A 72089-nucleotide genomic window follows, 5' to 3' on the forward strand; every position below is an offset into this window, starting at 1 on the left:
CTAAAAAATAAAACAGCAGGAGAAAAAAAAAAGGAGGTATTTAATTTGTATTAAACACTTAATTCCCAGTAATAAATGGAAACTGGAATTCATGAATGGGGAGAGAGTGCTAGAACCAAAACGCCCATAATTGATTTCAGAAAGCAATTGCATTTCCCCTGTCCATCCAAGCTGTTGTTTTTCCCTCCTTTATATCTATCACTGTATTTCAGAGATACTGCAAACATAGTTGGGCCTACAGAGAATGAAGTAAGGGAGTGGACCAGAGACCATACATTTTTTTGTTATTGTTAGAACGCTCCTTTTACTGTGTTTTTCTCTCTTCCCCCTTCTGTTTTTCTGCCTTTTGCTCAGTGCATTTCACTTTCTCTCACATGTATTTTTCAGATTCTTGATGAACTCATCTCTCTCAGCTCTCAGCAGGGCCTTTGAAACACAAAAGTGAAATTGTTTCGGAGGATGGATGCATTAGAGTAAGAAATGGCAAGCAGCCAAAGAGCTGAGTGACAAGTAGTTGACAGAAGGCCATGGACCTTTTATAGAAAAAAGACAGCAGGCTAGATTTCTGTTATCAAGTACACAAGAGGCAAGGGAGGTGGTCCAGAGTTTCAATATAAATTACTGCATTCTGTGTGGAGGGTCGTGGGTCTCAACACTCTGAAGATTTACCAGTCATCAAACTCTAGAGACATACCTCTCTGGCCACCAGCTCCGCGTTTCCCATTACTCTGCCTCAAAGCCCAGGCTCTCAATACTAGCAAGTCTGCCTTCCCACCTCTAACTTGCCTTTGGTTTGCTGCCATAGGTAAAGCACTGCTGGGACAGTCTTACACTGGAGGTATTTGTTTCTGGTTTTTAAACCCGTCTGTGGAGCCCTTCAGTCCTGCAGTCCCACAGACTAGTTTGAGAGTGTATCTCTTCTGGGAAAGCACAGCCAAGGAGGGAGGGCAAGTCAGAACAACGCAGGGATTCTAGGCTCAGGGTGAACCATTTTTTTCACCTTCCTTTTAGCTATATAGTTCACCAGCAATGATCTGTAAATACCTGTTTTTTGAGAAATTCAACCTTCAAACGGACAACTAAATAAGAAACATTATGTATGTCAAAAATGATAATTGTCATGAAGAAAATTTAAGAAGGGTAAGATGCTAGAGGGTGGTCTTAATTTATATAACCTGATCAGTTTTCTCCGAAAGTTGACTTTGTTTGCAATTCAATTTTTTTTTTCAAGTAGTTAACATTCAAGATTATATTAATGTCATGTGTACAACGTAGTGGTTAGACATATATATCTATATCTATATCTATATCGATATCGATATCGATATCGATATCGATATAGATATATAGACATATAGATATAGATATATATCCCTTAGGAGGTGATCCCTCAGCTAAGTCTAGTACCCGCCTGACACCATAAATCGTTGTTACAATATTATTGACTATATTCCCTGTGCTATACTTCACATCCCTGTGACAGTTTTATAACTGCCAACTTGTACTTCTTAATCCCTTCATGAAAGTTGACATTTGATGAAAGTGCTCAGTTCCCATTCTAGATCATATCCCACTAAAATGTAAGCCTAGTAAGGGCAAGGATTGTTTATCCCTACTCTAAACCTAGTGCCTAAAACAGTGGTGACACATATTGATCAAAAATATTTGTTAAAAAATTTTCATAAATTAAGTAACACTCTTTTCAGCCTTCCCTTTTGCAAAAGGCCTGCAGTGGTACACACATGAAAATAGTCCTGTTAAAATTGTTAATTATATAACATTTTTCTAAAAGTTTAGTCCTCAGCCATCCAGCTATGTTGGCTAATTGAAGCAATTAATTACCAAAATATTTTTGTGTGTTTATTTGAAAACAAAAAGGAACTCACAAAAATGACAAAGTGACACAATGGCCATGAAGAAAGCCCTTTGTACTCTCAGTTCAATTCATTTTATCTGGATTTATTTCTTCTATTTTTGGGGAGAATGACTGTTTCTCCATTCATGATGTAACACACACACACACACAATATCATTCTTCAGTGAATTTCATTTTCTCCTAAAGGGGAAGAGAACCATGGATATCAGATTCAAGTCAACCTTTTCAGAATCTGCCTGTCATACTTCTGATTTACATATAAAATAATAAAGCAAACAGTCATAGCAAGAAGGCACTCGGGGCCTTTAGAAATTAATAGGTTTTGGAATCTTTCAGCTTCAAATCAGTACTTCAGATTGGCCTAGTCTAAGGTGGTCAAGGTGAAGCATTTCTGTTGTATGTATTTGAAATTCTATTTTGTTTTAAGGAAATAGTGTTTAAAGGCACACAGAACAAAACATGCACAAGATGAGAAGATGGGCCAGCCAATGAGAGTTAGGGTAACGGAACTGGAATCAGTTTTGAGACGTGAGTAGTACGTTATTATTTTCTTTTCCTATTCACATAAATTAATCTAAATATGTCTGTATAGATAAATTATATTCATATTTAAGCATAATTTATGAAGTGAATTTAGAATAATTTATAACTATTGTACCTTATTTCTTAAACTTGGTGCTTTGCCACCGATAACAGTTTGAGCAAAATATATTTTTCTTTTCTGAGTTTTGAACAAAGCAATTAAGATACAAACAGTAATTAGATGACATTGAGACTTTGCATAGCAAGAATGATTGCAATTTTTGTGTGTAACTTTTCATCCCTTATCTAGGTTATGTGTCTAGATAGCTCTGATGCCGTGTTTATGTTCCTGAGAGGGATAAGGAGCTCTTAGCAATGCGCTCGTGCAAATGCAGCTTCAAGGTGGCCTCGATTCCCATTCTTTCATTGTTTTAGGGCACAGAAACGGAAAAGAAACAGCCCATAAAAGTGATTTAGTTAAAGCACTCTGTAGAATTTAGGCAGAGAAAAATAGCACATCGAGCGTACAAATATGTAAGTGCATGCACACAGATACCTGGGCACTCACAGATGTTTCTACCTTGAAATATGATATTAACTTCTCAAGAGAAATCACTTTCTGAAGAGAAAACATACATAATATCAGCTATGTGAAGCAAATGACAGGATGAAAGATAGGAGATTATGATTTTTTAATAATATATTTTAAATTATATCTTTGCTGTTTTATGTTTCCCATTGTTCATTGTGAATTCATAATACATTAAACTTATCCACTCATTGGTTGCTTCTACTTTATTTCTGACTTTTTAAAAACCTGCAAATTATTTATAAATTATATAAAATACATACACATAATGTTATTGTATATATATTGTTGTGGAAAAGCGGCGAGGACCAAGAAACACAAGCGGCACCCAGAGGGCAAGGAGAACTCAGCTTTATCATACTAGCGGGCCCAGTGGGATTGTTCCCAAAGAACTGAGCATTGACTGGGGTCAGGCGCTTTATTTTATATGTTTAGGCCTCCGGGTTGGGGGGAAATCTGGCCGGGGTGCCAGGGAGATCCGTCCCTAGCAGCTGTGATCCCTCAACTTTGTTTTGACAGGGAGGCCTCTAACTATGGTGCCTGCGGGAGTCATCTCTGATAAGGTATGGGAGGAGGAGGGGGCAGAGCTCTTAGGGGGAGCTTGCCAGAGACAGCTCCAATAAGAGGGAGATTGAGCTCTTGGGGCGGGGGGCAGCAGGAAAAACCATCCCAACAATCAATATTAGTTATTAAGATTTTACAGTGTTTATATGATTTTTTAGAGTATTAGTTCTCAAATGTGTTTTAAGTATAAATCTTAAAATGAAAGCATACTTGGAATTTAAATTGGTAAAATATAAAATGTGTCACAGGTTCCTTAGGTTTTCATTACATTACTCCTTTTTACTAGGGATATGTAGGTATGCACTGAACGAGAAAAATAGAGATTTGAGGCCCTATATGCACTTTCTAAAATGTTGGTTATTCTAGTTCATTAAACTAATATATAGATGAGCATGTATTAAGCTCAATATATATGTTTTTGAGGACAACCCTACACTTAAATATGAAGTCGTATATATGAAAATAAATTTTAGAAAAGATATGAACCTTCCTAAATGAAAAATTATTTAAAAAATACATAGTGAAAAACTTTCTAGCAGAAATCATCTCTATGTTGCATACAAAAGAACATACCTAAAATAGAGATTCATAAAAGTTAAAAATAAAAGGCACACAAAAATATACAGTGGCCATAATCTAATCAGGCATGGTATAAATCAAGGCAAACGTTTAATGTAAAGAAGACTTCATAAAGCTAAAGGCAAAAATTAACAATAGAGGTATTTGTTACTATCTGTGCAGCCAACAATAACAGCAATAATTGTGTAAAGAAGAATGTAATAAGATGCAAGAAGAATCAGAAGGAATCTTAGCACATATCCTTCAGTTCAAGACAGAATCAGTAGAAAAACAATATTAGAAATGAAAGAGACCGTGAAAACATAATCAGATATTAGAGATATATGGTGACATCCAAACGCCAATAATAATGAATGCATCAGCACGTGGGACATTTATAAACAGTGGTAATATATTAAACCATAAAGAGAATCTTCATAAATTACATAATACAAAAATGGTGCAAACAGTCTCTGACCATAGTGCAATAAAAGTAGAACCTACTATAAAAATCAAAGAAAATACTTACACATAAGAATTTTTAAAAATGGGTTAATATCAAACACTAAAAACTCAAAATACTCAAAAAATTTGAACCAAAAAAGTAGATGGAATAAACTGAATAATTATAAAAGCAGAATTTAGTATGTTATTATTGACAAAAAATGTAGAACTAACAGATGAGCTGAACAATTTTAAAAAATCATTAAATAATTAAATAACAGACCAATTATACAAAACAAAGGAAAGAAACAGATATACAAAGTAAGTCATGGAAAGGAGGAAATGGCCATCAAAAGAGAGGACATTACAAAAATCACAAGAGACTTCTGTGTACCATTATACATAAATACATTTGAAAATCTAGATTAAATGTATAACTTTCTAGGAAAAGAATATACCCAAAACCCAAATTGGGATATATTCAGTAGAGTCAGAAAGTTCAAACAAAATAATTTCATAAAAGAAGCAGAAAAATGTAACAAAGATCTCTCCTGCACAAAAGCACCCAGCCCAAATAGCCATGGGGATTTTCAAACACTTTTAAATATATATATATATATATATATATATATATATATATATATATATATATATATATATATTTAAATTTAAATGCTACTTACTCTATTTGAAGGTTTTGAAAAACAAGTAAAACTTCTAAAAAATTTATATAGCAGGTATAAGAATTATACCAAAACCTGAAAAATGTTAAACACAAGAAAAAAAACTGTTGACCAACCTCACTAACAAAGAGCAAAGCAAAAATCTGAATTATCATTTAATGAGAAAGGATCCAAAAGCATATTAAAATTATAACACAGTATGACCAAATGGGGTTTGTTCTAGAAATGCTATGATAATTGTTAGTGAATCCATTCATATATCTGATGCTAATTGATATAGTAGGAAAAATTGTGGTATTTTACTAGAAGCTGAAAAGGAATTTGACAAAAAATTCAAACAAAACTCATTCCTTAAATGGATTTTTACATGATAAAATACAAGTATTAGCTCAAAAGTTCACATCTTAATTTATAGAAATTATTAGATGTTTATTCACAATTCCAAGAAAAGAGTGACCTATGTTTTACTACTGTTTAATATATATATTTGTAACTATTATGTTGGCCAATGAAATAGACAAAGGAAAACTTACAAGCATAAATATCAAAAAGGAATAGATCAAAATTGCACTTACTTCATGAGGGAGAAAGAGATGACCTAGGCTGCTGTACTTCTTTTTGTCTGTGATAAACTGGACATTAATCTTGATAACATTTGGATATGCTGTGCTGCCTTGAGGGAGTTGATGGGAAGGAGGTAAGAGCACATCACATTTAGAGCAGTACTCTGTTATAGCAATCTTGCCCCTCGAGTTATCAGTGTGCCTAACCTGCACAATCACATTGTTCCCTTGGCACTATCCAGTGGATTTTACTCGCTTTGTATCATTAAGTTACATCTTTTAGCAATACCAAATTAATCACGGATATTGGGCATGTTAGAAGACCAGTCAGCATTCTTGGACTGCTCCTACGCCCATTTGTTTTTATTTTTCATGCGTCCTGTATTTCTAATTTCATCTTCCCTAAGATATAGGTGACCCCTTATTCTGTGGAAGCACCTAACAAAGAGGAGCATTGTAGGCAATGCGAGCATCCTAGAGAAGTTTTAGGAGATTGTTTTCAAAAGCAGAACCATAGCTCACCGTGTGCTCTTTGCTGTCTCTTTTCTAAGCATCTGTTTCATTATCTGTGAAATTATCCTCAGTCTCATACTAACACTCTTTATGTGGGTTGAGTGAAAATAACATTGACATCATGAAATAGAGTGCTCAATATAAACGAGATGTATTATTTTTACAAAAATGAATTGTTTGGGAAAATTCAGAATATAACCACTTCAGGGGTGGAATATAGCAGCTGTTGAACAGTACACTTAGAGAACTAAAGTACAGTTTGGAAAAGGATGCCAGGATCTGCTGTCTGATTTTATTTTTCAAAATAAAATTACTGGAAGAATTTAGCTCTGCAGCCCAGTGCAATTATTTAATGGAAATTGGCCAGAGATCAAGGGTTAATAACCTTATCTCTTTCAGGGTCTAGGCTTTAATTTGGTATTAAAAAATGAGCTTATTTACACATTACTAAAATGGAACCCTAAGTTTTCCAGTGACCAAATCCTGTGCCTTATTGGAACCCATAGTTTTGTTTTGTTTTGTACTTTTCTACAGGCAGAACCTAAAGAATTTATACTGTCTTCACCTAGAATGATTAGATCATTGAAGCCCATAGCCTCAAAAAATAGTGCGCACAATGTGATGAACTTAGCCCATCAACAGCAAAAATATCACGAGAGTGGTTGTCTTTATCTTTTAAAAAAAAAAAATCTAGATCAACTTTTGTGGCTTTAGGCAGAAATTTTTGTCTTTATTTTACGAACCCAGTTATCGATTTCCTCAACCTTAATATACTCAGGCAATCAAGTATAATTCAGTTATGAGAAGGAGACTAGATAAATTATACTAGAAAAAACTGCATTAGTAAGCAGGTTTGATTGGATTGAACACTTAACTTTTATATGTAAGACATCTTTAATTGTATTGTGTGTGGAATAATTGCTAATATTGTTCACTTATTGAAGTTCTTCAACTTGGTATCACCTTTCCCCTTTTATTACCAAAAAAAAGGTAAATGGACAGAAAAGCAAAAATTAATATGGCTTGGTAGAATATGTTTCTTTACTTTGGAACAATGATGTGATTGAGGGTCCTACCTTCCATGTTTGAGGGGAAAAAAAAAAAGACTGAGAGCATAATTGGTTGGCTTTGTGATTTTTAGATACCTAACTTAAATTTTACCTGATTTGATTGTCTCCTTTGCATAATTGAGATAACTGTATACGTGAGGTTGAAATCACGTAATTTATTGGGGCCTTTTCAGAAGAACCAATAAGAGGAAAGACAGTGAATCACAATCTTAGGGACAAAATCCTGTGGTCACTATTGCTCCCCAATTCTGGTTCCCAGTTCCTTACTGGCACATGAGGGAACTGCACTACCCGTTCTATCAGTTAGATGCAGCATGTAAACATTATGTAATTTTTGTTCCCTTTCCCATAGCAGATCTTGAAGCATAGGTTGATATTATGTGTTATAAAACGGTAGTGCCTCCATCAACCTAGGTCCCTTAACCACAAGAAACCATGCCCATCAGTCTGCTGCTGGACATATAATGTGAAAGAAATTGACCTTTTTTTGTTAAATTCACTGAGAGTTGAGATTGTTGTTAACCACAGCATACATTAGCCCATATTTATTGTTAGACTGCTTAGATAGTAATAAAATTGAGGTGTATACATAGTTTCAAAGATAAGAGAGGACATACTCAGAATTGTAAGCACATAAAATTTAAGTTGAATCAGGATAACATAAATGACTCTTTTAATGTTGACGGTAATTGATTGTCAATCTGGTTTACCAGAGAAGTAATAATAAATATGTAAATCACCTTTTTAATAAACACAAAAACACCTGACATTCAAATTAGATAATACATTTTATTCTACTTTGAAAAATTTACAAGAAGATTTTATGAGTACTTCTATTGCCCATTTTACTAAACACATTTGCTGAGAAAAGGTAAGGGTCATTAAAGTTTTCAACACACTAATAAATTTAGGACATTTCTAGTTAACAGAATGGAGTGAGAGTTGAAATACTGGGTACTTTTACATTCTTTGTTTCATATTTTTGGAATACATTTATTTTAATAAGTATATGCTTTACTACATGCAAGGGAAAATAAAGATTAAAACGAAAGATTCCATAAAAAGGAATGCCTAAAATTTGTTTTACCTAATCAAGATTTATGTAGCACATTTTAATACCCATAGCAAAATGTTGAAAGAAAAAGTTTAGATGCTACTAAATCAAAGACGTGGAAGTAAAAAAAAAAAAAAAATTATATGTAATCAACCTTCAAATAACTGATATTCTAATCAATAAGGATTTGGTTTTGTACTCCAGTGTACTAATGCAAATCAAGCTAATGATTTTGGCATTTTCAGGAAGGAAGTGTTTTCTGTATTTTGAATATCTCATCCTCCCTCAGGTAATATATACGATTGAGATTAGAGAGGCAATCAGGGAAAATAATACATTGGATTTTTTTTAATGGGTGCAATTGCCTTTTTACATAAATGTCACAAGTAATTAGCACACTGTTGAGGGTCCAATAAGGTGTTTCTCTCAGTGGTCCTGGCAGGTCTTCTGTTGTATCATAGCTGAACTTCACACTGGAATAGAGTTCACCCTTAAATAATCAAAATGTATAAAAGTCCTGAAATTAGAAGAATATGAAAAGCAGGACAAATGGAATAACAAAAGGAACTCTCTTCACTTCACTTAGTATTCTGCAGCCCTTCTGAAAAAAGAATAGCTTCCATCATGAACTTGACAGTTCCTCGTATACCCAGGAATTTTACCTACTTGCTCTTTACCACAAAAACCTCCCATGGAGAGCACCAGAAAAGCAGTCATTACAACACTATCTTATTTTAATAGTGCTTCCTTTAACCTTCTCTTTAGATAAATCATATCATAAAATGAAGAGAGGGTCAGATTTACTGTGAAACTAATGAACATAGCTTCAGGTTATTTATGCATGTGGGCTTCTGTGAGTGCTGGAATTTGTCAAGTACTTAGGTAGAGAGGGGAAGCCAAATTGCAATTAAGAAGCATTTCTAAGCAACTATTTCTGGTAACACAGCTGAACAAATCACACAAGAAAGTTACTTAGATTTCCAAGGGTTCTGTTAATTATTTTGCCTTTCTAGAAATATATCCACTTTCATACTTAGTTTCATATTTGTAAATTGTTATTTTTCATTTTTAAATGTGGCTCTCCACCTTTCATAAGATTTTGGTGTCTCCAAACATTGATCTTCTTCCAAAGAAAAATGAGTGTGCTAATATCTGCTCCATCACTGATTTATGAAATAAAGTCCTGTATCACTTACCAAATGCTATCATAATGTCACCTACCCTCAAATCTCAGTGATTTAAAACAATAAGTACTTATTTATCTCATGAGTCTGTAGGAGAGTGATTTCAACTACCTTTGGCTAGACTCACAAGTCTAGTGTCAGCTAGCTAGAAGCCAAGCTAGGATGGTTTTAGCTTGGGTGACTGTGATGACTTGGCTCTATTCTACATTTCTACATGTATCTCGTCCTTCAGTGGGCTACTCTGGGCATGCTCTCACAACAGTGGTGGCAGTAAGAATAAATAGAGAACATGCCAAATTTGTTCAGCATCTGCATCCCATCCACTAGCACCTCATGGACCAAATGAAATCACAGGGATGGCCGAACTCAGAATCAAGGGATGAAAAACAACTTGTAACTTTGGAAAACGTTGATTAAAGTATTTAGAGTCCTTTCCTTTCAAAGGTACAAAGTGACATATTTGCCATTAAAAGTATATGAGATCTTCCAAATAATATGAAAATAGGGTAATGGATAGGAATGAGGTAAAACAAAATTGATTATGAGATGTTAATTGTTGAGGATGGGAGATGGGCATATGGTATAATTACACTATTCCTTATTCTATTGCAAATGTTAGGAGGGGAGCCCTTACTAGCCATTCACTGTCTTAAGGGTGGCTATTTTTAGCAATAATTTACTCCTTAGTACAGGAATTATATATATATATATATATATATATATATATATATATATATATATTTATTTATTTATTTATTTATTTTTTTTAGTTAAAATTTATTGGGATGACAATGGTTGGTAAAATTACATAGGTTTCAAGTGTACAATTCTGGAATACATCATCTGTATATCACATTGTATGTTCACAACCCAGAGTCAGTTCTCCTTCCATCACCATATTATTTGATCCCCTTTACCCTCATCTACCACCTCCCTCCCCCCTTACCCTCTGGTAACCACTAAACTATTGTCTGTGTCAATGAATTTTTGTTTCTTTATTTGTTTGTCTTTTTCCTTTGTTGCTTGCAGTTTTGTATCTCACATATCAGTGAAGTTATACGGTTCTTGCCTTTTTCTGACTTATTTCACTTAGCATAATAATCTCAAGATTCATCCATGTTGTTGTTGCAAATGTCAGGCAGTATTTCATGTTTTCGTATGGCAGAGTAATATTCAATTTGTATATATACCATATCTTCTTTAGCCAATCATCTATCAAAGGACACTTTGGTTGTTTACATGTCTTGGCCACCATAAATAAAGCTGTAGTGAACATCGGAGTACATATATCTTATGGATAAATGTTTTCAGATTTTTGGGGTAGATACCCAGGAGAGGGATTGCTGGGTCATATGCTAATTCAATTCTTAATTTTTTGAGGAACCTCCACAAGCCTTCCATAGTGGCTGCACCAATCTACATTCCCACCAACAGTGTATGCGGGTTCCTTTTTCTCCACAGCCTCTCCAACACTTGTTATTTGTCTTGTTGATGATAGCCATTCTAATTGGTGTGAGGTGATATCTCTTGTGATTTTTATTTGTATTGCTCTGATGATTAGTGATGTTGAGCATTTTTTCATATGTTTATTTGCCATTTGTATGTCCTCTTTGGAGAAATATCTATTCAGGTCCTTTGCCCATTTTTTTTATTGGATTGTTTCTCTTTTTGTTATTGAGTTGTGTGAGTTCTTTATATATTTTGGATATTAGCCCCTTATCAGAGGCATTGTTTGCAAAAATCTTCTTCCATTTGGTTGGTTGCCTCTTTTTTTGTTGATGCTTTCTTTTGCCGTGCAGAGCTCTTAAGTTTGATATAGTCCCATTCATTTATTTTAGCGTTTACTTCCCTTGCCTTGGAAGTCAAATTCATAAAATGCTCTTTGAACCCAAGGTCCATAAGTTTAGTACCTATGTTTTCTTCTATGCAGTTTATTGTTTCAGGTCTTATGCTTAAGTCTTTGATCCATTTTGAATTAATTTTGGTACATGGTGACAGGTAGCAGTCCAGTTTCATTATTTTGTACGTGGCTATCCAATTCTGCCAGCACCATTTATTGAAGAGGCTTTGTTTTCTCCATTATATGTTTTTGGCTTCTTTGTCAAAAATTATCTGTCCATGTTTATGTGGGTTTATTTCTGGGTTCTCAATTCTATTCCATTGGTCTATGTGTCTGTTTTTCTGCCAATACCATGCTGTTTTGATTATTGTTGCCCTGTAGTACAAGCTAAAGTCAGGGAGTGTGATACCTCCAGTATTGTTCTTCTTTCTTAGAATTACTTTGGCTGTTTGCTGTCCTTTGTGGTTCCATCTGATGATTTTTTTTGTTCTATTTCTTTAAAAAATGCCATTGGGATTTTGATGGAGATTACATTAAATCTGTATATTGCTTTGGGTAATATGACCATTTTAACTGTTCATTCTTCCAATCCATGAACATGGAATACAATACCTAGGAATAAACTTAACTAAGTATGTGAAGGACCTATATACACTAAAAACTGTAAGTCATTTTTAAAAGAAATTGAAGACACAAAGAAATTGAAAGACATTCCGTATAGGAATTACATTGTTTTTATATAATATATGATGGCTAGTGAAAAACGAAGAATAGAACATACCTAATAAAATATTACTTGACTATATAAAACATTGTTTTTAAAAGTTTTATACTTTTAAGGATGGGTTTATATCTGCTTAATCTCTATGTACATTTATATATTGCGCAACTGTTGAACATCATCTATGTACATTTCTAGGTTTTGGCCAGAAGCAGATGGATAAGGTTTCTAATCTCAAGGGTTTTATAGTTGTGTTAGTTTCCTATTGCTGCTATAACAAATTACCACAATTTTGGCACCTTACCACAAATAAAATATCAAAATTCTGTAGGTCAGAGGTCAAACATTGGTCTCACTGTGCTAAAATCAAGGTGTTGGCAGTACTGCATGTCTTTCTGACAGCTCTAGGGGAGAAACTGTTTTCTTTGTATTTCCATCTACTAGAGGCCCCTCACTTTCTTTGGCTTATGACTTCTTTTCTCCATCAAAGCCAGCACTGTTGTACTCTTCTGTGTCTTTCTTTTGTAGTCATATCTCCCTCTGACTGACTACAGCCAGTAAAGTTTCTCCATTTTTAAAGATTCACATGATTAAATGGAGCCTGCCTGGGCAATCCAGAATAATCTCCCCATCTCAAGGTCCTTAACTTGAATTAACATCTGGAAAGTCTTTTTGCCATGTATTAATATATTCACAGGTTCCAGGGTTTAGAATGTGGGCATATTTGGAGGGTGATCATTCTGACAATAGTTGAATGTTGGGAGAAAGAAAATAAATATATGGCAAATAAGCAAAATGGATACTTTGACACTGATGTATAGTATAAAAATCCATAAATAGTGATGCAATATACAGTTACTTGCAACTTGTGTGTAAGAGAAGGCCTCACAAAGGACGTGCCATTTAAGTTCAAACTATTCTGACAAGTGGAGATCATCTTGCAAAGTTCTATAGGCAGATCATTTCTGGTAAAGGCAAAGCTGACATAAATGCCCAATGTGGGAAAATAGAGAAAAACGGTAAATAGGCTGAATCCTAGAGCTCTAAGAGGCATGTAGTGTTCCATGAGATGTCAGAGTTAGAATCCAGATTTGTTGGCCCATATAGAGTCTGGTTTACTCTGTCTGCTTTACTTGTGTTATATCAGATGCAAAGAAAATCCAACATAGAGCTTTAAGGAGAGGAAAGACAATCTGATTTATGTTCAAAAATAACATCTGGCTACTTTGTGAATAATGAAGAGTCATCTGTTCTCCACAGAACCTATTATGGTTTTCGCTATTATGTCCTAAATTAGTTAACTAATAACTTTTTAATATTATTTAACAAAACATTCCTTTTCAGTAATTAATGTTAAGTTTTAGAACCAATACTGGAAGGATAAGATTAGATAAATTTGTAATTATTTATTTTACATAAGTATCCTTCTTTCAGAAGAGGTAATTCTGATATTTGACATTTACCTCACAGGTTCACATAGTAATCAGAACAAAATAGTCACATATATTTTTAACAAGTTCTAGCTTACAGTGTCTGGATTATTCCATCATATTTTTAAAGCTATATGAGACAAAAAATCAATCAATCATACTATATTAAAATGTTCAAAACCAATGGTATTGTTTAAATTTATGGGTAGACACCAATCATTTCACAAGGCTTATTTCCTAAATACGTAGGTAAAATTTACAGAATTCACAGGAGATGATGAAAAAAATAATATCTTATCAGAAATGTATGCTATTTTGATGAATGGGAGAGATTGTGTCACGTTTATAATCTGCACTGTGCTAAACAGATGAGCTGTGTTGTTTTCTAATATGCTCTACTTAAAAGATCAGTCTGCAAACAGTGAAGTAATTGGGGGTAGCCAGGTAGAATTTGTACACAATAAAAGATGGTGGTTAGAGGAAAACCAAAAACCAAAATAAATAAACTATAGAAGGTATACATGAAGCTCCATCCCCTCCCTGCCTATCCTATCGGAACTAGAGTACAAAGTTCTTATTTTGGCAGTGAAAGGTTCTAAAATATACCCACATATTTGTGGTCTGACAATTAATTTTGTGAACTCATCCTAGAAAAAGTGCTACATACCTCATTGCTTGAATGTCACTACGGTCACCTTCAAAGTACTCCCCTTGGGAAGCTATGCACCAATGCCAGTGCCTAGTCCACCCTTCAAAGCAATTTTGGAACTCTGTTTCTAGAATGGCCACCAGAGCTGTCGTCATATTACCCTTGATGTCCTGAATGTCATCAAAACATCTTCCTTTCAATATTTCCTTTATCTTCAGGTAAAGAAATAAGTCATTGGGGGCCAGATCAGGTGACTAGGAAGGGTATTCCAATACAGTTATTTGTTTACTGGCTAAAAAACTCCCTCACAGACAGTGCACTGTGAGCTGGTGCATTGTCATGATGCAAGAGCCATGAATTGTTGGAGAAAACTTCAGGTCGTCTAACTTTTTCACGGAGCCTTTTCAGCACTTCCAAATAGTAAACTTGGTTAACTCTTTGTCCAGTTGGTACAAATCCATAATGAATAATCCCTCTGATATGAACAAAAAGGTTAGCAACATCATTGCAACAAGTTCGCGAACTTAATTGCCAGACCTCGTGTACCTTCTCTGGTCTCCATGATACACATATAACCAGTCATATCACTGTAGTGAAGAGTTCTGGAAGCTTGATAGCATTGATAAACATTGAATAAATTTTAGAATTGACTGAAAAATGAAATTACAATAGAATATTTTCTAATTTTATTTCAATTTTCAGTACAAATCTGATGAATTATTCCATCATTACATAAAAGGATAGGTTTGAAAAATTTATGATGATATTGAAATTATATGCTTTAATATAATGTAAAGCTGATTTTTCTCTTTCTATTAAAACCATCAATGGTGTGTGTGTGTGTGTGTGTGTGTGTGTGTAATAAAGTTAGAGTGTACCTTTAAAATTTGCTATAATATTGCAAATTGTGGTATAACTTATTGTCAATAATTAAAAACAAAACCAACACACATATCAGCTACAAAACCTCATCTTATTTGGGCACTGTGGCTTTCTGATGCAGTTCATGGTCACTGTACGAAGAGTTTTGGCATTACCATTTAGTGTCCATTCTTTCTGAATAGCCTTTTAACATTAATGTAATAAATATATAATTATGGAACAAACCATGTTTTTCTGTAAAACGAACAGAATCAGTTACTGCATCTGCCTTTTACAAATAAAGATATAACAGAAACTGTGGCATTTTCTCTCACCCTCTAGTCCAATGAATAAATAAGAGGAAGTCACATTCAACAGGCTGCTTTATTTTCGACTCCCTTTCTAATCTCCTCTTGCCTTTCTGTAGACCAAGAAGAAGTAATAGAGCAATTAATCTTATGATATTCTTGTCCTGACAGCACCAGCCTCTTTTGACTACATTTATTTCTGTACTGCTGAATCTCTTTCTGCCACATCCTCTGGCTTGTCATATCTTTCCCATTAAATCTCCATGCTATCAATTATTCAGCACAAGCAGCATTATGTATCAATTCAAGAATGATTACTTAGGTAGAGAAATCAATAAGCAGAAAGTCTATTAAAACTCAGCAAATGATGGAAGATTCCAGAAAGATTATGATCTGCCCTGTGCTTTGCACAAAAGGCATCATAAACCAGTTAGAATTCACTTGCACTGGTAACATCATTAAAACATTTTTTAAAAAAAATAAAGTTTATTGGGGTGACAATTGTTTGTAAAGTTACATAGATTTCAGGTGTACTATTCTGTAATACATTATCTATAACTCATATATATGTTCACCACCCAGAGTCAATTCTCTTTCCATCGCCATATATTAGACCCCGTTTACCCTCTTCTAGAGCCCCCGCCCCCCTTACCATCTGGTAACCCCTAAATTATTGTCTACGTCTATGAGTTTTTGTTCCTTCATTTGTCTTATTCCTTTGTTGTTTTCAGTTTTGTATACCACATATCCGTGAAATCATATGGTTCTCTAATTTTTCTGTCTGACTTATTTCGCTTAGAATTATAATCTCAAGATCCATCCATATTGTCACATATAGTACTATTTCATCTTTTCTTACCATCGAATAGTATTCCATTGTGTATATATACCACAACTTCTTTATCCATTCATCTATTGAAGGGCATTTTGGTTGTTTCCGTGTCTTGGCCACCATAAATAAAGCTGCAATGAACATTGGAGCACACGTGTCTTTATGGATAAGTGTTTTCAGATTTTTTGGATATATACCCAGGAGAGGGATTGCTGGGTCATATGGTAATTCTATTCTTAATTTTTTGAGGAACACTCCCTTCCACAGCGGCTGCACCAGTCTGCATTCCCACGAACAGTGTATGAGGGTTCCTTTTCCTCCACAGCCTTTGTAACACTTGTTTCTATTTGTCTTGTTGATGATAGCCATTCTAACTGGGGTGAGGTGCTATCTCATTGTGGTTTTTATTTGCATTTCTCTGATGATTAGCGATGCTGAGCATTTTTTCATATGTGTATTTGCTATTTGTATGTCCTCTTTGGAGAAATGTCTCTTCAGGTCCTCTGCCCATTTTTCAATTGGGTTGTTTGTTTTTTGTTGTTGAGTTGTATGAGTTCCTTGTATATTTTGGATATTAGCCCCTTATTGGAGGTGCTGTTTGCAAAAATCTTCTCCCATTCAGTTGGTTGTCTCCTTATTTTGTTGATGGTTTCTTTTGCTGTGCAGAAGCTTTTAAATTTGATATAGTCCCATTCATTTATTTTAGCTTTACTTCCCTTGACTTTGGAGTCAAATTCATAAAATCCTCTTTGAACCCAACGTCCGTAAGTTTGGTGCCTGTGTTTTCCTCTATGCACTTTATTGTTTCAGCTCTAATGCTTAAGTCTTTGGTCCATTTCTAATTAATTTTGGTACACAGTGACTGATAGCAGTCCAGTTTCATTCTTTTGCACGTGGCTTTCCAATTCTGCCAGCACCATTTATTGAAGAGGCTTTGTTTTCTCCATCGTGTGTTTTTGGCTTCTTTGTCAAAAATTATCTGTCCATATTTGTGTGAGTTTATTTCTGGGTTCTCAATTCTATTCCATTGGTCTGTGTGTCTGTTTTTTTGCCAATATCATGCTGTTTTGATTATTGTTGCCCTATAATACAAGCTAAAGTCAGGGAGTGTGATACCTCCAGCATTGTTCTGTTTTCTTAGGATTGCTTTGGCTATTCGATGTCTTTTATGGTTCCATACAAACCTGATGATTGTTTTGTTCTGTTTCTTTAAAAAATGCTATTGGGATTTTGATAGAGATTGCATTAAATCTGTATATTGCTTTGGGTAATATGGCCACTTTAATTATGTGGATTCTTCCAATCCATGAGCATGGAATGTCTTTCCATTTCTTTGTGTCTTCTTCAATTTCTTTTAAAAATGTCCTGTAGTTTTCAGTATATAGGTGTTTCAAATCCTAGGTTAAGTTAATTCCGAAGTATTTTATTTTTTCTGTTACAATTGCAAAAGGAATTTTTTTTTAAATTTCGTTTTCTGAGATTTCGTTGTTAGTATACAGTAGTGCAATGGACTTTTTGCGCATTGATTTTGTAGCTGGCGACTTTACTGTATTCGTTGATTGTTTCTAATAGCTTTTTGGTGGAATCTTTAGGGTTTTCTGTATATAGCATCATGTCATCCAGAAAGAGTGACAATTTAAGTTCTTCATTCCCAATTTGGATGCCTTTTGTTTCTTTTTCTTGCCTGATTGCTCTGGTGAGGGCTTCCAACACTATGTTGAAAAGCAGAGGTGGTAGGTGACAGTCATGTTCCTGAACATAGAGCAGAGGGCTTCAGTTTTTCACTGTTAATTCTGAGATTACCTGAGGGTTTGTCATATATGGCCTTTACTATGTGAAGTATTTTCCTTCTATACCTATTTTATTAAGTGTTTTAATCATAAATGGATGTTGTATCTGGTCAAACTCTTTTTCTGCAATAATTGATACAGTCATATGAGTTTTTGTCCTTTATTTAGTTTATGAGATGTAGCACATTGATGGATTTGCGTATGTGGAATCATCTTTGTGCCCCTGGGATGAACCACACTTGGACGTGATGAATATCTTTTTAATGCATTGTTGCATTCAATTTGCTAGAATTTTGCTTAGGATTTTTGCATTTATATTCATCAGCGGTATTGGTCTGTAGTTTTCTTTTTTTGTGTTGTCCTTACCAGGTTTTGGTATGAAGATAATGGTGCCTTCATAAAATGCGTTAAGGAGTATTGTCTCTTTTTAAATTTTTTGGAAGAGTTTGAGTAGAACAGGTATTAGATCCTCTTTGAAGGTTTGGTAGAATTCACTAGTAAAATCTGGCCCCAGCTTTTTGCTTTCGGGAAGGTTTCCGATGACTGATTCAATATTTTTGCTGGTGATCAGTCTATTTTGAGTTTCCTGTTTATCGTGATTCAGCCTAGGAAGGCTATAGGTTTCAAAGAACTTGTCAATTTCTTCTAGGTTATTGAATTTGGTGGCATATAGTCCTTCATAGTATTCTTGGACGATCATTTGTATTTCTGTGGCATCCGTGATAATTTCTCTTCTTTCATTTATTAGTGTCTTTTCTCTTTTTATCTTCATGAGTCTAGCCAAGGGTTTGTCAATTTTGTTAATCTTTTCAAAGAACCAGCTCTTTGTCACATTAATTTTTTCTGTTGTCTTTTTGTTCTCTATTTCATTTAGTTCTACTCTGATTTTTATCGCTTTATTTCTTCTGCTGACCTTTGGTTTCAATTTGTTCTTCTTTTTCTAGTTCTTTAAGGTGTAACATGAGGTTATTTATTTGGGATTTGTCTTGTTTCTTGAGCTAGGCTTGTAATTATATAAATTTCCCTCTTAAAACTGCTTTCGCTGCATCCCAAAAATTTTGGTAGGATGTTTTACCATTCTCATTGGTTTCTGTGCATCTTTTGAACTCTCCTCTTATTTCTTCTTTGACCAAGTCATTCTTTAAAAGTATGTTGTTTAATCTCCACGTATTTGTTTTTTGTTTTTGTTTTTTTCCTGCTTACTTTTGCAGTTGATATCCAGTTTCAAAGACTTGTGATCAGAGAATATGCTTGGTATGATTTCAATCTTCTTAAATTTGCTGAGGCTGATTTTATGTCCCAATATATGGTCTATCCTTGAGAATGTTCCATGTGCACTAGAAAAAAATGTATAGTCTGATGTTCTAGGATGAAGTGCTCTATAAATGTCAATTATGTCTATTTCATCTAATGTATAATTTAGGGCTGCTATTTCTTTATTTATTTTCTGTTTGGATGATCTAGCCATATCTGTCAATGAGGTATTTAGATCCTCTACTATAATTGTGTTTTGGTCAATTTCTCCCTTCAGTTCTGTTAGTAGTTGCTTGGTATATTTCAGTGCTCCCTGATTGAGGGCATAAATATTGATGACTGTTACATCTTCTTGTGTTATATTTTCTCTGCACTAGTCAGGCTTCTCACACAATTGGGGGGATTCCCTTGAAGGTGGGCTTCTCCTCTGTGAAAAGTTCACCTGGGTCATAAGGCGCCGCCTCCGTGGGGGGATGTGGAGAGCTACTGAAGTTTCAAAGCTCTTCCTGCACCAGATTCAGAGCCTGAGTGTTTCAGCAGTTCTGTTTACTCCTGCCGGGATCCGCCCAGATAGGTGGGGACAAGGGTGGGGTGGGTTGTGATAGGTGGCCCAGAGCAGTGCTCGTGACCACCACCAGAGCCGGTCCTGCTTCCAAGGCTCCCTCCCTTTTGCCGGAACTAGTTGGGCTGCGAGTCCATGTCTGTGGACCATAGTTCTCAGAACTGCAAATATTCTGTTCTTTTGTTCTGACACTGCTACTGTTCGGCTTCTAGCACTGGGCAGGTGGGGGTGGGGTGAGCTCTGGGAGGGTAAGGAGGGGGTGGCTAGTCTCAGTGCCTAAGGCTTCTGTTCTCTGCTCGGCAGTGAGGGCTTAAACCACCATTTTCAGCCTTCTTCTCTCAGTGTTTGCTCTGAAGTCTCTGCTGTGAGCGTTGTTTTCAGCTGTTATATGCTGTCCCCTCAGCCCTGTGAACCATAAGCGGAGCCCTAGCAGTCCGAGTTCTTCCCTCTCCCGCAGCTGCGGTAGTTTCAGAGTGCAGCGAGCTCGGAGCACTGAACTAGGTCTGCGTCCTTTGCCCATGCGTCTCTGTCTCTGTACTTCTCCCTTCCCTCCTCCCCTGCTTGTGCAATTTGCCCACCTTTAGATGATTTCAGTAGTGAGACTCTTCGTCTTGCCTGTCTGTTGCGCAGCGAGTCCTTTGAGGAGTTATAGTTGTTCAATTTGTTGTAAATTCCAGGGGTGATTTCAAGAGGCTCACCTCACCCCACCATTTTTATGACTCATTTGAAAATTTTTAACATAGAGCATAATCACCTTAATGCTCTGACTTGCTAATAGATTTCTAGAATACATGTTGGAAATACATGTTGGTCCTCTGACAATGTAAGGGAGATGGTGTACTTTTCAAGATTTAAAAATCTAGTTTATTTTGCTTTAATTTTTTCCCCTCCTACCAGATTTAATAACTTTGTTTTCTTGAGTCTACATGTGCACCTCATTGATCTGATTAATCGGCAGCATGCTGACTTGAAAGAAACTGATTCAGCCCTCAATCATCTGGACTCCAGCAACCAAACTGTAATTCTTGACAGAAATTTTTTGTCAGATGACATATGAATCACCCCTGCGACAAGGTTTGAGATAACCATCGTGGAACAAACTAGACCCCAGGAGATGTTTTCCTGGATGCCAGCATAAAGGAGTTGCTTGACTGACTCCCTCTTTCCTTTGTTCTGTCTCTTCTTGGGTATAAAACCCCTGGACCTTTCTAGGAAAGGGAAAGGTGGCTTTTGTGATGGCAGTTCTCCATCTTCCTGGAATTGTGGCATTTTCAATAAACCAACTTTTCTTCCCGCCAACCCTTGTCTCTTGATCATTGGCTCATGGCAAACAGCTGAACCTGAGTTCCGTAACAACAAGAGAGCCTTTTGAAATTTCAGACTTCGATAGATCATGAGAGTTAACAAAACCGCACATCATTACTGTGTTTCCCCGAAAATAAGACCTAACCGTAAAATAAACCTTAGCATGATTTTTCAGGATGACATCCTCTGAACGTAAGCCCTAATGCATCTTTTGGAGCAAACCTTAAGGTCTTATAGAAGGTCTTATTTTCGGGGAAACAGTAGTCATTTTCTCCTGGGTGTGAGTTTCAGTGACTGAAACACTCTTAGAGGTCTTTTGGAGATGACCTAGCCACTTATAATTATGGATATTCCAGAGGCATTGCAATCTGGATAAAATTGAAATTTGCTAAACAATCCCATAGTCATTTGAATAAGTCTCAATCTCCAGATACTTCTCAATGTATGGGAAAGGCATGATGAGACAGATAACCTAAATAAGCAGTTTTCTTCCAGAGGCCATAGGGGAATAGTTCTTTCAAGCACCTGTATTCAGGACTTTCTTTCAAGTAGCATCCTTTACAATGTTGTTACTGCTCCTTTCCACCACTGAATATCAGGTACCTGCCCTAGTGGGCGCATTGATTGTGGAATTTATAACATGACACTTAGCCAGCAATTCAGACTGCTTTGAATAGTCCCCCGAGGCAATGGAGTGGAAGGGAAATACTAAATCATCTCCAGACACTGCAGAAGGCATGTTTCATAACAGAGACTCAGCACTCTTGAGAGTCACACGGCTACTTATGTTCTTCATCTTTCATTTTATGTATACTTGAAAAGAGGTGGGGTGATACTACTTCATTCAGCAGTATCTTCCTTAAGGAAGAAAGACTAGGCTTTAGAGTGATGAGAGAATGTCTTGGTGTCTGTTACAAAATAATTTAAAAAAGAGTTTATATTCCAGAATCACAAGATCTGGCTGACTTTGAAATCACTATTAACGATGTATGATTATAAATGTCAGTGTATGGCATGTGTGAGTATACCAAGTGATTTTAGAATTTACTATCTGAATGAGATAATCCATGACATTTTTAGGTTGTTTCTTTTTATGTTAGTTGCAGGGCCACCAGTGATAATGCATACAGCTCCACATGCTGCCTAAATGGAATTAAACACAGGAGCTCAAGTTCTTGCAGGATAAGAAAAAAAGAATGAGTAGTTTATGCTCTCAGAGTTCCCCGTATAAGGATACCATGTCTTTTTGGAAACAAAGGTTTGCTTATCTCCATGTTGATATGTGCAGTAGAAATACAGAAATATGACTTGATTTTGTGACCATAGTACATCAGAAGGTGTAGTTTCAATGTAGTATTTTTGTTTCTTTTACTCTTTCTGTAATTTTACTTAATTTATTTTTCTCCACATTAAACAGTAAATCACATTTAAATGTACAAGTAGTAATGATAAGGAGAAAGATGAGGTCACTTGCTCCCAGGTGAGTCCTTATAATGAAACCACTTTGTTTTTTCTTCCCTAGAAACCTCAGGCAGAAAGACAATGGGTCTATGAAATTGGGTCAAATACAAAGCAAAGAAACAACAAACAAAAAAACCCAAAACGGGAACAATAACCAAACACAACAACCATCAAAGCCATTTCTGACTTTGTGGCTAATATTTATCTTGCCTTGATGATGTGCTTACTTATATATGATTATGGATAATGTAATTTTTTTGTTTTTTAGAGAGAATTTTATTACAACCTAATTATTCAACCAAAATGTAGAGAAAAAGTAAAATCTGTGTTCCGGAGAGGCAGAGGATGGAAGCGATTTGAGGGGAGACACACTTAGTAAGACAAGTGAGGCCAAGTCTGAGGCACTGCAACCCCTCCACATAGTTTTCTAAGTGTTGGTTTTATATTCCCCTCAGAAAAGCAAGATTGTTTTTTGTTTTTTTTTTCCTCTCAAAAGACATCAGTGCTTTTTATGCCTGTGTTCTGTAAGTGAATCAGTCAATAGAAATCATGAAAACTGTAAAGAATGACCACTGATCATATTCAGACAATAAAAATTTAAATATTCTTTGCATCTAAATGAGACCTACTATTTAGTTTTTCAAATAAACTCAAGAATAGGTGATTTTTGCACACGGAGAGCGTAGTCATCCATGGTTTAGTCAGTTTAGGCTTAGAAAAAAAATTAGCTTTATGCTGCTTTATGCTTGGAAAAAAACTGAATAGAATGGTATTAGATTTCTTCCACTTTAACGGAAAGCAGACAGGGTAGTTGTTCACTTCTAAACTGCTAATTAAAAAAGAAAAACAAAAATATTGGTTAGCAGTCTTTATATGAAATGTGGCACTGCAGAACTTATTAAATAAAATAACCTTTTCAATTTTATCTTTCTGAAAAGAGAAGAAAACATGATTGATTTTATGGTGAATGTTAAGGGGCTTAGATTTAAAAACAGGAACTGAATTAAAAGACTAACAAAATATTTCTCTGCTTTTTTCTATCTACACTATTTCCTTTAGTGTTCTCATCTATTTGATTGATAAACCATTTCTGTGCAAAGGGCTCCCAAATGTATTCTCTGATTCATCCAGTGAGACCCACATTTCCATATGCAGTAGCTTACTTAACAATTCACCTAACATTCAGCAGGACCGAGACAGAACTCAAGATTTCTCCCCTCTACGGACCTCTAGTGTATTCTTCTCCTAGTCTTCCCATTGGAACAAATAAAACCATCCAGTAGCTCTATCCAAACCCGGCAAAATCCTTCCAACAAATGCCACATGTAAGACTTCAGCAACTACATATATATTGAGTTACTTTTCTCCATTTTCACACCTACTCTGTTGGATTAAACCACTTTTATTTCTTAATACTTCAGCATTCACTTTGCTAGTTGCACTATTCTGTCTTTACCTCCCTCTACAATCCATTTTCCATGCAGCTGCCAGAATAATGGAAAATGTCAACACATCTAGATTATTTCCCTGTAAACCACATCACTTTAAATACAGTCTGTTCTTACCGTGGTATACAAGTACCGAATGACTTAGCCATCTAACTCTGAATTTCTTCCCCAACACTCTTCCCATGAGCCCTAGGCTCAAATGCTTATTTTCTTTCCATTCTTTGAACACCAAATTCATTTCCATTATAGAACTTTTTCATTTGTTTGTCTAGGTGGCCAACAACTGTATCAGGCTCTTGCTTGTCTTTTAGATGTCAGGTTCAGTGGCACCTTGTCAGCAAGGCCTAGCCTCACTGCCCATTCTGAATGGCCCCTGCTATTCCCCCTCACCCCAGGATTCCCTGTCACATCATCCAGATTTCCGTTTTCATTACTTTTCTCACTGTTTGAATTTATGCTATATGTTTGAACATGTGTCTGTCTGTTCATCACTACATCCTTGGTGACTAGAATGTCTGTGATACAATTATATGATAAGTAATAGAGGAGGATAAATATTTGTTAAAAATGAATAAATTTCCTCATTTTTAAATGTATTTCTAATTCATCAATAAGTCAATTTCCTTGTATCCCATGTGACTATGTGAATTCCTCCTAATTTTTTTTTGACTCTCATATTTTGAACGTTATAGCTGCTTCTATTTATTTCCATTATAATTAGAAGTTTCTGGAAAATATTTGCTATATTTTAACATAAATTCAGGGAAAATTCTCACCTCTCTTCATTCCAAAATGCTGTCTTTAAATAGTGAGTTTTCTCACACTGTGCCAACTCTTTTCTGTAACTCTTCAGTGTTTGCCAATAAGATAGTCAAATCTGTATCTCATTGCTGTTTCAATTTGTATTTATTTTGTTTCTGGTGAGTTGAACATTGTTCACAGGTTTGAGGTTATTCACATCTCTTCTGTGAGATGTTTGTCTCTGGACCATTTCCTAGATGATTTATTCATTTTATTAAAAGTGCTGGGAATTAAGAATATATATTTTAAACATAAAACATGTCCATATTACAATAAGTCAAGTGGTCTAAATATAAATGGTCTTTACACCATTCTACATAAGAAAATTTCCAAGAACTCACATGGGAACTTTCTGTTTTTCTACCACTGCTGATAACTTGTCTGCTGTGCTACACCTCTTGTGTAGAATCTGGCCCACTTTAATCCTTGGAAATTGAGCAGAATGACAACTCTATTTTCACATAACTTTATGCCTCTTTCATATTCACAAGGTTTTTTTTGGTACAGGTAATCTTATGACTAAAATTTATTTTCTAAGTTATGGAAGGATAGGGAAGTAAAATGAATTTTGATTCTACACATTTAAATAATTTAAAGGAAAATAAAGACAGATTATAAGTAAGATTGACACAGATTGACACATACTCCAGAAAAATTTTTAACACAGATTAATAAGTAAGAGTGTCTGGCACATGGTATGTAGAAAGTAGTAATGCTTAAAGTAAGCTAGGCTTTGTGGATAACAAACAATCCCCAAATCTCAGGGGCTTAACACAACAAAAGTTGATGTACGTATTCCAGGGGTTCTTTGGTCTTCACTGTCACTCAGGGACTTAGGCTGATAGAAGCTCCATCATCTAATGATTTCACCATGTCAGATACGCCCTCTGGTAGTGCTTCACTCTGAACACTCTCTGGAGGTATCATGCTGACTCTTCAATGCTTTGATGTATAATAGAGCCATAACATCTCTGCCTGAAGCCCATTTGATAGAATGAGTCATCAACCCTACCTTGCAGTTTGGACAGAGGAGTGAAAAGCTGTACCTGTACTATCGCTACTACAGGTGTAAGTAATGCCATAGTGATAGGATTTCCAGCAGGACTAATATACAAAAAGATACGATTTCAATATATTAGCAAAGTACTCTGTACATCCCTTATTTTGTCTTTGAATGAGAGGCTTAAAAACACTGACGTATGTAATATGGATATATACAATTTTAAAAAATGTTGCTTCAACTGTATTATCCAGAAACAACTAAGTAATAATTGAATAATTATTGTCAAATGGAAGGAGGGATTGTTTTCCTTGGGATTACCCTGTCCGATTTTAATCAATGATTCAGATAAGATAGGCACTGCCATGTGATTTCTATTGATGAAAAAAAAAAGTCTGTTTAAAAATTGCGAATTTATAGCTATTACTTCAGTGAATTCTGGAAGACAAATTAGTATTTTATGTATCAAGTTATAGTTAATCACAAGTATATTTTAACCTCTTAAATAGAGAGTAATGCTTTTACATGTCAAAGCATTTCTTACTTTTTCTGGCTTTCTGTTAATTAGGGAAGTGAATCTTATTCCATTTATTTTTTAATCCTTCTGATTGCTTATTATAACACAATTTTTATATTTATTTGTCGACACATTTATTGGGCCTATGAAAGTCACTCTACATTCCATTTTATGTTTTCATGTGATGATTTTATATTATTAATGAATTTTTTAGAATAAAATTATATAATGAATATAGTTATTTCGAAGTGAATAAAAAAGAAGTAAAGTTTAACAAATATGGGTACACGTTCTGGGTCACAGTAATAGATTCATGTGTTACACACTCTTTTAAATGATTTGAATAATTCTTTGAGTATATTTTATTGATAGATTATTCATTGCTTCATTGCTTATACTTGTCATCTGATGTTTATTGTGTAACTTTCAAATTATACGTTATAACTTGAATAGCTCTGCCTTCCATAGACTCACTCATATGTGTACCATTACTCTGCTATCACAGAAGGCACATTTGTCACTCTTCATTAAATAAGTCTTTGAGAAAGGACAAATAGAAGCAAATGTGTTATAAAAGTTGTAAGAGAAACTATGAAGGATACAACAAAACCAGAAAAAGGAGAGATCTGTCACAGAAAATGTTGATAAGAGATGGCATCATTCAATGTCCAAGGCTGGTTTCCATGGAGGTTAATCAGAACGAAAGAACAAGACCTCAAGAAGCCGGAATAAGAGCACTTGATTTCCCCAGAGATGAAGGTAGATGAAAGAAATCAGATAATTTTAGAGGAGCAAGGATGAATTAAGAGTTGATGAAGAGCAAAATAAAGGGCAAAAGCCTGAGTGTACTGACAATTTGAATTTAATAACTTCTTATTTGTAAATTACTTCATTATAGCATGTCAAGCCAGTGTTTACTTACAGTGTAATAAGTTTTCCACCAAACTCCTGGAACTATTGTGTATGTATAAGAGAGAGGGAAGGAGTGAAGAAAGGAATAAGGGAGAGGAGAAGAGAGGAAAGGAGGGGGAAGGTGGGAGACATAGAGATAAAGAGATACATAGAGAGATTAATTGATTTATATCTTTTGAAAAAACCCAGTTAGGTTTTTGGTCTCCACTTTACAATGAAGGCTCAGTGATGTAATTGCCATTTCATTTAATCTTTTTTTTTTCCCCTAGAAAGATTAATTCCCAGAAACAAATACATAATATGAATGTTTGGAATTGTGTAAGTTGAAGCCCAAGATCCTCTTCCTGATAATGTGCATGGTTAGAAATTTTTCTGGAAAATAAACTTTTGTTAAAAGGAATCTATTTGCAGAAACATTGCAAAATCACACTTTTTGAGTCCACATAGTTTATCTCTGAAGAGTTAAATTGATATTATTACTTCATAATAACTAATCTAAAGTTAGTTATTTCATAATATGTCGTTGCTTTGGGCAATTTAGCTTTGCATGTACCTGGTTGCACCAGAGTCTTCTAGCTCAGAAATCTGGGATTGATTCCTTTTTCTTCACTTTTTAATTCTCATATTCACTGAATTCTGTCACACCTTCCCTAGAAAGTTCTTTAGGGTCACACCTCATGCTCATTTCCAAATAATATACAAGCATCTTTATTTTTATTGTGCTTTGCTTTTTTGTGCTTCACAACTATTGTGCTTTTTACAAATTGAAGGCAAGACCCTCCACCTGCAAAAAGATTACAACTTGCTTTATTGTGATACTTGCTTTATTGTTCATCTGGAACTGAACCCACAGTATCTCCGAGGTGTGCCTGTATTCATTTTTTATGTTTACACATACATTTGGAAGTGCTCTTTGATCTTTCTAGTTTTTTTTTTCTTTTTAACTTTCATTCAATCCTGCTAATATTTCCTCAATACAATTTACAGATTACTCTCCCCCAAATAATTCATCATTACAAGATCCTACAGTTCTCTTGTAAATGGGAATATGATTTGAGTTCACATCTTGATACCATCATTATGATTAAGCTATTTAAGCTTTTAAGAGCAACAGTTTTCTCAATAAAAATTTCACAAAGTTAGAATGATAGTCCGAAATCTCATTCAGCATTAACACACTATACTATGATATTGTCTGCCAAATTAAGCTTCAGATATGTTTGGCAAGTTTCTCTTCAAATTAACCCATCTTAAATTTTCAATCACATTTTCTACTGTTGCCCAATATGTATTCTCAACTCTAAGCAGTCCCTTCTATAATCAAACTCCATGTTTATCTATGTTGATGTGACTTTGACAACATTATGACCTCTGTCAGAAAGCTTCCATCTTATCTCCAAATTCCCCTCTCCATCAAAATCCAGAAGAACATCTGCATTGGCAATTTTCTGTTTTATTAAAATGTATCTTGTTTTTCTCTCACAGAATTTGCTTCTCAGTCCATGTTGCTATATCTAATCTTTAGAGATAGAAATTGCATTTATGCAGTGTGCTTCTTCCCTAAGTAGTTTATTCTTTGTTAATTGAAATAGAATTCTGGTTTCCTGCCTTACAATTTCTTCTCCACATATATTTTTCTTAATTGTTAATTGTTGACATTTTCTATATTTAAGGGTCTCTGGATGCATTTCTACTTTAAAATGTAGGTCACTCTGAGCTGTCAGGATTCTTTCAGTTTAGTGTCTATGTTTTAAGATGGCATCAATTTGTCTATCATTTTTTGCATTTTTTTCTGGTTAAATACTATCTAATTGTCCTTTAATTGCAGAATTTTCTACTTTGTTTCTAAATAATCAATACTTTTTTTGTGATCATCAAAATAGAGTGGGCTCATTTATAAAATAATATTCAAAGTTATTGAATATTAATAACAGAAAAAGTTGAACATCACTTGAAATTGCATCTCTAAAGATAATTACTTACATTATTTTGAAGATTCTTCCAAATGTGTTTCTTTTATAAATGCCTCAATACATTTGTGTGCATTTGTGTGTGTGTGTGTGTGTGTGCGTGCGTGTGTATGAAAGAGAGAGAGAGAGGTAGTCATGTATCTGGTTATTTTAAATTAGTAACATAATTTTTTTCTCAAGCATTTTAGTGACTACAACACTAAATGTTGGATGTACCGTATAAGTTATTATCAAGCTCTTATAGAATGGATTGGTTATTGCTCAGTTTCTAATGTTATAAACAATGCTGCAATGAACAATTATGTACACGTATTTGTGCACTTTTAATTTTTGCCTTATGAAAGTACACAGAGTGGATTTAATAGGTCAACTAAACTTCCAGTTTAAATAGGACGAGATAATTAGGACTGTTTTATTCCATCTCCTTATAATAATGACATTTTGGTCTTCTGCCATCTTTCTAAATGAAGACATATTATAATAAAAAGATGTATGAAATTCATTACTGAATTCATAATGTACCTTTAAAGAAGGCACAGTATTCTTAGAGCTCAATAAGTGGTACTCGGTATGACATTTATGAATGTTCATGCTTGCATATGTGTAATATACATATGTATGAAGAGAATCTATTTTATGTAATAATGATCAAAGCTGAACTCCATTGGGCTTAACTATTGTGATATGCCAGGCTATGTTGAAAATATATATTTTTTATATTATACAAATATGGAGAAAAGTAGTAATCAGTTTTCCAAGTTTGTAGTTATTAAATTATATTACTAGATTTCTACTAGTTACTAAGATCTCACAATTAAAAGTTGTGTAGAGAGAAAATCAGCTATTAAAATAAGAGTGACTTTTGATCACTCTTCCACAAAAATGGCAGAATCTACTGCATTTCTGCATCATGGCAAACCATAATCCATTGCCTTTCTGAATGTGAATTGTTATTTCTAGAAAAAAATTGTAAAGAATGGAAGACACATCAGGTACAAAAAGAAGCAAAAAGAAAAATTTTGCTGTGGAAACTAGCAAAATTGGTATGCGAAATACAATTGTGATATAAACAAAACAGGTAATAGCGTGGTTCTAATTTCAGACCCAGGCTTTCCTTTAAGGAATATTAACCATGAATCATCATTTCTCCTGTGTAGAATTTTTTCAAATGCATATTTTAAGTTGGAAAGAAAACTGAAATATATTGAGGTTAGCTACTCTAATATCTGTTGCTTCATTTAACTTAATTGCAACACAGTGATGACAGTGTGTACTAGCAAAGCTATCGTGGTGATGAGAAAACAGAATGTCTGTAAATATATATCCAGTAAGTGTTAGACTGGCATTCAAATCCAGTTATAGTATATGCACAGGTTAGAAATAACATTGAGATACTCCTTCATAACCTGGAAGCAAAATTTTAAAAAGCTTGTCCTCTATAAGTTACATTCATCAAATATAAACAAATCAGCAATTATTAATTGTCTAGTAACACCTTGCTCTTATAACAGGTAGTAATTAACTGAAAAATAAATATGTAATTAATGAAGGTAGCAGATTGTGTTGGGTGAAAGAAAACAATGATCTTGATTAGTTCTTTATAATGAATCCTAGATATCACATCAACTTACTCATGTTCTAAATGAAGTATCACTTAATATTGTCTGCTTATTTTCTTATTATAATGTACCTAATACACCAAGTGATGCCTTTATCTTTAATTATTTTCCTAAACCAAGAAAAAGGTAACTTCATGGGGGTGTAAACATTCCCGTCACTATAAAGGTCCATGGATCTTTTGGTATCAGTGAAAAACAGTTGCTATCATTTAGTTGAATCATGTTGAAATTAGCTAGAAAAGTCTCACTGTCCATTGGTGTTGTGACAGTGTATTTTCTAGACCAGCAAGGTAAGCATGCTTTCCAATATGAAATGTCTTTGAACCCAGCGAGCACTTTTTCTCTTGTTAGAAATGTTTCCTAGGAGTATTGTATCTTTTATCATTACAAAATTTACTATACAAGGTCTAACAATGAAGTTCACAAACTTGTTGCAACGATGTTGCTAACCTTTTTCGATATCAGAGGGATTATTCATTATGAATTTGTACCAATTGGACAAGCAGTTAACCAAGTTTACTATTTGGAAGTATTGAAAAGGCTGTGTGGACAAGTTAGATGACCTGAAGTTTTTGCAACAATTCATGGCTCTTGCATCACGACAATGCACCAGCTCACACGACACTGTATGTGAGGGAGTTTTCAGCCAGTAAACAAATAACTGTATCGGAACACCATCCCTACTCACCTGATATGGACCCCAGAGACTTCTTTCTTTACCCAAAGATGAAGGAAATATTGAAAGGGAGACGTTTTGATGACATTCGGGACATCGAGGGTAATACAATGACAGCTCTGATGCCATTCCAGAAAAAGAGTTCCAAAATTGCTTTGAAGGGTGGACGAGGCGCTGGCATCTGCATAGCTTCCCAAGGGGCGTACTTTGAAGGTGACTGTAGTGATATTCAGCGATGAGGTATGTCGCACTTTTTCTAGGATGAGTTCACAAACTTAATTGCCAGTCCTCGTATAAAATGGACAATAGAATTATCATTATACTTGGTGAGAAGTGATATAGTGAAAATATTCTGTGAGGATTTTTGAAGAGAAATAACCATGCAAATAGATTTTTAAAGTACTGTAATTTGTACCAAGGAAACCATTTATTAATATGGTAAAATACTTTTTTATTAACCATTTGTTGTAGTTTATTCACAACCATACTTTAATTATTGTAGCTCTTCAGTAGCCTTGTTCAAGCCTAATTGTCTGACAAATCACTGTTGTTAAATAAAATTAAAACATAGGATGAGATCCAGGCAATCTTCAACCTTCATTAAATTATACATTCACATTTCATATACAAAGATGTAAATGTAGACAGGTTTTAATTTATATTTTACAATTACTAAGGGTGGAAAAGATCCAGCGCTAGATGAGAGAAGAAACAAATTTAAATTTCTGTTCATAATAAGAAAATAGACGTACACGTAGTGAATGTATAATTGAATGCAATGACTTCTAATCTCTCTCTTTTTGCATGCCAAAGTCTGTCCTTAACCTTTGCTTCCTAGTTTCATTTAAAAAATAATATTCAATGTCAACTGTAATTGAAAATTTTTTTAAAAGATGGGTAAAAGGTGAAGGGGGTAGGAGGTTCAAATTTCCAGATATAAAGCAGGTCATAAGGATGTAATATACAGTATAGGGAATATAGTCAATAACATTGTGATAGGATTGTGTGGTGTCAGGTGGTTGTTGGATTTATGGTGATCACTTCTTTAGGTATATAAATGTTGAATAACTGTAGTGTACACTTCAAACTAATTAGTATTGTACGTTAGCTATATTTTAATAAAAATCTTTTACTGTTTTTGGCCTATGAGTCCATAATAATGCTCTATCATTCCCAAACCTTTACCTGACAATAATTGAATTGGAAATCTAAGATCAAAAGTGTGAGTTTTACATTCTTAATTCTGAAATTGAAATTTGGATTAAAAAAAATTCTTCCTTACCTTAGGAGCAGATAGATTATACATCTAGCTCAACATAAGGTAGTAAAGATTCTTTCATTTTTCCCCCCTCTGTTGTCTTGATTTTCCTCCCCTGCTGATGTAGTTCTCCAAATCCCTGATTCTGGGAGGATTGACTTTCTGAAGATAAAATATAATCTGAATAAACAGCAGACAGAAAAGAAGAAAAAAAAATTTTCATCTATATTAAGACCAGGGACCATATATAATTAAAGTTTATTGGGGTGACAATTGTTATTAAAGTTACATAGGTTTCAAGTATACAGTTCTGTAATACAGCATCTCTACATCACATTGTGTGCTCACCACCAAAGTCAGTTCTTCTTCCACCACCATATATTTGATCCCTTTTACCCTCACCTACCACCCTTACCTTCAGGTAACCACTGAACTATTGTCTGTATCTATGAGTTTTTGTTTCTTCATTTGTTTTTCTTGTTGTTTTGTTGTTTTCAGTTTTATATCCCACATATCAGTGAAATCATATGGTTCTCTACTTTTTCTGCGACTTATTTTGCTCAGCATAATAATCTCAAGATCCATCCATGTTGTCGCAAATGGCAAAATTTCAACTTTTCTTACAGCAGAATAGTATTTCATCGTGTATATATACCACATCTTTATCTAATCATCTATCGAAGGCCACTTTGGTTGTTTCCACGTCTTGGCCACCGTAAATAAAGCTTTAGTGAACATGGAAGCACATATATCTTTGCGGATAAATGTTTTCAGATTTTTTGGGTAAATACCCAGGAGAGGGATTACTGGGTCCTATGATATATTTTGAATGAAGTATTTCTTTTTTTAATCTGTGTTATTCAACCCTACCCTTTTTCAAAACATTAAGAGTGGTTTTCAGGAGCAATCATCCACATACTTCTGCAAGGAAGGCTCACTCTTTGGCCACCCATTATTTAAGTGGGAAACACCCTTTAGGAGATATAGAAATGAATGAGACATCGTCTCTGACCTTAAGGTAGTGTTAGAGAAGTGGTCAGAAACCTAAGCATGATCTGTGAGAGTACTGAAGTGAGAGCTATTGTTTCTGGCTTTGAAGATTAGAAAAGAATTTTCATAGGTAAGATATTTCTGAGCAAGATTTCAGTTATTAGTTAAATGCAGGGAGGAAGAATCACTTACCAGATTTAGAGAACAGTGTAAAGAATATATTATTGAATTTTTGTCTACATCTTTTGGACAACTTTTTGGAGTCAGGCATTGTTCACAATCTATATTACACTGTTACTTTATAAGCAGATTTTCACTTATTTCTCACAGATTTTCTGTTAGTTTAGTCCCATTTTACAAAGAAGTGAAAGCTCCATTTGTCTTTAAATAAATTGTCAATCTAGTGATCAAAACCAGATCTTCTCCCTCCAAAATGCATTCTTCCAAAAGTCACACTACCACCTGAAACTAAGAACTTTCAAGATAGACTATTTGAGTTATTTGCTGATTGGCTGTGGAGGTAAAGGTCACAAGGGCATTGAATGCAAAAGTGATCACTAAAGTGTAGATCACATGGATGAGGAAAATCTTCCTTTTTGCTTCCCTCTATAGATCTAACATCCATTTCAAAAAACACAAAAACCAACAACAAATATAATTGTATTCTATAAGATACCTTATTTTTGCCATGTTCAATATTTTTTTATCATATAGTGCATATCGACATGCCACAAAATAAGTCAAGAAAATGGAATATTGCCAGAACCCCAAAAAGGCCTTTAATGTAACAAACTGATTGCTTACACTGCCACCTTCCTCTGGGTGGTAAACACACAATATGATAAACGTGTATAGATGACGTATTACAGAATTGTACACTTGAAACCTATGTAACTTTACTAACCATTGTCACCCAATAAACTTTAATTAAAAAATGTAGTCAGTATCTTGACTGTTAAGGTAATCACTTTCGTGCTTTCCATTGTTAGATTTACCATATAAGCATGAATCCCTGAACAGTGCAAATCAATTTTGTCTTTTTTAAAATTTTCTATAACAAAATCATACATAATTTGTTTTTTCGTGTACATTTTGTGATGACTCTAAAGAGTATAGTGGGTGTCTTCAATGATAATAAATGATTGAAAACTCTTTTCTGAAGTGTTTATAACAATTTACTCCCTTGCCAGCAGTGCTCACTGCTTTACAACTTCACCGACACTTGGTATTAATAGATATTTTCAGGTTGGACCTTCTAGTTGCTATCTAGTATTATCTAATTTAATCTAGTGTTATTTCATTTAATCCACATTATCTTCATTACTAATGAGATTGAACATCATATGCTCTATGCTGATTACTCTGTTCACATTTCCTTCCTGAAATCCATTCTCTGCCTTTTCTGGTGAGTCTAGGTGAGTAGGAGTTGGAATTCTATGGATTGCAGCTCTATACATTCCTTGTTTTTAAGTAGCTGGTCAGATTTTGCTAATAATAGACATTAGCAGTACTTAGAAGTGACTGTGGAACAAGAAATTACGGTACTTATTTCCCCATTGGCATTGTCCGTGTTCTGTGCTTACACCTCCTATTAAATGGCTTCCCTTCTAGGCTTCAGGGTCTTTTCATGATCTGGCAACACTGTCCTTTGCCCTTGTCCTGTCATGTCAGATTAGTAATGACTTCTTGCTTTTAGTCTTGAGCATTTTATCATCCTTATGACTAGCAAACGCATCTGTAAATAATCTCTTCCTCAGATTCTCCTCAGTTAAATATTTTGGCGTACTGTTTGCTTTCTGCTGGATCCCAACTGATCCAGTCACTGGTATCAGGAGTATCCCAGGAGGGAGAAGTTCAAAGTGGGTTGCTTAATTATTTGAAGAGTAGGTTACTTCATTATTTGAATTATTTCTACCCTTGTTGGGTAGAAAGGGAGTGCTTATAATTTGCAGAGGCAGTGACAATACTTTTTTTTCCCCCTCTAAATTATTTCTTGTGTCATGGGATGAACTGACTGTATAGGTTAAGATATTGAAGGAAAATGTGGCTGTGATATTTAGTGGCTTTGGCAACAATAGTGATTATATAATTGTGTGATATGATAATTTTTGATTTCCCAGAAATGTACAAAGAAAAAAGTTAAATTCAGGCATTGAACTCCCAATCTAAGGAATGAATAGAAAATCAGAAGTTTATAGGGGAAGATTTAAAATATTTTTGTTTTGTTTTGTTTTGTTAAGAACATTTAAGTTCTACTCTCGGCAAATTTCAATTATACTGTTATCAACTGTAGTCACCATGTAATACATGAGATCCTCAGAATTTATTCATCTCATAACTGAAAATTTGTACTGTTTTACCAACCTGTCTATTTCCCTCATCCTCAGCTGCCCTCGGGCAACAATTTTTCTACTTTGTTTCAATGAGTATGACTTTGTTGTTATTGTTGTTAAGATTCAACATGATACCATTCAGTATTGGTCTTTCTCTGTCTGGCTTATGTCACTTATCATAATGCTCTCCAGTTTCATCTATGTTGTTGCAAATAACATGCTTTTCTTTTTCTTAATACTGAATGATATTCCATTGTATGCATATACCACATTTTCTTGATCCATTCATCCATTGATGTACACTTATGTAGTTTCCATGCCTTGTTTACTGTGAATAATACAATCAGTATGGGTGTGCAGGTATATCTTTGAGATAATGGTTTTATTTATTTTGCATGCCGAATCATATGGTGGTTCTATTTTTCATTTCTTAAGGAACTTCCATACTGTTTTCTATAGTGACTGTATACCAACAGTGTACACGGGTTCCTTTTTCTCCATATTTTTGCCAGTATTTAACTCATGGCCTTTTGATAATAGCCATTCTAACAAATGTTAGTGATATCTCATTGTGGTTTTAATTTACATTTCCTTGACGATTAATGATGTTGAGTTCCTTTTCTTGTGACTGTTGGCCATTTGTATGTCTTCTTTGGAAAAATGTCTATTTAGGTACTGTGTGCATATGTTTAATTTTTGAAAAATATTGAATTGTGTGAGTTCCATGTATATTTTGGATATTAACCACTTAGTGGGTGTCGCGTCCAGCACGACGAGGGTTGTGGGGAGTGAAGAGGGCGGTGCAGGGTTAAGAAAAGACAGTAGCCATGAATAGAGTTTAAGTGCAGAGGCCAAGGGACAGCAGCCTGAAGGTCTGGGCTGTGGCGCCTAATGGGGCAATGCATTAGCTTTTATTAGTTAGGTAGGGAAGTAAAGGAGATAAAGCTTGTCTATCTCAAGATCTGTGAATTCCATACATCATAATAGGAAACTGATTCAAGCCAATCACCTTTGCCTGCAGGCAGCTGGACTTTAAGTCTCAACTTCCCCAAGGGACAAAACCTGTATGCATATGAATAGATGGCCTGCACATCATTGAATCACTTCCCTTGCAGGTTTTGGGAAGGAATGCAGCCACTGAGGCTGAGGCTTTCCTTAGCCTCAGGAAGGTGGAAGGCTGTGCCCACCTCTATGAACCCCGTGGGTTCTCCTGTTGGTCCCCACTTGGCTCTACCTGTCTTAGTTTGCTTTCCTCGTAGAAAGTCGTACCCATCCTTGGCTGACCAGCCATCTTTCTGAGGCCAAACAGGGAGACATAAGGTGTAAACACAAAGGTGAAGCAAAGTCCCTGAAAGGATCCGTCTCACAGACTTTCCTTTCTTTGGGGGCAAGTACAATGAGATAAATGGTTAGGCTGTTGTGTGGCAACAAGTGGGTATATGGTCTGTAAATCTTTTCTCCCATTCCATAGGTTGCCTTTTCATTTTGTTGTTTGTTTCCTTTGCTGAACAGAAACTTTTTAGTTTGACATAGTAGCACTTGTTTTTAAAATGACTAGTTGCTTAAAATTAATGAAACAAATTATTTGGCATAAAAATCAATAACCAAATAAAGTAAAACTAAAACAACAACAGAAATATCCAGGTTCTCTGAATACAATTCTTCTCTGTATAATTTGTTTGTACTATCATATGCCTTATAGCTTATGTTTTTGGCCATTCATAATTTTTAATATTTCATTGAATAGTATAAGTCTTAGCTACTTTTTATTTCTTGATAACAAATAGGAACACACTAAGGTTTTTAGTATAATCATAGGTGTAATGTTATGGTAGCAGTGGAAGTAATTTAACTTTCATGCCTAAACATTATTATTTTTGTTTACAAGAAATGAGATGATGTGAGATGTAGCAGTGATTTTGCCATGTTTTAAAATAGTATCATCTTAATGAATTAATGCTTTGAATTTAAGACAGAATTTTATCAGCTAATTACAGGTTCATGTGACAATTAGAAAGATTTCTTATTGTAGAATATATCCTTAGTACTATATGAGAGAGAGTTTTTATAAACAACATGTACAGGAATGAAGGGTATATTGACAATCAATAAATATTTCTCACAGTCAGGTAGATACTTAAGGACGAAGCAAAGAATTAAAATTGGGTATGTAAGATTTAAATTCTAATATACTGTAAATTACCGAGGATATCAGAATTTATGTTTACTAGCACTGTTATTGAATGGAGTCATTGTGAAACAATAATGTTGGGTGGAAGTTAAAATGGTGGACAGTTTAAAAGTTAGAATCAGGGTTTAGAAAGCTGGGGGAGAGGGATTCAATGCAGTTATGAGACAGAAAATAAGTCAGAGCCCTATTGCCAGATTAAATTATATATATATATATATATATATATATATATATATATATATATATGTATATATGTGTGTGTATATATATATATATATATACACACACACATATAAATATGTATATAATATACATATATATATATATATATATATATAGTTAATAATGTCTATGGCACAGATATAAAGAGGAAAAATGCTTGGTAAGGGAAATAGCAAACAATTTGGAATCTGGAGCGGTATTGTTTTAGTTTTAACTCTGCAACAGATGACTTCAGGGAAAAATGTCTTCAATATCCTTGTACTTCATTTTCTACACATGTTCACTAGAAATAAAACTTCCACCCTGAGTAACTAACTGTCTTGATTGAAGATTACATTAGATAATGCACGTGAAAGTGCCTTGTAAACCACAATGTGCTATACACACGTTACCATTATTAAGATACACTTACTACTGTGTTATTCATAAGCTACATAACAGGGTTCTCAGTTTAAATATCACTAACCAACTATGGATAAAGGCACTATTGTGCTAAACCATGATAGCTAATTACATAAATTTACTCAACCATGAAATTACTTTGTTAATACATAAAGGAACAGATTGTTTATGTGTGTTCTTGCAAATGAATACATCTGTGTAAATAGTGACCTCCACAGGAGGCTTCATTTTTTTCCTTCATTCTTTTCCTAATAAAATAATACAATAGACATAACTTCTTTATCACTTATAAACACAATAAGATTCATTTAATTTCAAACCTGTGGTCAAGAGCAATGCCAATGAAACAGGGCACTGTTAAGGCAGAGCATAAATATAGAATATAAATGTTTCTCTGGGTTAAATAGTTATTTTTCTTTTATTTAAATGACTAGTACCACACTATTAATGTGAAGAAAAAAAAGAGAGAGATTAGTGTGCTGCTCATTTCAACCTAATATATTCTCTTGGATCTGTCTTCAAGGTATTATAAACATAAGGTATTATAAAGATACTAATAATTTCATAAGAAAGGAGTAAGATTTGAAAATTAGAAAATACCATGCCAATAACAATGGACAACATATGAAAACAAACTTTTCAAAGAAATTCAAGATACCAACAGTTACTAAGTCATACTCAAACTAATATTTGAAGAAGTGCTAACTAAAACAAACACAAAGTAGTTTTATTAATCTGGTTAAGATATGAAACAAATGATTACATAGGTACATCTATATGAGAAAAGGATTACTAAGAAATATATTTAGGTAAAATCTTACCACAAGTCAGTTTGGAAATAGTAAAAGGAATCTTACATTTCTTTAGTTATTAATTCAATATGTATCTTGAGAAAATGATCAGAAATATGCACAAATACAAGAATTTTCTTTATATATGACCCTATTTTTATTTATTTATTTATTTATTTTTTAAGAAGGGCACAGCTTGCAGTGGCCCATGTGGGGATCGAATCCCGGCAACCTTGGTGTTATTAGCACCACACTCTAATCAACTGAGCTAACGGGCCACCCCACATATGATCCTATTTTTAAAAACAAACATACTAGGAAAAAATAAGTACATGAGAATATTAACATTAATATTTCTGAATGGTGAAATTATATGTGTTTTATAAGCAAATTTCCATTTATTTTATAAATCATTTAAAAGTAATAATTTACAAAGGCAAAAAAAAAAGTGCACAGCACAGTTGGGATTCTAACCTAGGTGTATGCGACTCATGTTTATTCATATATACTTTCGCAGCAGTTTCATATGGATTATAGGACATGGGTGTAAACACAGCATATGTTTGAAATTCATCAAGTGCTCAGTAAGTAGCTGTGGTTGCTTGTTTTGTGGTGGTGGTAGTGTTGTTAGCGGTAGTAATAGTAGTAATATTAGAATCAACGGCAATGGTATAGAAACAATAGAAGCAAACCAAAAAGTGCTTGTAGGAGTAGCAGTCAGCAAAATATTATATAATTAAGGTTTTTTAATAGTTGGCAGCAGAAAATCAAAACCAGAAAAATAGTAGATTGTTTAGTTGGAAATGTGATACAGTGTAAAAAAAAAAAAAATTCTGAGATGATATATAACAGTTGTGTAGCCCTGAATATTTTGACTATTTGATATTGATCTCTGTTTCCTCATTCATAAGACAGGATGCATATTATTATACTTATCTTGACAGTTTGGTAGTCTCGTGTAAGAATGAAATATTGTAGTGTATGACAAGCATCCAAAACAATACCAGCACTTGGTATAAGGAAATAGTTTTTCTTACTTCTGTTTTCCGTAGAATATTATACGAATGATTTTGTTTTCATGAAAAACTATTCTTTCTTTTAAAAAATGCTCATATAGACTTTTGAAATCACTACGTGCCAATCTAAATCTAGACCTTAACATTTTTAAACCCAATAACATCTGTAATAGTGGTGGCGCTAACATTATTGTGCCGCAGTCTTTTTAAAGACTGTGATGATGGCTGGCTTCTGTTAGTAGTCTTAGGAGCCTTGAGAAAAAGATAATGGCCAGCTCAAGTTAGTTAACTGTTGACTTGACACATTGTGAAAATCAGAAAACCTCCATGGCAGTGTGTAAACAGCACCTTATCTCTGCAAATACAGGGAAGCCTTTGGGGCAAATCTGGCCCAGTTTGCAGTTGTCAGGGTACATAGCTCTGGAAGAGACTAAAGTCCCAGTCTCTGTAGGTCTTCTATGCCACATTCAATGTTCCAAATAGATAAAGAATGTGCCTTTAAGACTTGAAATGTACAGATTTTGTTAGAAAAACCTGAAGTTCTTTAATCCCAGTTTCTTCCAGACTTTCCAGCCGTAAGGTGCAGTTTCCTCCTCTATTTAGATTAGATAAGCACCCATGGCTGATAAACTGCAAGGACCTCACCTGAGGTGAGAAGCTCACGGCCCGATGCTTGTCTTCTACTGGGTTGGCACCATCTCTCATCTTTGCCTCCAAAGCAGTAACTAGAATCACTTCACAGCATATCTTGAAAGTGGGGTGTAGTACTGTCCTGCTGTTTTAGGGAATAGTTTACTCACTGAAATAGTTGATTAAATCTACATGACTGCTAGGTACTTGCAGGAATGAGGCGACACATCAGCTGAAGAGAACTTGGAATTATTGAACCAGACAGTGGGATATACAAGGCTGGATAGGGGAGAATTTAATGACATAGCGGTTAAGTCACCTAATTTTTATGCACACTTTTTATATATACTTTTTAGCATATAATGTTTATATATTGGTCTACCATACCATCTCATTAAATATTAACAGAAAATTAAGGATGGCTTTACTTGGTGTTGGTTTACAATTTTAAAAATGAGAATTTTAAAAGGTTATGCCATTTAATCTCAAAATTATTCTTAATAACTTTTAAACAAGGAGCTCCATATTTTCATTTTGCATCGGTCACCGCAATCAGTGTAGCTGGCCCTGGTTCTTGCTAATGTAGACTTTTGCTCTATCTTGCATTATCCAGATAACAACAACGGTAATGACTTTTAAATAAAGCAGATACAAAGTCAAGTGTGTGGAACTTTTCTTTGATTGGAGGGAATCTTCTTCAAGTTTTGAAAGACTATCCCCTCCCTACCTTGGAGAATTCACACCAGCATGAGAAAAACAACTAAAACTGGTATAATTTTGCTGGAGCTTCAGGATATTGCAGCTATTGCTAAAATGATGTTTTCCATCTCTAACATATGTTGCATTTGTTTTTATAAGTTTTGGCTCAAAGAAGAGAAAATAAGTGCCAGAAAGATAAAGATCTATGTTTTAGTTTGAAAATCTGATTGCCAATTGTGAAAAGTAACATTCTCCCACTGTAAATTTTGATTCAGTGATATTTTCATTTGTTTTCCTCCTTAGAGTTTTATTCCTCTTGGGAATTCCTTCTTTCCTCCTTCGCTCCCTCCCCTTCCCTTCTTCTTCTCCCTCCCTCCCTTGTTCTTTCCCTTCCTTATTTCCCCTCCACTCTCCCTTCCTTCCTCCTTTCCTCTCTTCCTTCCTCAGAACCCTCTTATTCAGATTATTACAATGTTGCATGTTAACACTGATAACACAGTTGTTTGGATTGGATCCGGTTTACCCAGAGATGCTTATATCTTTTACAATTGTAGCAAACTTTAATCTGTTTCTTAATTGCAGCAATGCTCTTCAGTCCAGTGGAATTTGTTTCTACTCTTCTGATACCTATATCTAAAATGTGACTTAGTATGCTTCATTAACGCTCCCGAATTAGCAATCACCTATAGAATGCCTAGACTCAGTTGTTAATTTTTCAGCAGTTTTTGTGCATCACTGCTTATCCCTGCCCTGTCCAGCTACAGGGGATGAAGGCATGTAGCATGTACGGTAGAATTTTCCCATTTTTTGATTCAATGAATATAATGCTGTTCAGCACTCTGAGAAGGCTTTTAGCATCACCAACAGCTTAAGACAGATGTTTCTTCCTTCTTGCCTGGTGTGCCAGGGGCAGTCCATATGTATCTCCATGAATGTGAAGTAACAGCTATACCTCCCCAGCCCCCTAATGATTCTCTGCATACCATTTTTGATAGATTCTAGGCTAATGATACTATATTATATGTTGTCTACATCAGGCAAAGCCAGTAAATTCTATTTGGGTTCAAAACTCAGTTTTGGTACACCTTTCTAGATATGTGACTTTTATAAAGTTATTAACATCTATTATTTTCTTATTTCTTTTTCTGAAATGAGATAACTATTTTTAAACTTTGAGATATTGCTTATAATGTGACTAGTGAAGAACTTGACACACAGCAGTATTCAAAAAACATTAGCAGTTATCATTGTTACAATGAGTTAAAGCTCTTTGTCTCCAGATACTTTGCTTCAAGTTAGACTGTAGAATTCTGAGCAAAGAATTGTTTCTTTTGTAAAAATTTGAAAACAACTGGACTCATTAAAAATCATATGTTTTTAAAGTCAACAAAGAGCTGAGGATTCAAAAAATATATAAAGATTAAATTCCAGAGATGTACCAGAATTTCCCAGAAAACCAGAGAGCAGTGGCCTCTTCTCTTCCTTTGGGCATATGCCGAATCTTGGGACGTGAGTGGGTAGAGGATGAAGCCTGCCAAACATAAAGGGATTCTCAGGATCAGGAGAAACCAATGAAATGGATAACAACCCAGTTGAGCTGGTGTGATAGATTGTAGCAAATTAATTATTGTTATTCTATTACCTACGTTTGCCTCTGTAATTTTTCCATGTGTAATTGTGGTAGGGATCCAGGTACTCTTGTTAATTCACCATCTTGACAGAAACAGGAAACTCGATAATATTATTTAAAAAAAATAACCACAAACTAATCAGTTTCTCATATTAAGATAAATGCCGACATGTTAGTTACAATATGTGTTACTTCCCATTTCCATTGTTTTAAATAATGCTATAATAAATATTTAATGCATATATTTTGAAAACTTTTCTTGGCATAAACTCAAAGAATTATGATTACTGGGTCAAAATTTTTAAGATTTGTGACACCACACACACATCTGTTCTCTTTCTCTATCTCTGTCTCTCTGTCTCTGTCTATCTGTCTTTCTCTCTCTCATTCCTGTTTTATTTTCTATAGGATTTACTTTCACATGGTGGCAATTTAAGAAAGAAAAACCCTATGACCATGAACAATATCCCTATATATTAAAGGAGAGGGACATAGAAACCAGTCGGTAGTTCAACAGTTCTTGGAACTTATTCATGGATAAAATGTCTGTCATCCCAAAGGAAGAAGGGAAAGCCATATTAGGGGAATCATGAATCCAAATTCAGAAGATACTCTTAAGCAAACTCTGATAATTAAGATTTAAAGGAAACACTAATTTAATTAAGTTCTGAATCAGGAACAGTACTAGCAGCATCAACAGTTTATTTTGCAGGGATACGGGATAATCAAATGCTATAAATACTTAAGTGATGGGAAATGAAAATAATCCAGACAGGAAGCGTTGTCTGTATCGCCAGTACGTTTAGAATGAAATGGTAAGGAAAATACAGTATATCAGCTGTGGTTTCAAAAGCTTATCTCAATAACACAGGATGCTCATATATTGTACTTTTATGCTAGAATGGTTTCTGTTGTATTTCCTACCTTCAAAAAGAAACAGAAATTAAAAGGTGATTTTATTTCTTGACTCCATTTTCAGGATATATGTAAAATGGAACATTAATTAGATTGAAACATAAGAAAACTGAAATGCTCATCCAATTTAAACAATATTTATATATCATGATTTTAACACAATTTAATATCTCATAATGTAGTTATAAAATACTGCTCACTTGTTAATTTGGTTGAAATCAAAGCCAATCCTCAAAATCACTCTAATGTAAAAATATTGAAATGAAATGTTGTCATGGTGAAATACATGATGCTGGAGTAATATATCGTCACAACTTATTTTAGATTTAGTCATTTTGTAAGTAAGTACTTCACATACTTGCCCTCTCTGATAGAGTATTGCCACATCCCCTATTGTTCCTAAGGCTTCAGGATATTTTCAGTTAGGGAATAGTGTTATTTCTGTCCTTTTTCCAGACCAATCACAGAACGGAAGTAGATTAGAGTTAAAGGACTGTGGAGCTCCCTGTGTAGAATCACCATGCACTTCTGTCCCTTCTTCCCGAAAAACAATGTGGGTAAGTATCGTATCTGTAAGTTACCCTAGATCTCATTCTGATCCAGAGTTCAAAATATCAGAATTGCTTGCATATTACTCTCCTTAGTTGCTATTTTTATCTTCACCGATTGGTTTCATACTGCAAACTTGTAATGAATTTCCCTGGAACTCATAGAATAAAATTGGATCAGCTTCATTAATGTCAGTATCTACTGATACCATAATGCTTACTTTAGTACTCTCTGCTTGCATGCTCATCTTTCCCATTTAATGCTAGCCCCCAAATTTCCTAGGTTCTTTGAATTCTACATCTAAAATTATAAAAGAGAAATATTTTACATATGGTTACTTTCAACCTGTCATAAGATGCCACCGTATTGCACCCAGGATTGAATAATATACTTGTCAACTATTAGCTTAATTTATAAAAAATTATACGGTTGGCTTTCTGAATGTTTGTCATCTCTTTGTTTGAAGGTTGAGAAATGTTTTGTAGAGATTTCAGTTAATAGATTTAGTCTGATGTTTTGTGGCTTATGTTACTGCAGCGACAGTGTGATTTTCTTGGTTTAGCTGAATTTCATTCTTCCTTTATTAATACTGAAGTTCTTCCTACTTCACTATTCTAGGTTCTCCTCAGTTTTCCTGTCACCTTGACCCTAACTCCAATGGCCAGTTTTATTTTGAGATGACGGTTTTTAGTTTTCTATTTCTTAGAATCATTTGAAATTTTTAAATTATGGAACAAACATCATATTGATACTTTTCACACCTTTGCTAGCTGTAATCATTGAAGAAGCTGAAAGGATTCTTTATACATATAAATTCACAAGTATTTTTTGCTCATATAAATGAAATATATCATAACAACTTGCTGATTAGTTCTCTTGGTGATTTTCATTTGTCTATTCACATCTGTTCACTGCTTCACAATAATTTCTTTTCTAGGCATTTTTTAAATTGAATTTATTGGGGTGACTGGTTACTAAAATTATATAGGTATGCAATTCTATAATACATCATGTATATATTTCATTGTGTTTTCACCACCCAGAGTCAGTTCTCCTTCCATCACCATATATTTGACCCCCTTAACCCTCTTCTTCTACCACCCTCCCCCTTACCCTCTGGTAACCATTAAACTGTTATCTGTGTCTATGAGTTTATGAGTTTTTGCTTGTTTGTCTTGTTCCTTTGTAGCTTTCAGTTTTACATAACACATGAGTGAAATCATATGGTTCTTGAATATTTTCTCATTCAAATTTAAATATTGTATTCTTTTGGTTTAATATTTGACAATATAGTGCTACCAGTTGTCTGATAAAATTTAACTCTGTTTTTAATATTTTGAAATCCAAGTAGCTTAAGTCATGTCACTGCCGTAGTCCCAATGTCTAGTTTCAGAACCGAAGTGAGGTTTCTCATTTTCAAGAAATTGAACGCAGTTAGTGAATACACATACACAACAGCAGGGATGTCTTGAACATACTGTGTTTGGACTAAATTAACTAGACAGTTTTTAAATTGGTTACTCAAAACAAAATCATGACTTTTCTCCTAAATATTTAAGGAACTTTTCAATATATTTTAAAGAACAAAATTGGACGTTAATAAGAATAAAACCCTTAAGATGCAATATAGTAAGTATAGTATAATGTTTGCATACGTGTATATACAGTGTATATGGGTAGTTTGTTTACATGTATATGTATGTGTAAAGAAAACATCTGGAAGCAGATACTCAGATACCAGCAAGATTACTTTCGTGTGTCAGGATCATGGTAAAATGTATTTTTTCTTTGTATATTCTGGTATTTTTCTAAATTTCCCAAAATGAACATGTATTGCTTCCAAATAAAATAAAAGTAAAAATAATCAGCTTTTAAAAATAAAAATTAAAACATAAGTACCATTTTCTATTTTAAATGCTGAATTTGAGTTGTGATTTTGAATTAATTTTATTTTATTATCAATTTTGAATCATCATTTCCCAATATATCATTGAGGAAAGTAGGCATAGACCTTTTCTTCTTATTCGAGTCTTATTTTCATCTAAGTTTTGTAGTTCCATTTTCTTTAAAATAAATGTTCTAAAACCAAGCTAGAGAGAGTAAAGCATGTTTTGTATTGTTGTCACAAAAAAATCACAATAAAAGTAACTTTGATTAAACAAACTATAAGACTTTTGCACCTCAAAATTTATATAATGCTTTAGCAAATGTACAAAATTTGTGTATAAGGATTTCTATTAAGTATTGTGTGTAACAGGAAAATGTTTGAAATCAAACTTTGCCACATAAAGCTTTAATTTTCTTCATCCTAAGAATCATAACAAAGTAAAAATGGAAACACAAAAATATATGTTTGATAATTTTTATTACTAGCATTAATATGAAAGTTTAAGTATTAGAAATAATCCAAATGTCTGTAATTATGAAACATGATAATAATTTATGATGTATCTATTCAATGACATACTACTCGACTTCTAAAATTAATGAAGTGATACCATATATAGATGCAGAACAATGCCCATGGTTATTACGTGGGAGGAAGAAGTGAACAGTGCAAGAGTTAACTAGTTTGATCACCAGTGATCCCATTTTGTATTAAAATATGCTTGTAAACCGATGTTTTCAGAAAGAAAAAGGAGGAAGGGGTGGCAGGGGAGGGAGGGGGAGTGAAGAGAGAGAAAAGTTAGCTGAGACAGGAGGAGAGAGATGTGGAGAAGGGAGGGTGAGTGGAGTAAAGTAGAGTGCAGTTGAGAGGAATGGAGAAAAGAACAAAGAATCTATATATGGATGGACTAAAATGTTATTAGTTTATTTGGAAAAGAGGTACTTTCATTTTTACCTTTATATGGCTTAGTGATGTTTGACAATTCTACAAGGTAATGTATTACTTTATAATAAAATGTGTTCTTTTACTAAACAAAGTGAAAAGATAACACGCAGATAAAAAATGTAGCACATATAATAAAAAGGTTAACTTTAATATTACAAAAAACTTTCAAAATCAATTTGGCATTACAACTGAAAGGGTACAAATAGACATCCACAGAAAATGAAATACAGATTTCTGAAAACATGGGAACATATGTCCCACCTCAGTAGGAATGAAAGGAAAGTAAATTAAAACATCGATTAAATACTTTTTGTCTTCAATATTAGGAAAAAAATCTTTGAAATATGCTATTGGTGGTAAGAATTTTTATACACTTCTTTTTTGAAGGCAGTTTTGTGATACATATCAAGAGTCACAAATCATTTTATGTCATTTGCTGTAATAATTTCTCATTTACAAATACATTTTAAAACAACTACAAGAAATGTGAACTAAGATTTATTTACAGTGTTGTTATTTACATATTTTAATAAGGCTTATATTTTCTGTAAGGTGATGATTAAATAAATAGTTAAAGAAAAATTATTCAGCCAGTGATGTTTTTGAAAAATAATGTTGAATGGCATGGAGGAAGTCTAAAAGAAAATTCAAATAAGAAAATAGAATAAATTGTTTAAGTAGCAAGTTTCCTATAGAGACTGTGTGTGGGGTGTGTGTGTGTGTGTGTGTGTGTGTGTGTGTGTGTGTGTGTGTGTTTGTGGATACACATACACTCTAGGGGATTTTGAGATACCCTTTCCTTACTTTTTTATTATTAAAAATAATTATAATAAAAGATAATATTTTACATTGCTTTTTATATAGACCATTTCATTGCAAACTCTCTTATCCTTGCTGATATTAATAATGATGTATCCTTTTTATAAATTATGCTACATAAAATTTAGATAAGAAAAGTTTTTCTGAACTACACTGCTCTGCTGCCAGCAGTTGGATAACAACCCTTGATTGTTCTTCAGCACCACGGGGAGCGAGGCGCAGGGGCTGAGAGCTGGGAGCCACGCTGGGTGGATCCAAACTCTGTTCCCCTAATTAGTCGCTGTTGAGCCTTGGCCAAGTTCTTGAACCTGTCTCAGTTTCTTCTACTGTAAAATGGGAAATACAATTATATCTACAAGATTTTTGTGAGAATTGCAAGTTTTAACATATTTAAAAACACTTAGATAGTGACCTCCAATTACTAAACATTAAATAAATGCCATCAGTTTTTATTAAACATTGTTATTAGTAAACATGATTGCCTCCTGAATCACTGTAGGCAAAACTTGATGACTATTCCACTTAAAAATACATATGCTTTTCTAATTATTCAAATTTAACTAGTCTAGTGAAATTACTGAATTCTAGTTAAAGGACAATTCATTGAAATGATTTCTAGTCAATCCCAGTTTCTCACAGACTTAAAGGAAACTTACACATGAATTTTTTATGTGCAAAAACTTTTCCGAATAGAATACATCATATAGTTTGACAAAGATAGTTGCATAGGCCTAGCTAGTTCTTAAGTCGTCTTAGTGTTCTAAAATCATTGTTCAATAACAAACCACCAACTAGATAAGGTATTATTACCCTTGTTGAAAAAAAAAGTGCTAATGAGTGTATCAAACAGTGCTGTGATTTTTATCCAATATTTTATTAAAACTATTTTATGCCATTATCTATCTATCATCTATCTATCTATCTACTTACCTATCTATCTATAGAGCTATATACTTTATTTAGAAGACCCATAAAAACTATTCCTATGTAATATTTTCACATACAAAATATATAACTATATATATATACATATACATATACATATACATATACATATACACATATACATATATATATATATATATATATATATATATATATATATACACACACACACACAGACATATCTACTACAGACCTGTATGTATCATTGGATTGTTGTTCTAGTCAGATTAACATCAGTTCTTACACTTTCTTTTTTATCCTGAAGCTGGAAATTATTTTTTCATGGAACCAGTTGATTGGCACATTGCTGGTTGGACTGGGGAGCAGGTATACACATTGTGCTCACATATTGTGTGTCAGGATCCAAGCAGGCATGCTTGACTAACGATGCTTAGCTGTGGAAATATGTCTGCAGAGCCAAAGGGTCTCAGCATCCGTCCTGTCCACTGGAGCTCTCATTAATTAAAAACATTTACTGTGTTACAAAATGTCATCCATTTGATGCTACTCTGCTCCAAGCCCAGCTGTCCAGTGGTGGAAAAGCGTATGAGGTTAAGCACCTCCCATAATAAGAAACTTCAGTAGCAATGCAGCATAGTTCATACCAATATGGAGAAGTGCTTCTGGGGATTGGAACTTGGATTTGTGTTTTAATTTCAGGGCACAATTAAAATATTTGGCAAAATGTCTTACACTCAAGCCTATTTAAGAAAAAAAAAGTATTTAATTCATGTTGTTTTCCCTTTCTATGCTGCTATTGTTCTCCAGTGTCACATATTCTAGCAGCATGAGTTGATAAAATCTTGCCAAAGCATTTTGATGTAACTCTCCTTTGCCAATAAACCCAGCCAGATTCAGAAAGAAAGAAAAAAAAAAATTGTGTTGTTAGTTTTCAATGCTACATTGCAAGAAGTATTCATTTTTTATTTGCCCATGACATATTACCAATTTAGAATCTAAACTTGTGAGAATGAAAAATAACTACTAACAAAATAATGAAATAAAAGTAACTTGTTTACATATGTAAGAGCTATTACTATACCACACACAAAGCAATTAGTTGTCAAAGCTTTCCCTTCACTGAGACAGTAGAACAATGTTTGCAGAAATGATGTGGCCCAAGCACAAATTAGATCACAATCCAAAAGGTATGTATCAAGTACCAGGACATTGAGGGAAAACAGTCTTTGAGCAACAGAACTGGTGTTTGAAGGCAGTTTCATGTGTAATGGGTTGAATGTCCTGGAGTTTTTAATTTTCAGCTGGCTCCATGGCAACCTTTAACAGATGCTGTCAAACTGTGGACACTTTGTTTTATCCATTTTGGTTCTTCAGAGCTGTTGTAAAACTGAGATTTTTCCTGTTGTTTGTTTATTTTATTTTGTTTTGTTTCATGGACACAGGAGATCCCAGAAAGAGATGGTTTGTTTCCAGGTAATCTTCCTTTTCAGTGGTAATAATTGTAACACTGTCATATTTGGGATTGTATAACACACACACACGCAAGGGATTGTATAACACACACACACACACACACACACACACACATACATATATATATATTATATTTATTTTTATATTTACATATATAATTTATTTAATGCTTACAGCAATACTATGAAGTGGATACTATTATCACCTCCCCTTTAAATATGAGGCCACCAAGACTCAAAATTTAAGTAATTTGCTTAATATAACAAAGTTAGTTAGTCGCATGTTGGGGATTCAAGCCCAGAATATCTAGCTCCTCACCCTGTGTACTCTTAACAACTCTGCTATTCTAAGAGGTGTGAGCATTGCCAGGAGGTGGGGGTTCTGTACTGTGAGGATGGCTCTTCCCTAGATGAAAAAATATTGTTAACAAAATGAAAGTGAGCTTATAAAAAATAAGTGTGTAAAAAAGAGAGGAAAGAAAGTGCACTGGAGAAGAGAAATAGAAGTGGTAAGAGGGACAAATCAAAACAACGTAAAAGCAGGTCATGTGCGAAAGGAAACAGACTGGTACGCCTATGTAGCATCAGTGCTTTCTTGGGCTTTACTTTGAAGTGACGTGGGCAAGTAAACCGGCTTAGGGAGTTTTGAGGATGTCTTAAATCTAAAACGTCCTGTGGGATTTCTATCCCTTCTGGTATTGTTGTCTTATGAGCCTTTGGTTTCCTGAGGGCTTCTTACCTTTCTGAGGAGGATAAAACGTGTATGGTCGCCTTCCCAGCAGATTGAGCAGTTGAGCATTTAGTGGCTTAATGTTCAGAGTGGGTGGTGAAAGAGAACCTGGATTGTCATATTTATACTGGTTTGAAATGGGACATGTGAAAGACTTACAGATAATAAGGAAAGGGGAGAGATTTAGGAGAGGCATGCTATTCTGAGAATAAAAGATACACTGTAGATGGAAGCGCCAAGATAGCAGTTGTTTGACAAAAAGATGCTCCTCTTTAGGTAAATGTTTAAAAGTTTCTTTTTGTCCTTCCATCATTTTTTTGTGCATACTTTTAATTATATAAACATCCCAATCATCCAAATGGATCGCTAGACACAAGCCCTGCCCTTTTAGGACAAAAAAAATAAACTTTCCTGTAAACCCATCCATATACTTTAACCCAAAGCTAAAAAAAAAAGGCGGGGGGATGAGATTGAGGTCAAGAGATAGACAGGTGGCTAAGGAGAGGAAAACTAAAGGTTTCAAAATTTCTCCCAAATTATAACTTTTATGCCATTTCTATAATATATTCATTTGAGGAATTTTTTGGTTTAGAAATAAGTTCCACATACCATTGCAGAAATAATGGAACAAAGACAGTCAAGAACGTACTGAAAATAAAATGAAGTAGTTTCATTGCAGGTATCTTAATATAGTTTCCAAAAGCAGTTCAACACATTCAAGAATTACAAATCAGTGGGGGAATGACTGTTTTTAAAAAATTATGCTGGACAATTAAGAAAATGTTTGGGAGAATTGGAATAACACAAAACACACTTACAGGAAAAAGCTAGTTCTATACCCAACATCTTTAAAAAATAGCAGTTGGACTGGAGATAAAAGAACAAAATTTAAAAAAAAAATAAATATTAGAAGAAATGCAAGTGAATGTTAAGTGAATATTTATTATATCCTTGAGTTCTACAGGCTCTTTTTGTATAAAGATAAATAAATCATTTAAAAACAATGGCAAACACTGGATGTAGAAAATTCTGAGAAAAAAAGATGACCAATTTGACTCTTACGTCTTGCTTCTATTGACTCTGGATTATCTGTTTCTCCAAAATAAATAGTTGCTGAACTGCATGGAGTGGAATGCAAGGGATGTTTTAGGTTCTACTGAAGTTCTAGAAGAAAACAGAGATCTTCCACTTCTACGCTGGGCTAGCACCTGGGAATCAATATTGATAAGAATTAAGATTTAAGTATTGGTTTCAGGGAATGCTGGATCCCAGATTTCTGTGACCTCTAGAAAGAATGGTTAACAACAATTTCTTAGAGTTACCTTCTGAGTTTTAGAGAGGCCATGGAAAGGCTGAATGAGTTCAGAAATCAACACCTCTTATCCATGAGGCTCCAAACCAGAGAGGAGATTAAGGAACAGGAGAGCTTTCTCTAGCACCTCACTTTAGGACCTACAACAGGCCTGCTTCCTCCACAACATGTCAGAGTGAGAGGAAATGCTTTGACTTATAGTGTAGTCTTGAACCTTAAGTAACAGACCAAGATAAATAAAACATATTCAAAAGGGACCAGAAATCTGAGAAAGACACCAGAAAAACAGAACATACACCCAGTAATATAGAGCTGGAGCATGACACAGACAACTGAACAACACATACTTTATGTCAAAATATGACAACCAATCAAAAGGTATGTGGAAAAATAAACTGAGAAAATTTGCAGCATAATAGATTTTATCTTATTATTTAAATGCATCTTGCAAGTTAATAACAAAATGACAGTTCCAGTTTTTAAAAACTGAGCAAAGACACTAACCCTAAGGCCAAAATGCGTATCACAAAAGTAACCAATTTCACCAACAACCAACAATTGCCAATTAAAATGTGATACATATTTCAGCTATTATATAGCATGTTTCATCAAACCTAAGAGGACATTATTTCTAAGATGTACCATTATGTTTTGTACACACTGAAGAAAATAAATTGTCAGTCATACTATGTTATGACACAGTGCTAAGAAATCATTAATTGTAAATTGCGTCTCAAGTTCAGAGATGTAACACATGAAAAAATTGATGGAATAGATAGAATATGACATAAAAATTGCTGGTTTAAATGTTTTTATGTTTCTTAGATTGTCTTCAATAGATCATTAGAAAATGTTATTTTAAAAATAAATGGAAGATGGATTAAAAAATGCAGTGACTTAGGAAAGAAAATTACAACATGTGCTTATGATAAAGAGTGTTCACTAATTCCTTAGAAAGAAGTATTAAAAGTTCATATCAGAGAACTACATTGTTTTTAATTTATTGCATGTTATTCTGCTTAGGTTAAATAAATTACAGTGAACATTCATATCAAATTATAATTAGTGAGTTCATCTCATTGCATTCAGTGTGTGTGTGTGTGTGTGTGTGTGTGTGTGTGAAGCATGGAAGCTCAGCCAAAGGAAAATATTTTGTAAAATATTAAATGAAGAATACAAAAATGAGTTACTCTTTACTCAAAATTATTATCAGGCTGGTTTTATAATAGTACTAGTAGAAGTACTTTTTTCCTTTCCTTCCCTTCCTCTCTCTTCCTCCCTTCCTCCCCCTCCTCTCTCTTTATTTCTCCCATAACCCCCGTTTGTTTGGTAAAGAGAAAGAGAGACAGGAAAAAATGTATTAGTGTATATTTTAGAGGATGAGCGGACAAGTGGAAAATTACTGATTAGTGGAAAATCTTATGACTTTGAATGTAAGCTATTTATTTCACACTGACGGAAAGAGCTCATAAGCTCATGTTTGTGAAAGTGTGAAAATTTTCCCAAAAGCACATTAATAAAAAGGATGAGAAAAGTGGAGTATTTCAAACTAAGGTGTATCTCAAAGACGTAGTTAAAAAACTCTCAGACGTTTCTTATATCATAAATAGACCTATCAGAGTGTACATTTTGTTTTAAAAATAATGTTTCCATGATTCTTCAAATGTTATTTATGTTCAATATTAGAATTGAAACAATGCAGAAAATACAAAGGAATAGGAAAATATTACTTGAAATTTCTTCATTAAGAAATAACCATCATTAACTCAGTTGAACATGCTTTCAGACACGTTGCATCTACACAGATGGAAGATGGAAACATACTGAGAGAACCAGACAGACAGGCAGACATTCAAATGAAAATTATATACTATGCAAACTGTGTTTAATACATAACCATCAAATTTAGTTTTACTTTAATTTATAAGAAAAAACACAATGACTCTTTGAGATTTGTGCAAGAGGCAACACTGCACTCACCCCGGGGACAGAATGCTTCCTTAAATTTTAAATAACGTTATTCTTATGTTTAAAATGAGAAGAAAACTGTTGTTTAGTTTTGGTGTCAGAGACCAAGAAAATTGAACACCTGGTAACCACCTGTTACATCCTTTTTTGTGTTTGCTCATTTATTAAATTTCCAAATAAATCCTGAGATTTACGGTTTTATAGCATGTTCCTGAGAATGACCACATGGTGTGTTATATACTAAGAAAGGTCTTAGGAGAACATATTCTGGTAATTTCCCCCACAATAATGAAGGAAAATGAATAAGAACGAGGAAGGGTAGGTGGATACAAAGTCAGCTACAGAGCATCAAGTTTAGCCAAGACAGTAGATGAGACCCTGGTGATGAAAGATGACAATATTTTTTTATACACTCAACTGCATTATATATATAGTTGTTTGTATTTTCCAGAGGAAGATGTGACCAATTGATAGTGGGTGGTTTAGGAGGTATGTGAAAGAGTCTCTTTAAAGGGAAGTAGAGGCAATCTTTTAGGGGTCATGGTGCTCTTTCTGTTAGCTTAAATATAATGTTAAAATAAATGTAAAGTTATAACAGAAAAACAACAACAACAACAAAACCTTTAAAGCCAAACATGTGCTAACAGGAGTGCACTAAAACATACTTTGGAAAGTCCATATAAATGATGGAGTAAAGGCCTGTAGAGGATTCTACTCATGCAGTCTTCTTACTTGGAATATGAATATATTGCAAAACATTTCAGGTCCATCCAAATATGGAACAATTCCAAATTCTTCTAGGACATTCTCTGACTAGAAACTCTTGTGTCATGTAAATTAGTGAATGTGTCTTAGCCTGGAACTATGATGATGAAATGTTACGTGTTATAGCATATTTATGTAATATGTGCTATTGGGTATTAAAACCATTGTACCATAAAACAAACAAAAAACCAAAATACAAAACACTTACCACCAAAGGATTTATCTGTACTGTGGTATAATTTGAAAGCCAATAAGGCAAAAGAGTCATAATGAGAGAAAAATGTGTACATCTATAATTGGCCCATTTTTTTCCATGTCTACTATTATTCCTATGATCCAAGCCACCTTTTGCTTTTTCTGCACCACTTCTAAACTGGTCCTTCACCCTTCTACAGAGTGTCCTCAGTGGGGAAGCCAGAGTGATCCTGTTAAAATTAAGTCTGATCATGTAGAACATCCTCTAATGGCTTTCCATCTTTCTTGGTATATAATACATCTCTTTTGGTCTACAGGTTTTTAAATGGAGTACAAGGTCGTCCCCTCATGCTACATCGTTGACCTCAATGCAGTCCACTCTACCACTCACTCCCTCTGGCCTCTCCACCCAACTTCTCAAACCCCCTCATGCAATGCAGCCTTTGCATTAGTGATTCTCTGGTTAAAAAGCTTCTTCCTCCCCAGAAACCCATATGGGTTGTTTCTCATTTCCTTCATGTCTCTACTCAAGTGTTAACTTATATAAGAAATGTTTTCTGACCACACTTTTAAAATAACAGCCCCACCTCCACCCAACGGGGATGCTTTATCACCATGGCTCTGCTTTATTTTTTTCTGAAACATTTATCACCATGTGAATTATTGAATGATATATTATCAATTTGTTGTCTTCTTCTACAGTAATGTAAGCTATCAGAGCAGAACATTTTCTGTTTTGCTATTTGTTGAGTTTCCAAAGCCTATAACATGGCATTGCCCACAGTAAGAGCACAATAAATATGTGTCGAGAATGTTTTGGGCCTTTTGATGGAAATTGTTCTGCAATAAGAGAAAATGTATCCACATTTTAAGAGATAAATGATGTTGATAGCTGAAGAAAGAGGTTCCTGTTGGCACAAATCCGTTTTCAAGTCTATGAGACCCAAATGAATAGAGTCTGCCTTGTGATTTCATTTTTCAACTAAATCTTTCCAATAATGGTTTAGCTCATGGAAACCACTTCCAACAAATAGTAATTGACAAATATATTTTGTGTTCAGGTTTTTTCACTTAATATTGAAGGCTTTTCTCACATAGAATGTTATTAGTTCTGGAAATGCCCAGGAGTTAGTAAATCACTATTTTTCTTTATTCCACTATTGGCTAATCTTGTTTTTTAAAAGGTGCCATTCTTTAGTCAAAAATAAGTAAAAGAATAATAGGGCAACAGTACAAGGCCACCTTTAAATACTCAGCATCCTTATTATGAAATGATGACTACTAAGTTTCTATATTTCTTCTTCAGGAGATAGGCACAGTCCTGGGGGATATCGTTATTTCAGAATGCTGAGCTACTCCATGAGTATCAGCATAGATAGGTCAACAATTATTTTCCTCATCAAACTTATATGGTGAGTGGGAATTATTTCAGTAGACTGCCAGGATGTGCATAAATTTTAGTGTACAAGATTATTACAGGATACTGCTTTTATCACTCTTTTTAGGTTTTTGTGGTTGTACACTGGAAGAATGTTCATGAGTGGTTGATACTCTGGTTCAATTTAATCTGGAAGTAGACCTTTCTTTTTCAAACTTGTAGTAGTGGCTTTAATATGCATCATTTAAAAAGTTTCAAAGAAAAATACTGCCTCTGTATATAACTAAGGAAACTTCTGCTTGTAACATACAAGGGCTATATTGCACATAAAGATAGTATAAAATACATCATTTATATGAATAGTAGGAGAAGCAATAGTAATTATAAGTAGTACTAGATATAGTGATATATCAGTAAAGTTAACTATATTTTACATCTGTGAAAGAGAAGGAAGAAAGGGAGAGGCGGAAGGAGAGGAAAATTCTTTAAATAATGCATTGGTATAGCTAATATGTGTGATAGTTAATTTATAACTAAACAAGCAGGTTAGTTAACTATTGGCTTATTGAGGTAATTAAGATCGTGATAATCATTCCGCATTTCACAAGAATAAAGAAGACATGAATGACTCATGAGGCTATGCAAAATACAGCACCTAGTGAAAACATAAATGAAAGCGTAATCAGAAAAAAACACCATATCAATAGCCATGGATCTGCCAACATTATCATATGAAGATTATTTGTGTGTGTATATGGGTATACATGAGCCCATGAGTGTGCTGTTAAAAATTCTCTGCACAAAAATTTGGCCTATTAATATTAAATGTGGATCATTGGCTGATATATTAAAAGTTGGTATTAAAATGTATTGGAATAATTACATATGATTGGAATAAGAACATACAATTAAAATTCGTGTGACACAGTAAGAAATATATGATAAAACAATAAAAACTTAAATACATAAATTTATAAAAACTTAAAAATTATTGTTATAAATACATAGGCAACCTAATTAGCACAAACATCACAGAGAAACCATGAAAGGCTCAACTAGTATATATGTGTATCTGTTAAGACAGCATTTACCAGTATTAATGAGGACACAAATGAAGGTGTCTTAAGCAAGGTAGACATTTTCTTTTTTTCTCACAAAATATAAAGTCCGGAGAGAGTCAGTCCAAGACTGGTTGGTATGGGATTCCATGGAAATACCATTATGCCCGATTCTTCCTTTCAGCCTGCCATCCTAAAGAGTGGTTTCCATTTGCAAGACAGTTTTCCAGTCACAGCCTAGCTGCTGGTGCTGTGCCATAACGTCTGGGTTCCAAAGGAGCAAAGGGAATACTTTAAAAGGCTCAAATGTGTAGACTTTTAACTCAGAAAATGTGCTTGGTTATAGCCTTCCTGGAAGATGCACCACTTGATGTTTTTCACTTATATCTCCTTGGCCACTTATTTTTATAAGAGTTAGAAAAATAGAGGCTTTTAGCTGGGCACAATGATGCACCACAAAAATATGAGTTTATGAGTACAAAAGGTGTGCTATGAGGAAAACAAACATCAGCCTGTTTAACGGTCTGTTTCTAAGATTGGAACGTTAAGAAAAGAACAGTGCAGTATGGAGGGATACTGTACTTTCTAGAACAAAATGTCTTATGATAAAACGATTTTTTTTTAATATTTGAGAGAGGATGAAACATTTTAAAACCTTAAATTCCACCAGAAAGGTTTTTCTTCCTCTCTTCTAATTCTTTGGGATTCAAAAAACATTGTTTCCATCCCCTGTGTCATTGACAGGTATTCAGTGTATTTCAAATCTTTTAATGGTTTCTCTTAATATTTTAACAAGTCTCAATATACTGTAATTTATGCTTTTAATGCTTTTTTACAAAAGATATGAGGACTTACAATTTTTGAATTTTAGTCTGCTTCATTTTTGTTTTACATTATTTTTCCAATATTTCCATTTTCTGTTTTTATTTATCATACAAATTATCCATTATTACTGTGTTAGACTGAGATCAATATTATTTTAGTTTTGCTCACTAGTTTCTCATTTCCTCCTTTAATAAGTTTTGTTTTGTTTTGTTTCGTTCTTTTGTTTTGTTAAGTGGGACTGCATGTAACATCTTCTTTGAGTCTTTTACAGTTTCACTATGATATATCTCTGTGGAACTTTCTTCTTTTCTAATTTATTTTACTCAGAGTTATTTCTTCTAAATCTGAGGTTTCATGTTTTCAATCGATTGCATAATGTGCTCAGGCATTTTTTACTTTTTTTTTAATATTCTCTCTCCCTTTTCTATCCCTCCATCTGCCAAGTTAAACACAGGTATAATACAGCTTCACAGTTTATTCTTCATGTTTCTTAACCTCTCAATCATATATATTTTTTGCCTCATATTTCAATGGCCAGGCCCTAGATTTAGGAGTACTGCACGGTGAATGCAGTGCATCTATGGGCCACGGTTGTATTTATTCTCCAGAATTGTGCAAAATTGTATGATGTTGGCCCTCTAAACTGGTGCTGACATGCTGATTTTAAGTGATTTTCATTTATATGGACAGAGGACTAAACCCTCATATGTACTGACTGGAAAATAAAGCATAAAACAAATACATAATTATACCTTTCTGCACACTCTTCTGAGTGTTCACTGATATATCACTGTGCTTCACATGAGCACATACATTTTGTAGTGTATTTTAAACAAGTTATTCATATACCAGAGGGAAACCACAGAAAGTATTTCCTGAGGCAGCACACACCTTACAAGTACCACTGAGAAGACACTAGGTTCCATATATTGAGAAAATCTCCAGGGTAGACAGAGCCCTGATTTTCTTACCATTTCAAATGAATCTCATTTTTATTATTAGCATCTGTAGATGCCTTAGACGTAAAAAAAAAAAAAAAAAAGGAAGTTTTTAAAAGAATAATGTTAATATTTGCAGAGTTGGACTAAAAGTTGTTATGTTTTCTTTTTGTTTTAAATCTCTAATCCATATGGAAACTAGAATAATACTTTCTATGTTGTAGGTACTCATAAAATGTTATTGATATTGAATTGTATTAAAAGATAAGACTTAAAAATGAGCACAGATCATTCCAAAGTTCTATTATACTCTAATTGAGAGTTTCTAAAGAATCGATAGTTTTCTGTAGTGTCTGTGGTATTACCACCTTGATATATCCACTATGAAAGGTTTAATGTACATCTTTTTATATTTTAAACAGAAGTATTATATAGTTCATTGTTTATACCACATATATATGTATATATGTGTGTATATATATCATACATATACATACATATCACTTTCACATTTTCAGTTCTTTAAAGATCTACCACCAGCTAATGTGTTTTATTCTATTACATAAATGACCAAATCATTTCTCTACAATCAGTATACACATTGTGTTCTTTTTGTTTGGTGTTATGTGTTGTAAAACCAGCTTTACTGAATATTTTTGAACTTGTATCATTACATGTTGTTAATCTAATTTCTGAAGAGTATATACATATTACAGGGACAGAATTACAGTTCTTATTTAAATAATTACTATCAGATTGTTTTATAAAAAGTACTTATTTGTAGGCCATCCAACAGTGTAAGAAGTTTGTTTTTGCCCACTTCTTCTGAATGCTATTTCCACCACTACTATTTTTTGTAACCTCAAGCAAATATCTTAACTTCTCTGTACTTCAGTTTCCTCATCTCAAAATATAGAATAATAATTGAACCTGCCACATAAGATGCCTGCAATGATTTAATGAGATGATGTAAGGAAAGTGCATAGAAATTTCTAGGCATATTAATAAATATTTGGTAACATTTCTACAGATCTAATGTGGATATCTTAAATTTCTAGCTCTGCCTCTGCTTACTCCTCTTATATGCTCATGTTGATAATATTTTTAAACACTTCAGGAGTCCCATGGGAATAACTACAATTTTTTTATTTTAAATTAATGATATTTATATTCCATTGTATACAATTTAGGATAAAAATTTGCAGTTGCATTACTATAAATACTATGTTTTTATAAAGTATAGTTCTTCTGATTGGTTGGGATTATTTTTTTATCTAACAATTTTATCTAAAATGCAGCATTTTTTCTGGAGGTTCTTTATCTGGAAGTTGTAAAAGACATGTTTGATTTATGGTAAATGGTAATTTTATTCATATTTCTTTCTGATCATCCAACTATATATTCAAGGACAGAAAATGTCATGCTTACTCAAGCACTGTTTTTTTCATTTGTTTTTCTTTTCTTGTTTTTTCTGAATAAGATCTGCTAAACTATTGTGGAATAAATGAAGCAGCAAAGGTATAATGAAATGTTTATTCACTTGTTTCGCTCAGAACAAAAACATGCAATATTGCCTCTCTGGCATTCTTTCCCTACAGGATCTCAATTCTCTAGAAATATTTATTTATTTTTATTTTAATATTTTTTTGTTACATTCATGCACCACTTCTATACTTCTGTTAAAATGAATGATTATTTTATAGTAAAATTGACTTATCCCCAGGTAATAACGAGAAAAGGCAAATCCCATAGAGGGAGAGAACAAAAGAGTCTTACTAGGAAAAGTAACCATAGAGCATACTCTGTCAATAAAAGCAATTTTTCAATATGAGAAAACAGGCCAGGATAGTTCAAATGTTTGCATGAGCATGCACAGCTACGATAAAAGAGATTTGGATGGAACTCCAGATTTTCCCAATTTAATGCCTATTCTAATGTATGAGAACTTTTTCTAATTAAAATACAAACCTAAATGTCACTTAGAATATATATGTGAAAAAACCACCTTGAGAATTTGAATCTTTCCCTAGAATAAGAACAATAATATCACATCACTCTCTAAAAAACAGTATGACCTGAAGAGTTTTTGACTTTGATTAGACTTGACACTTTTGTCTGAGTGGAAAGTGCTTGTAAAAATGGGCAAGGCTAATGTATTCTCATAAAATTATTTTATTTTTCTTCAGAAAAATGATTCCAAATAAGTAGTTATTTGAAATGTAAAATGCTGGTATGTAGATTATCTGATTCCTTTCTCACTTCAGAGTTAGGTGTAGATTTATTTATGTCTAAGTTGTTAACTCATTTTCAAGTGATAGACGGCCTCTGACAATACTTGGAAAAGTTTTATTCAGGAATTACATATGTGCCTGCAAAAATTAAGTCAGAGGACTCTATCTTTATTCATAACACCCAATTCTGCTAAAAGTTGCAATGCTGTTTCACTCAGTATTAGTTCATCTGAAACATTCAATCGATGTCATTTCTTATTTGAAATCTCCCAATTTCATTTTGGACTAATCAGTTGACTTAAAATACTTATAATTTACGTTGCCCCTCTATGACCATTATGAAGGAGTTGTTTAATACAAAAACATTTCTGAGGTCCTGTATAAAATTTTCTTCCATATATTTGATATTTCATAATATGATGGCTCAATGTATATAACGTTTAGGTAACTGTTTATTGCATGCTTTTTGAAGACACAGATATATGTTGTTGTTGTTTTTTCTTTTTAAAACCCTTACTGCACTATAACAAGTTCCTGGAATTTAGTAATATTTTAGTAAATATGATACTGAAAAAACGACAGCATTATAGTTTACTTTGGTAGCCTGTTAGAACTGTAATTTATGAAACTAGCATATTATCCAATATATTTGGTCATTTCTTCTTTTTTAATTAAAGTTTATTGGGGTGACAATTGTTAGTAAAGTTACATAGATATCAGGTGTACAATTCTGTAATAACATTATCTATATCTCACATTGTGTGTTCACCACCCCAAGTCAGTTCTCTTTCCATCAGCATATATTAGACCCCGTTTACCTTTATCTATAGCCCCCCCCCTTACCTTCTGGTAACCTCTAGACTATTTTTTACGTCTATAAGTTTTTGTTCCTTCATTTGTTTGTCTTGTTTTTTTCAGTTTTATATACCACATATCAGTGAAATCATATGGCTCTCTACTTTTTCTGTCTGACCTATTTCACTTAGTATTATAATCTCAAGATCCATCCATGTTGTCACAAATGGTACTTTTCTTACCGCCGAATAGTATTACATTGTGTATATATACCACAACTTCTTTATCCATTCATCTATTGAAAGACATTTTGGTTGTTTCCATGTCTTGGCTACCGTAAATAAAGCTTTAATGAAAATTGGAGCACACATGTGTTTATGGATAAATGTTTTCAGATTTTTTGGGCAGATACCCAGGAGAGGGATTGCTGGGTCATATGGCAATTCTATTCGTCATTTTTTGAGGAACCTCCACACTGCCTTCCATAGCGGCTTCACCAGTCTGCATTCCCACCAACAGTGTATGAGGGTTCCTTTTTCTCCAATGCTTGTTACTATTTGTCTTGTTGATGATAGCCATTCTAACTGGGGTGAGGTGATATCTCATTGTGGTTTTATTTGCATTTCTCTGATGATTAGTGATTTTGAGCATTTTTTCATATGTCTATGTGCCATTTGTATGTCCTCTTTGGAGAAATGTCTCTTCAGGTAGTCTGCCCATTTTTCAATTGGGTTGCTTGTTTTTTGTTGTTGAGTTGTATGAGTTCCTTGTGCATTTTGGAAATTAGCCCATTATCAGGGGCACTGTTTGCAAACATCTCCCATTCAATTGATTGCCTCTTTATTTTGTCGATAGTTTCTTTTCCTGTGCAGAAGCTTTAAAGTTCGATATAGTCCCATTCATTTATGTTAGCATTTACTTCCCTTGCCTTTGAAGTCAAATTCATAAAATGCTCTTTGAACCCAAGGTCCATAAGTTTAGTACCTACGTTTTCTTCTATGCAGTTTATTGTTTCAGGTCTTATGCTTAGGTCTTTGGTCCATATGAATTAATTTTGGTACATGGTGACAGATAGCAGTCCAGTTTCACTCTTGTGCATGTGGCTTTCCTATTCTCCCAGTACCATTTATTGAAGAGGCTGTCTTTTCTCCATTGTATGTTTTTTGCTTCTGTAGGATAGGCATGGTAACATTTAAGGTCTGGCAGGAAGTAAATGGAATATACATTAAGTTTCATGTAATTCTCTATGTTCTAGGTATTCTGCACTTCCCATCACTTTTTAGTACTCTACTTTTTATTTTCTGTGTACTGATTTTAAATATTTTTGCTACAAATCTGTTTTAGAGTAGCCCTAACTTCCTAGAAGTTGTTCCACCAGTTTTGTAGTAGTTTAATCTATGTAAGGAACAAACAAACAAAAAACAATGAGTTTGTATAATGCTGCCACAAAAGCTTAAGATCAACCGAAGAGAACTCTTCTTCAACATAAAGGCTGAAGTTTCAAACCAATTATTATAGTTTGTTGTTGTTGTTTTCTGGAAAAGGTAACCTACCTTTGTTTGAACAAATTGTGACTCTGCATCCCTATCAAAGTTAATTTCTTAAGACATTTTATTTTTACTTCCAAAACTCATTCACAAGAAAGAGAAAACTTTGATATTTTTCTGAATTTTAAGAGCATCTGCATAGTAATTTTGTAAAAGCTCGGTTACTTAGAGCCCAATCAGTGATCATTTAATGAACTGATTATCACTAAGGTTGTTGGATAAAATGACTCTAATGACTATTATAGTTTACAACTGAGCTATACACAATTTTTAAAAAACATTCTAAGCAATGTATATTCCTCAAACAAATTCACTGTATTCTCAACTTTTTATTCAATACAAAAATTTCAGTATTATGAGAAAACTCTTAATCCTTTGTGTAACAGTTTAAATGGAAATTGAACTTTATGTTGTCAAGGTATAGAATTAGTGTATAAGTCTAGGCTAATGGTTTCTTTAGTGCTTATCATAATGTAAACTGTAGCTCAGTGTGTGTCTTGTTGCATGTCTTCTTCTTCAAGAACCTGGATCATCTGCTTCCATCCTTTCCAAATATTATTACTGACAATTTCCAGAAGAAGCTTGTACCTCACCTTTGATTCTAATTGATAACAAATGCTCAGTTAAGTAACATGGGGTTCATAATTTTCAGTTTTATTTATTTTATATTTTGACCAATATCCAACTTGTGGAACGTGAAGAAATTATATGAATCATTTTATTCTGAATCTGTTTTAACTAAATGACATTTAGCTATATGACATCTTTCAGATTATTCTGAAAAATATGATATTTTTTCATATTCCATCTACTTTATGCTTAATCTTTATTAACAATTTTATCATTTTTGTTATATAGTCTCTTAATTACGCTATAATTTAATTTTAAAGTTACCAATTGATTGAGGAGGCATTTGCCTCAGAGTATTTTTCCTTTTGTCTGATTAAATAAACTCTTAATTACAATTATTTTGGTCTTAATCAATAATATGAAAATTAAAATTAATTGCAGTAATTTGCAGTTGAAATCACCCTGCTAATGCTAATTATAACATTAGAACTATATTTGTGATAACTGTTCTTTTGAATAAATACAGCAGAGAATCAGCTATCAGCTATTTTCCTAAGGATATTGTTTCATTGTGATAATGATCATGATCGTCTCATCATAACACATTATGTTGCTCATTAATTAATATGGTAGTTTTTCAGTGTACAAACCAATATCTTTCTATTATTTGACCTGCACCTCAACTGTGCGGAATTGAATGGGCAGACATTACTCATTTTTTATAGGTGACAAACTGAGCCTCAGAGCGCTTGAGTGGCTTGGATCTCACAATACAGAGATAAGAGGTAGATTGAGGAAGATAGCATGAGCCAGTCTAATGACAGTTGCTCCTGTTAACCATTTTACATATTCTATCAAGGCAGACATAAATCCACATAAGGAAATTAGTTTGTTCAGTGTTACATATTTAGCATGTGGCAGGTCTAGGGTGTAAATTCAGGAATATGTAATTCCTTGTGGATTCCCTTCTCTCTAATCACCTAGATGATATTTTCTAGGCAAATATATTCCCAAATGAATATATTGTGCACTTTCCTTCCAAAGCATAATGCTTTGGGATATTTTCAATTACAGTGATAGAATCTTTAAAAATTAACAGAGATTGTTTTAATTACCATTTTTACAAGATCTAAAAAATAATAGTGAATGGCAAAATAAAAATAGGAAAAAATAACTGTAAGCAATGTAAAGGAATTCAAATTATTGTCCAAAAAAAGACATGTGTGGTATATTATACTGTCCTCATAGGGCATTCAGACTTGCTTACTATTGGATTATCACTAGAGTAGATTGATCTGTAGAAGTTATCTTCAAAAGACAGACAATGGTTTTGGAAAGAAACAAAGACTTACTCTCTTAAATTTTATTTCATGGGGAAAGTAGGATTTACATGGAGCTAAAGAAAAATATCACTGTGACTTTATAATTTATGGCTTTACTGAAGTGGAAACAAACATAATTTCCCACTTCATGGAAGCTCAGGTCTTGGGAAATAAGACATTAATAGGCATTGCTCCCAAAATTTTTACATCCCTAGTTATGCCTAAGAAAATAAAGCAATCAATTGTTTGAATTTGTTACTTCTTGTGAAGTGGTGGTGACAACCACAGTTTAACATTTTTTTTTTAAAAAAAAGATGTTTCACAATAGGGCACTAAAAAGAATGCTTCAGATCCTAAAGAGGTCTGTTCCCTATATCTGTAAGTCTGTTTTGTTTGTTCGTTTTTTGTTTTGTTCTTTTCGATTCCATATATAAGTGAAATCATATGGTATGTGTCTTTATCTGACATATTTCACTTACCATGATACACTCTCACTCCATCCCTGTTGTTGCAAATGACAATATTTCATTATTTTTTATGGCTGAATAATATTCCTCTGTGTGTGTGTGTGTAATACCTACATATACATCTCCTTTATCCATTTGTCTATCTGTGGACATTTAGGTTACTTCTGTATTTGGCTTTTATAAATAACGCTGCAGTGAAAATAGGGGTGCACCTATCTTCTCAAATTAATGTTTTCATTTTCTTCAGCTGAAACCTGGAAGTAGAATTGCTGGGTCATAAGGTAGTTCTATTTTTAATTTTTTGAGGAACTTTCATACTGTTTCCCATAGTAGCTGTACCAAATTACAATCCCACAAGGGTTCCTTTTTCTCCACGTTCTTGCCAACAATTAGTTGTTGTCTTTTTGATAATAACCTTTCTGAAAGGTGTGAAGTGTATCTCGTAGTGGTTTCGATTTGCATTGTCCTGATGATTAATGATGTTGGGCATCATTTCATATGTCTGTTGCCCATCTGTATGTTTTCTTTGGCAAAATGTCTGTTCAGGTCCTTTGCCCATTTTTTAAATCAGATTGTTTGCTTTTTTGATGTTGAGGTGTATGAGTTCTTTAGATAGTTTAGATATTAATTCCTTATTGGTTATATCATTTGCAAATATCTTCTCCCATTCAGTAGGTTGTCTTTTCATTTTGTTAATGGTTTTCTTTGCTGTGCAAAAACTTTTTAACTTGGCATAGTTCCATTTGTTTATTTTTGCTTTAGAGAACAAACTGATGGTTGCCAGAGGGGAGGGGATGGGGATTTGGGTGAAAAAGGTGAAGGGGAATAAGCACAAAGTCCCAGTTACAAAATAAGTAAGTCTGGAGGATATGATGTACAGTATAAGGAATATAGTCAGTACTGTCATAATAACTTTGTGTGGTGACAGATGATTACTAGGTTTATGATGATCACGTAGTAAGGTATATAAATGTCGAATCACTATATTGTATACCTAAAATCAATATAATATTGTACATCAACTATTAAATAAACAAACAAACAAATAAATAAGCAAGCAAGCACAGAGGCTCAGTAAGGGGTAGATGATGGCCAGACTTCACTCAAAGGAGCCGTCTAAACCAAGTGCACAGGAATGCATGGGCTCTCTTTGCACCAAACAGAGGTAATCACAGAGTCTGAATTCTCCTAATAAGGCCACTGTTGGCCTGCAGACCTCCAAAGATATTTGGAATTCATGCAAAATAGTTTGTGAACAGTGTCCCAGCATGCTCCTGACAAACCCTGAAATGGGATTGGAAAGCATTGGATTGTCAATAAATGGTATGTAAGAACATCAACATAACAAAAAGAAGGTCTGTTCAAAAAGGAATTCTTGATTAGGCATCTAATAATTTAGGTACGTAACAACATGTGGTTATGTTCTGAAGATAAAAATGCCGCTAGGAAGTTACTCAAGTCAAAAAATCGAGAGTATTCAAGAGAGTAATAAAGAAAACAAGAGAGTAATCAACACAAAAATCAGTTGTGTTTTTATACAGTAACAATGAACAAACTGAAAAGGAAAAAAAAATCCCATTTGTGATAACATCAAAAATAATAAAATACTTAACACAGGAAGCAAATGACTTCTCTACTGAAAACAACAAAATATTGCTGAAAGAAATTAAACACACAGATAAATGGAAAGACATAATGTTCATTGATTAGGAGACTTAATATTGTTAAAATGTCTGTGCTGCCCAAAGTGTTCTATACATTTAATGCAATCCCTGTTAAAATCCCAGTGGCATTTTTGCAGAAATAGAAAAAAAAATTCTACAGTTCATATGAATCTCAAATGACCCCAAATAGCCAAAACACAAGAAGAAGGAAAACAAAGGTGGAGACCTCATGCTTCCTAATTTCAAAACATCTTATAAAGCTACAGTAATCAGAGCAGTGTGGTACTTGCGTAAACATATATAGACCATTGGAACAGAATAGGAAGCCCAGTAATAAACCCTCCAGTATGGTCAGTGCTCTTTGACAAGGGTACCAAGACCCTTGGGAAAGGATGATCTCTTTACCAATTGGTGCTGCGAAAACTGAATATCCACATACAAAAAAAAATGAAGTTGGAGCTCTACCCTACACCATATACAAAAATGAACCCAAAGTAGATTAAAGGTCTAAACACAAGACCTAAAACTATGAAACTCCTAGAAGAAATAAATGGGGGAAAACTTCATAACACTGAACTTGGCAGTTATATTGATTGTGACGAAACAAAAAAGACACAAATAGAACTAAAAATCAGCAAACCAAAAAATCTGTGCAGCAAAGGAAATAATCAACAAAGTGAAAAGGCAACCTATGCAACAGGAGAAAATATTTGTGGCCATATATCTGTTAAGTGGTTAATATCCAGAATATATAAAGAACTACAACTCAATAACAAAAATATCTAATTAAATTTTTTGCAAAGGACTTAAATAGGTTTTTCTGCAAAGAAAATGTATAAATAAATGGCCAACAAGCATATGAAAAGATTCATCACCATTAACAATCATCAGGAGAATGCAAATCAAGACCACCATAAGATATTACCTCACACCTGTGAGGGTGGCTACTATCCAAAAAAAATAAAATAAAATAAAATAAAAAAAATAAGACAAGTGTTAGTAAGTGTGGGGACAAGTCCCAGAGAGCAGTTTCCAGGCTCTCGGCCTCACATGGAGGGGTGCTGGCTCGGGTAGTAGATGGCCGTTGGCTATGGCTGGTTGGCCGTCAGCTGTAGCCGGTTAGCCAATTGGCCACTAATATAACTGCCGCGGCTGCGTTGGTTGGTGAGTTGAGGAGAGCCGGTTGGTTGGCAGGCAGAAAAGCGGACAGCAGGTCGCACGTCGTGTGAATCCAGCCTCCAGTGAGACTATAGTATGACTCCCCTACCTATGGCTCCGTGGGTGTTCCTTTTTGGCCTCACCATATCCTGCGTTCTTATGTGGGGAGCAGGAGCTGAGACCCCACGTGACACCCTGCACGACAGTAAGGATGCACTGTTGGTGGGAATATTACATGGTGCAGTCACTATGGAAAACATAATGGAAGTTCTTCAGAAAATTAAAAAATAGAATTTGCATATGATCCAGAAATTCCAGATTTTTTTGAGTATATATTTTAAAAAATTGAATATAGGTTCCCAAGGAGATATTTGCACAATCATGCTCATTGTTGCATAATTCATAGTAGACAAGAGGTGGAAGCAACCTACATGTCCATCAACAGATAAATGGGTACATAAAATCCTAAATTACCCCTTGTAACATATAATAGCTCTAATTTTATTTCTTTTGGAAGGGAAGAACTAGATTAATACTACTCAATTCTGAGAGTTTGCATTACCTCTTATATTTCATCAACTATGCAAAGTGATAGAGGTTAAAAATACATGATTTTGCATCTTCACATATAAAAAATATTTTTGTATAAAATCAAACCCTTTCTGTCAATGGAGCCAGTGGAATATTTACCTTAGTTTTTTTTTAACTTTTGTTTATTTTAAGTGTGTTTTTCCAGGACCCATCAGCTCCAAGTCAAGTAATTGTTTCAATCTAGTTGTGGAGGGCGCAGCTCACAGTCGCCCATGTGGGGCTCGAACCAGCAACCTTGTTAATAGAACCACGCTCTAACCAAGTGAGGTAATCAGCTGTCCCTTTCACCTTAGTTTTATCATGTGTAATGGTTGGCTTTGGGGTGAGGGAGGTGAATGATTTAGGAGAGAGAGCCAGGTGAGCTGATGGAGGTGGTGGTAATTGAGAAATGTATTTAGACATAGGATTAAACAACATACTAAGTTAAATGAGTAAAGATACATATATTTTATTCAAATAATAAATTTGGAACATTATGTACTATTGGCAATGATATATAATACCTCAACACTCTAGACTGGTGATAAGTTGACTAGTTACTTATAGAAGAATGACAAATTATGCAGTAAGTCTCATTGATCCATAAGAATAGCACAACAATAAGATATATCGGTTTGTCCTATAGTTAGGATAGTAATTCATTGCAGTTTTACCTAAACATGAGGTGTTATCTGATGCACAAAATATGAATTACAAATACACACACAAAAAAGTCATTAAATATGACAAAAAGGGATTATGAATTATTTGGGGTGTTCCACTAGCTTCCTTTCACGTATAGATCTATGTCTATACTTATCTACATTACAATGAATTTTATACTTATTGGGAAATAATAGTAAAGTGTAATATATATGTGTATAGTTTGACCAGGTGATTGGTAAACTTTGTGTGTGTGTGTGTGTGTGTGTGTGTGTGTATCTGGTAAACTTTTGTGACATACATAATAATGGAAATTATAAGTTAAAGTATTGTTACTTGTTTATTCTTTATAGTTTACAATGGAATTGAAAGTTTTTTCAGTAAACCTCCTTGCATTCTAAACTATCTTATAGTCCTAGGAATTTCAGCTGTGAACATCTGGCAGGTGACATACGTAGCCTGATACAGCATCAGCAATTTTAATTGGCTTTCTCAGTGAACATCTTCTCATGTAAAATATTGAGACATATTTTCAACCATGTAGATTCAGAACAGTCTTTAGAAAATTCAGATGTGAAATCATTTGTAATTATGTAGAAGACAAATAAACCAGTCTTTACTTAATTGGTTAAATATACACCAGTACATCAGATACAGCATATCATCAATATTTTCATATCTAACATAATATTTGCAATGTC

Source organism: Rhinolophus sinicus, linkage group LG04 (genome assembly GCF_036562045.2).
Source record: "Rhinolophus sinicus isolate RSC01 linkage group LG04, ASM3656204v1, whole genome shotgun sequence".
NCBI lineage: Eukaryota > Metazoa > Chordata > Mammalia > Chiroptera > Rhinolophidae > Rhinolophus > Rhinolophus sinicus.